General features: G+C 43.5%; 1 protein-coding gene across 1 annotated transcript; it reads right to left on the bottom strand.

Annotated features, from left to right (window-relative positions):
* Window positions 1–8,724: 8,724 nt before the first annotated feature.
* Window positions 8,725–51,600, bottom strand: LOC131287607 (protein rolling stone). The gene is made up of 6 exons (XM_058316674.1): window positions 51,542–51,600; window positions 18,154–18,244; window positions 13,785–14,028; window positions 13,361–13,483; window positions 10,359–10,539; window positions 8,725–9,116 (listed from the first exon to the last, which is right to left on the bottom strand). Exons 2-6 carry the CDS (start codon window positions 18,238–18,240, stop codon window positions 8,834–8,836), a joined length of 918 nt encoding a protein of 305 aa, XP_058172657.1. The 5' UTR covers window positions 18,241–18,244; window positions 51,542–51,600; the 3' UTR covers window positions 8,725–8,833.
* Between the last annotated feature and the right edge of the window lie 6,628 nt (window positions 51,601–58,228).

Consider the following 58,228-nt stretch of genomic DNA (forward strand, 5'->3'; position numbering starts at 1 on the left):
TATGAAGTTAAGGTTCTTTTAAGTCATGAGTTTTTCGGTTTATTTATTTAGAATGATGCGTTAATGACTCTTTATTTAAGATAATGTAAACAGTTTTCAATGTTTGAAGAAGGGTATATTTAAACCAGTAAAAGAGTAAACATTCTAAGGGTATGAAAGAGAATAAATATAAAAAAGAAGTGCAAATTCCACAACACATCTTAATTAAATTCTTCAAAGTTATCTGATCTTATGTATAAGTGTGTGTGTGTTTTTTTAAATGTTAAGTGCCATTCCATCAACGAACCATGATTTTGGTGAGCAAAGACTACATTCCACAGCACACCGAGGTAAAGGATGAGAAATGTCCCCCGACGAATGCTGAGCCGATGATCATCTGACGCGGTGACTTAAAGAAAACGAAAGACTTCAACGAAACCGAACAAGCGACGAACTTGACGCGAATCAACGCTTATAAAAACAAACCGGAATCTAGCCATTTTTGCATCATCGCTAGCCACCGTCCCATCAGCAGCAAGCCCATCAAATGACCCGTTTGACCGTGTTCGATAAAACCTGTTCCACCCGGCATCATCCCACGGTCAACTCGAGTGACTCTTGGCGCGCGACGCCAAGGTTACGGAGACTTTGCATTTTTGATGCGTCCCTGTTGTCGTTCTTCATGCGAAGCTATCGGTGCCAATTATGCTGGCTGCCCTTCGGGTAGCCATCGATCAGGTTTAGGGTGGTTCTGGTCGTCCCGGCCCCCGGTTTCTATGCGACACAATGACCTAGAGAGCGGCCAAGGCAAACCGGGAGAACCTGCACCCCCGGAGGAACAGGTGTCGGTTGTGTGCAGAGTGGAGGTGTTTTGGTCGTCGACCCTAAGGGCACGCAGAGCAATGAAACAGCATTGAGTAAGCGTTCGACCAGCATGCATTGCCTTCATTGGTAGGTCATGCGTTAATTTACCATTCTCGGCCGGTCCCCCCAGAACATGGGTCACGCTGTATCGTCAGAATTATTTATAAGGCCAGGAAAAAGATCGATACTGGTTGAGTTTTGAACGGTTGTGATGCAATCGATATAACAATTAAATTATCATCCAAATGCAGGTCACACTGATGTGTTAAATATATCGATTATTTCATGCCACTCGACACAACAGATGTATTCGCTATTTAAATATAACAAATTAAAGGATTTTAATTTATTTATTGAACATTTTATTACCTAAATTCATTTTTAATCCACTGTACTACCTACTTTTAACCCTGGTTTTTAAAATAAGATAAGTTTCAACTTGTCAGAGTAGTCAGAGATTACTAGATTCAAAGAATTTCAAAAGCTTTAAATGGTACAAAAAATGACCTTAACAATCCCAAGCACCTGTTGGACCCTCCGGAAGCATCATTAGCATCTTGTCAGTGGTCGTCAAAATACTCCTATAACTCATATAATAATTATATTTAATTAAGTCTCATCATTTCAAAAATTAAATGTTTCAAATAAAATACTACAAACTGTTTTAAAGTGTTTAATCTAGTTGAAAATTTCTTATGATAATTAAAGAAAGATAAAATTACAAAACCCAACGATTAAAAAATGCTCTATGTAAAGAACTTGATTTACGGGGCAGAATTTGCCGACAACTGGTTGAGATCGTCGCGTGATGCGGGGTAGTAAAACCAACTAACGTTAGTGCTGAAAGCGAGTAGGCATTTATTATGCTTACCGTAAAGAAAAAAGGGTGACATTGAAGGTTTATGTTTTTACAACACTCCAGCCGCTTTGTCGCGTGGAACGAGAAAAACCAACCGAGGGAGCGACTTTTTGACACATTAACTAACACACGTCGGCAAGGTTTTTCAAGAGGAGTTGGAGCGTTTTTCGGGTGCAAGACCTTGAACCGGGAATCGAGTTTAGGGTGCTACCGCAAGAAAAAAAGGTTGAAGAAGATATCCGTCGGAACACAGGGATCCAGTTGTACCATTGTATTAAATACGAGAACAGCTGTGTAAATGTTCGTGCCTTCGTACGAACTGTGGAAGGTAGAACAGTCGAAAATTGAAGTGAAGTATGGAATATTTTCTACGTTCATTTTGATATCGAAATAAATGATTTAAAAAATCACGTTTAATAGTAATCAGGCTATAATTAATACCCGTGACTGAGCTTGTTACTTCCCTTGAAAAGGGTATTGATTTATTTCCCACGCACTACCGTATGGGTAGCGCCAAACACGTGCTTCGGCTATCTAAACGCTGTAATCTCAGAGCGTGGCATAGAGTTGTTATCGATCCACGCCACCTCCACCATCGAGACAATGTAATCGACACCTACGGTAAGTGCATTAAAGGAAACTTTACCGTTCAAGGGCAACGTGCCAGTGTGCCATCGTTTCCTGGCAGGAAAGACACTTGAAGTAAAAAGCACACACGAAACCGTTGGTGACCGATGGCTCGAACGAATGGAAATGGCCCGACGCGTTAAACATTGTCGGTTAACGTTGTTTAAACCGGCCAAAGCAATCCTCCGTGTGAAGTCCGTCCGGGTGAAGTAATGCGAATCGCGCAAATTAACGCGGCCCAATCGGCCGATTATTAATAACACCGTAACCTAAATAACCGCATCATGCTGCGCTTTGTTCGTCACGGCTGTTCCTCCCCGCCCGCCGAACATGACAAATGTTGCCTCCATGCTACACGAGTATGTTTACGTTCGTTCGTTCATGATGGCCGCGAAAAAGGCAACATATGGCGCGCGGTCGAAGGGGTGCTGCAGCCCCGAAAGCAACAGCTTCAAACAGCCGTTGTACACTGCACTGCTGCTTCACTTTCGGACGCGGTTTGCCGTACGCCAAATGTGTCTGCTGTCTCCGATCATTAGCCGCGGAGGCTCGGAGAAGGCTCGCCACCGACGGTAGACGTTACCGTCGACGTTAGGAGTGTTTTGCGCCAGTGCAACTGATCTGTAAAAGTTTCGATCAAACCAACGAACGTGAAGCAACACGAATTATTATATCATAGCGAAAATAAGTGCGATTTGTCGGTTCAATAGATAGGGCACATTAACGGTGGGCAATTTTGAGGGAATCGTTTACACACTGCCTATGTTCAACTGTTTGCGATCCTTCCTGTTGACGAGCGGCGACGATCGTCCGGCTCGATTCGACCAGCTTCGACTATATGATGTAAAACCTAACCACGTAGGTAGAGCATTGAAAGGAGCACAAAAATGTACGGATTTTAACACTTTTGCTGATGATCTCAGCGCGGTGCCCAGTCGCGCATGTACCGAAGCATGTTCGCAAACCGAGCAAAGCGATAAGTCACAAAATAAGAACATTTACGAGACCAGCACGTGGGAAGAAGCATCTGGAAGCAACATGCATTCCAGTGGTTCACGTTAGAAAAATAGCACAAAAAAGCAAACACCTTAGAAACCCATTAAAAATGCTGACGATTGTTCAGTTTTGCAGCTCTTTTCTGGCATTTGCGTCATCGTGATGTTAACTTGTCAGCCATTAGAAACACTGCATGCTTATGAATGTAAAATGCACGGTTTATTTCTTTGGCTTAAATTATTTTTTGAACATGTGCCTTATTTTATGAAGCAGAAATAAAATCTGCAACAAAATCTTCAACAAAGCAAAAATACTGTGTTGTACTGTTAACCGAACAACAAACTTTTTGTTTTGACTGAACGATATTGGCAGAAATAACAGAAAAACAAAGATTACAACAAATGATCAACAAACTATAATTTCAATATGCACAAGTTTTGGTTGGTTTACATAGAAACATATTTTGGTTTATAAGCAGCATAAAGATCGTAAAACTTCTTTTCACCTTTTTGAATATAACAAAAGTTCGAACTACTCCGTTCTATGCCATAGATTATTTTTTTAAACATTTGACCTGTTTTACATAGCACACATAAAATGCAAAATATTTTTTAACATCAGAACCGTCAACAAACACTATTTCTCCACAAGATCAAGATGGGTGAAATACAAATTCAATTCGCTCTGAATTATATTCCCAAAATGCACAAGTTTTAGTTTGTTTGGATGGAAACACTATTTTGATTTCTAATCTGCTAATTTTTTTTTTCTTCTTAAATGTAATCAAAGTCCCATCTCCTCCAACTTCATTCCTCTCGCAAAACCACAGCCATAATTTTTCCCACCCAACGGTCGAATAATGGCGAATCTAAATGGGAAAATAAATACACATCACCACCAGACAGGTCTACACACCGATGGGCAAACTCCCGCGCCGAAGATGATCGTTGTGCGTGGCGATCTCGATTACGTTCCGCTTGCCTGCCTGTCGGTCAGCCGCTTCCGTTCGTTTCGTTTCAAATACAAACGTTCTGCCACTTCCTGTTCGGTACACCGGGCACAATCGATGGCACCCGGCATGCGGTATACGGTGCAGAACCTCAAGCTGTGATTTCTCTTTCGTTGAGAACGATTTTAGGTTTCGCTTTTGATTGTGCACTAACTCACAACGCTTCGATTCACCTTGGCGCGTTTTACAGAATTAAAAGCACAAGTTACGGACAAGAATCAACGGATTGGGTCGGATTGAGCTGTATGGTGAGCTTAATCGAATCCCAGTTCACACTTTCACTTGTTTTTCGCCGGATCACCTTACAGGACACTGCCAAAAAATCCCGCCAAACGTCCAGACACGTCACGGAGAATGGTGGGATTTCTCGAACGAAACGTAAACAACGAAGTAGCTGTAAATGCTGATAGCGACGGTGTGTGCTTCGATGTCCGTCCGTTCAAACGAGCCGCGCACGCGTCCGAATCCGTTGATCCACCGACGGCAACTGAAAGCCTCCAGTAGGCGAGATGCGCGAGTTCAGTCCGCGGGGTTGCTCCGTTCGAGGAAACACCTGAAGAAAAAATACCCACGGGCTGCTATGGTTTCGCGTTCTATTCAGAGCGTTACCTGAAGCGTGGCGTGGACTAGCATAAAGCGAGAGAATGTATGCGAAGTAACAATACTGAGAGAAATAGAGGGTAGAGAAATAATTAAAATAATTCGACTACCAAAACAGAGTGGGGTAGTGCACAGTGCCCCAAATGGAAATCCGGACAAGTGAGTTTTGGCAAAGGTGTTATTGGATACGGCCAGAGGACCTAGTTTGGACAAGGGACAAATTTTAAAAAAGATATTTTTATACAATTCATCATTGTGAAATGCACACAGAAGTTAAATTTGATCAATTACTTACATTCAAGACGTTCCGAAATGTTGTCTCTCATAACCACTAAAGTGCTTAAATTTACAAAGAAATAAGCTTTTTTACATGATTAAACAAATATATCGTTGATCGTATTTTAAAAATCACTAAAAATACTGCACACAACAAGCAAAACAATACTAAATTTGTTACCAAATAAAAGTATAGGGAAGCGAGATCAATTGATCAAAACAACAATGAAATAAACTATCAGCTTCTATTAAAGATATCAACCAAAATTATAAAAATTTAACACTAATGTAGATGTTCACACAATATTCAACTATCTACGCAACATTGAACAAAATACCTACTAGAAATGTGACCAATGTGCTCAAAAATCAACCGTTTTATCAAACACCCGCTTTGTTTCTCGATGTCCGGATTTCCATTTTGGACAGTGTAGGCTATATGGTGAGAGAGGGATTACATGAGCTTTACTACCCCTGGGAGGGTTTCACAGGTAAACAAGCACGGCGAACAACCGAAAGCTCCCCCATGAGGCGTATGCATCATAAGAGCTTTTTCGCATGCAAGCTTTTTGAAATCAACAGCCCAACGGTAGAAATTGTTTGGGTCTGATCTGGCTACGAAATAAACTATTTAAAAAAAAGTGAAGGTATGGTACTGAGAAGAAACTGTTTTTATTCAAAGATAATAATGGTATAAATTAGATCAACCTACCGTTTGAACGCCTGGAATCTATGAAAATGAATGAAAAAACACAAAGATCATTTCTTACCTTGGTTAGAATCCAATTGCTGGAGTGCTTTGGACAGTGGAAGGAAGAGGAAGACGTTATAACTAATTTTCAGAAAGGGTTAACCGAAGCGGCATTATTGAATTTTCATGCAGCTTTGATAGCTCAGGAGTAAATAAGACTTAACTTTTTGTAGAGCATTAAGTAATAGAACAACGAAAAGTAATACGCATGCATACCATTTTCTCATTTCAAAACAAACCAAAATTTGCAACCAGTTGAACATGATTTTTATATATTTTGGTTTCGTTTTACTCTAAACAAACCGATCAACTCATAAATGGAATGTTTGTTTGTTTGTTTGTTTGCTCTGTTTTCACTTCTCTTCTACGGCTCGCTTTATATTATTTTTGTCTCCTGTTCTACGTATAATTTGTTTCCGATTTTGCTCGTCTGTTTCTATATTAATTTCGTAAAATGCATTATACTGACCAGCATCTTAGTCGTCAACATCAGCGGTAAACTTTGCCGCACCGGCGCCGGGGATTGGGTGCTTTTGTTTAATTTTACTCTTCTGTCCGTACCACCCGGCATCCTTTGCTACCTGGCCACTACCGGATTAATGATATTGAAGACGAAAAATTGTACAACCCGCAGTCTACCCAACAAACTTTGCTGCTCACGCCCGCAGTCTTTGCCGCAGCACGCGGACACATTCACGGGAGGGGGAGCATCACTTAATCCTACCAATTTTTTCTTTCGCTTTTCCCGTAGCCATATTATTGCTAAAATCTACCGCACGGGATACGGGTCGCATCTTTGTACGGGCTGTCCCTTTCTTCTCGCGTAGCGGTTGAGAATATCACCAGTTTTTTTTGCAGACTATTTCAGAAGCATACGGACATCGCGTGAGCTACTTCGCCAAACGCCCTCCCCTCCCAAACATCGCTAGTTTTCCAACAACTCACCCGCCATCCGTTTACTCACAACATTGACTGTCTCCCGGTCGGTTAGTTTACTCCTATTTTTGACCACTATCGAATAGTTGCTGTGTGTGTGTTTTTTTATATTTTCTTTTCCTTTGTATTCTATTTGACTGTTTTATGTCTTCAAATATATTTCTAGAATCAACGACTGTACTTTAAAGACGCATTTCTTACGATCCAACATTGCTAATTGTTGTGTTGCATTGGTGAGTGAGTGTTATGCTTTGTTTGTTTGCTTTTTTTTCTCTATTTTTTAAGATTTACTTTGATTTATCTTTACATCAAACCTCTCTCTAGCCAATCCGACAAAACGTTTTAAATGTTATTTGTTTGGTTTTTTGTGAGCAAATAGTAACTTTATACGCTAGATCTAACATTTTGTGAGTGATGCCCGACGGTGTGGAGTGGTCGCGCCTTCGATCAGTGGTTTTGATTTGCGTTCTCTTGTGTTCATCTATTTTTGTATGTTCTTGTTTTGTTTGTGTGTGTGTGTGTCTGTGTGAAGTGTGCGAGTGTAGATTTTTGGTTTTTTAACTAGTTTTTCATAATTCAATACAATTTTATCGGCAGAGTACAATTCAGAACGAACGAACGTCGTGTTAAGAGTGTGAGGATTTGACATGGGTTTGTGTGTGTGTGTGAGTGTGCGAGTACGTTTGAGTTATGTTTGATAATGCTATAGTCGGTCATCTAAAACAAGGGGCTTTGCCACTAAAAGCCTACAGGAACGAAACATTTGGGCAGGAATGGAACTTAAAGATTCAAAGCATCTTGGAACACCATTTATTATTTGTTTACAATGTATCCCTACTTAACCTTAGCCGAAGGAAAATGCAACCGAAACGTCACTTAAAAAGATATATACTAAAATGCGAGTATTGAAATCTTCTTATGATACGCAAGCTGTACGTATGTTCTATACCAGCCCGTTTCCATTATTATTATTTTTTTTTGAGCGAGAGGAAACAGGAATGGGCTAAGAGGGATCGAATCGCTACTGGAATGCTTTGGCAATTATTAAGATTATTTTTCTCCGTATGTGGCTTCATTTTTTTTAAAATAGTGCTTCTTCTCTTTTTTCTGTGAGATTAAAGAGGCTCAACGAGCAATATCGTGAGCGATATGCAGCGTTACACAATGGTCACGTCATACGTGATATGCCAAAAGTATGCTTCTAGTTGATCTCTCTCTCTCCCTCTCTCTCTAGGTATACAATGCGCACACCTTTCCACATATATTGGCGACGGGAATATCGAAGGTGGTGGCCACCCAATGAACAGAAGACAGAACAACCCGCCCGGACATCCTACAGGTTCGCCGGTTCAGTGCGCATGTTAACTCTGGGGGGATTATATATTGGTCGACTAAAGTGCAGCACCAGCAGCATGTCCAACACGTCCATCAAAGGCGTTCCTTTTTTTACCAGTTAGTTTACGGGGGCGGAGGGGAAAGAGGGTGCGCACGAGCACGAGTGGTAGGGAGACGGGAACGGCATAAAATAACGAGCGCAATGCAATTTCCGCTCCGTCCCGGTGGAACCAAATTCGAAGCGACAATACTTTCTACGAACGTTTGGCAAACGTTTTTGCAAACACGTGTGCTCGGAGCAGAGAGATAGAGAGACGCGCAGAGGAAGAGAGATATAAAAATGGAGTGACAGAGTGCGGGTCTGGGTGTGTCGTGTGTCGTGTGTGTTTGTGTGCGATAGAGAGAAAGGGCCGGTGCGAAGGGAAATTCGAAAGGTTAGACTGAAGGAACGGAATCGGAAAGGGCGTGCACGTGGCACGCGCCTCGGTGGACGCGGATCTCACGGGGGATGCTGGCGAGTGCCGTGGGAATGGTGGCCTCCTGTGCGCAGTCCACCGCTACCACCGCCCTCGCATCGGCCACCGCCACCGCCGCCCCCCGTTCACTTCAGGTCCACCACGGCGGTCGGGTTGAGGAAGTTTTCCCTCTGCGCTTCCTCCATCGACGAGAGCGTTCGCGTGATGGAGGTGATCTTCTCGTTGCTGCTCGTCTTGCTGTTGTTGCCCTGGACGCAGACGCGCGCGTACAGCCACACCCGCAGACAGTACAGGCAGTAGCAGAGGAAGTGCATCAGAAACACGGCGAACACGCCGAGCGCACAGATGACGATCGATTTGCCCGGCTTGGTCCAGTCGAGCATTTTGTAGATGCTGGAATCGTTGTGCCTGCCGGCGGGCGTGGAGATGAAGAAGAGGGGAAAAAGGTGTTTAAATAGATTATTTGATTTCAAGGATGATAACTACAGTCTGGCCTTGATAAGGTGCACTCCTAATTACGGTGAAACCTTGAAGTATTACAATGATTTTTAGGTATAAACTTTGGAATTAAATTAAATAAATAAAAAATTTTGTTCATCGACGATAGAATAAAAAACTTCCTAAAAAAATTTAATTCAAATTTTATTGCAAAGTTATATTAGTTAAGTACTTAAAAAAATATTCCGGCCTCATGGTAATTGGCCGAAATTTTAACCACCGTAGACAAAACGATTTATGTTAGCATGTTTTTCAGTTCTTGTGTGGCCTTAGATCATCAAAAAGATCCTGTGTTTATGGTTGGTCAATTTTTTTTTTCGGTTGATAATAATTGAGAGAAAATCGGAGCGTCACTGTTGGGTATATTGATGTCCGGTTCAACATCTACGACGATCTTTGGGCGTTATACTGTGGCCAGGTTTATCCTAAATACTCTATCATTCAAACAAATACTGCTTTCTGATAAAATAAGGCCACAATATGGACATGTATGTGAATTTAAGGTCTCCAAGAAATTTTACATATGTAGTAATATATTTAAAATAGAACATTGTAAGTTTTTTTTAAACTATTTGGCCAGTTGAAGCGATCTTCTGGTCCAAAGAACGAAATAATAAAGCTATTTTTCCTTCAGTCTGGAATTATTACTTTGATTCTGCTTAGCATCGCCGTTTGTTTGACTTTGTTATCGTTTTCACCGATGTGGTGATAGAACTTTCATGCATGCGGACAATAAACACAGTAATAAAACAGCAGTGATGCTAAGTAATGGATCGACTTTCCCTAGCACTCGATAACCTTTGCGTGCGATACACCGTGCAAAAGGAATAAACACTCGTTCTCCGAAAGACTCGCCACGGGGCGCTGAAAAGGGTAAGTTTACTCAAATATTTATGAAACAGTAAGTTCATTGCGCCTCGCTCGGGCGAAACTCGCCAGCTCCGGAACAAGTTTTGCCACGTCGAACGAAAGAGATTGCATAAATAATTAACACATTCGTTTTGCCAATGCCTAACTGTTCAACCTACAGCGATTGACAATGTGATTAATCCCGAACTAAGCCTTTGATCTACCAACGTCGTTCTTCGGGAAGGGTGCAACCGGCACTTAGTGGATATGGCAAAGTGGCTGAAAAGGCTGCATTGCACTTACCTATCCGTGCCGCCGGCCAAGTAGTAGATGATGGAGAACAGCGTATAGCCCACGCCGATGCCGGTCGTCCAGTACGCGTGGTTCAGCTTGATCGGATGGCCCACGATGGTCAGATCAATTAGCATAATGATGGAGTTGAGCACGTGCACCATGAGATTGACGGCATCGACCCGGTTTTTGCCTGCAGGTTATATGCGTATGCGAAGAGCACAAGTTAACAAACAGTGTTATGTGTTTTGCTGGCAAACAGCTACACCCGCTCTTCCGGCCATCCGTCCGGGACGGAAAGTGTGTGTGTGTGTGTGTATCTATATGTTTGCGTCTGGATGGTGTTGCGGAAGCAACCGAATGTAAAATCCAATCGGTGAAGCTTAATTTGATTCCGATCCGATTTGAATTGACGCCACGTTACCGATGGTGCGCGTGTGTGCGAAAGTTTTGATTGGAAAAAATCGTTCGCATTCGCTCGAAAAAGGACTTATTGCCAATGCCTGCGGTTTTGTGACACTTATTTGATGCGACAGTAAACTTGGTTTCTTACTTTATGATGGAATCGTACAAAATATGTTTGCGAAACGATGTACGTGGAACCGCTTTTGATATGAGCAATCGAGGAAAAGTACGGCGAAAGTTACAGTGAATATATTTGAATCGGCAACAACATATATACAATAATATTAGTAATGAGAAGATTAAATAAACAACCTTCAAAAAGTAAGCTTGGTTTACAATTTGCAAATCAAAACGACGGGAAAAACATTTCTTGAAAGTAAACTTCTTTACAAGAAGCACAGAATTTCTTCTCATGCTTCCATAGTAGATGCTACAAAACCAGAAACCCAACGAACGACGTACTTGGATGAGCAACCAGGCGTCTCCATGGGTACAGAACAAATGAACCATCCAGCTGTAAAATACAGAACAACGCATGCTGCTGCTGATCTGCTCAAGAAAAAAAAGGCAAACTATACTAAGCCATTGCCACACAGCATCTAATCTCTGTAATAACGACGGGAACTGCTCGGTTGCAGTATATCCCGTCATATTGCAACAGGTAAATTCAACCCGGATGCATCTTTGTAGTTCAGCATAAAATGGCTCGGTAGAACGGGTTGACATAAAGCATGCTGTTGCCATAGTTCCTGCTTTTGTCATGCGGTGTGTCGGAGGAAATTAAAATTCGCAATATAGCTTCAGGTTGCACGCTGTACGTTTGTGTGGCAAGTCGAGGGCACAGCAATGGGTTGAAACAACATAAAAAGAAGAAAAGTAGATCAAACGAACGCTGTTGCATGAACCGAACTAATGTTTCCGTGACAGAAGAGAGTCATTTTGTTTGAAATTATACACTAGTATAAGATCAAGTTCATTAAAAGTGCTAAAAACGAGCTAAAGGTAATTTTGTTTTTAAATCTACATAATTTAAAAGGACGTTGTTTCCAATTCCAGCTCGAAGAACAAAATCCTCATGATGCCAACTAAAACACTCCAACCTTTCACAACATGAACATTTGTTCCTGAGACAAAAGTGGCTCATTTTGTTTGAAATTTAACACCAAAAAAAGAGTTAAAAAAAACAATCAAAGAAACGTAGATCAGATAGACGTTACAGACATTTAGACCCAAGCTCATCGTGGGACGATAAAAGCCACTGAGAGCGGTTCGCGTGATCTGAGAAGTTCCTCAGTTGCACTCCTCTTACAAAGTGGAAAATGGCGTAAAAGAATGCCGCAGGATGGTGGTACACGCTTCTGTCGCTTGTCACCCTCGCGGAAACGACAACCCTCCCCCTCAGCCCGGTCGGCCGGATCTCGGCGTTTTCCAGTCCTCCAGCCGGCGACTAACATTGGCCAAAGAAACCAGCAAACCCAACTGAGTGCCAAGACGGAGAGCCAAGTTGTTAGCCAAAGTGTTGCCAAAGTGAACCGGTGAGCCAGAGTGAGGTGAATAATTATCAGCCCGCCATCATCAAGCGCTCTTCAGCATTTCTTTCTTTGCAACCCGAGGCGAGAATTACAGCGTACAAATTGTTAGGTTGGAAGTTCCGGTACAGTTCCGGGGAGGGGGAGGGGCGGGAACAAAGACGTGTCAGCCCTTTTTCCCGTTTTCTCCAGGGCAGGCGAAAACGACCCCCACCACCCACTTTCTCCCACCGAGTAAACGACGCAGCTGCCGTAAAAAGTTGTTGTTCGCCAACTGATCGCTAACTGATACATTCTGCAGTTTGAGTACAACCGGGATACGCGGCCCGCGGAAAGTTTTGCTTGCCTCGTGCTGTGCTTTGTGCGGAACTTGTTGGCTGGTGTTAAAAAGTTACCAAGCAGTTTCAGCTTATGCTAATTGCGTACCGCCGACCGACAAACAATCAAGATTTAATCGATGAAGAAAATGTAATCGATAATGGTTGCAAATGCGGTGCGAATGGAACGCCCAGCGGCAAAAGTTTCACCTCGACAAGGGCGGAAAAGGAGGTATTTCATTACAAATCGTTATATGTTAAATCAAGAGGCGAGTTATAAATCATTCATTGCTTTGAGAGACGGTTGTAATAATACATCAAAACAATAGCCTATCGGTTCTTGCATGTTAGTTGATCCGTACAATGGAGTTAATTTTATTTATGTATTTTATAATCGATAATACGGTATCAAAACATGTTCCGTACAATACATTTGATTTGCGATTATGGTACAAAGTAAGATTAAGTGATTATTGAGCTTGTTTTCAAAACCTGTCCTTCCATGGAAAACGCACGAGCAAAAATTAAGCCAACAAATGCCGGATGAATAATTTTCTCTAGAGCAGCCATCCGGTATGCAAAACGTGGAACCACATAGAAGTTTCCATTTTCCCTTTTCCGGTTCATATATTATACGCACATCCGGCTGACAATCGAAATGGGCTCCACAACATCCCGAGGTACATTTATCAATTAGCAACGTTGGCAGGCAGGGCGAGCGCATCCTTGCGTTTCGAAGAGGTCACACGTCGAAGGCACTTACTTGGATCGTACACGAAGGTCCAGTAGACGATGGTAACGATGAACGAGTAGACGGTCGCAATCGTGTACGCAATCCAGTAGACCGAATGGAGGCGGCTTTCTCTAGCGACGTGGATGTTCCACTCTGGAAATGGTAAAGAGGGACGGGAGTGTGAGCAACTAGGTGGTATCAATGCAAATGGGAAATTAGAATCTCATTCGACGGCAAGGTCAGATGGACGGTAGGGGGGAAAAAAAACAAGTGCTGCGTGTGTTCGTCGAAGAGAAACATTGAGAGGAAGCCCGATGTTAAGCGGAAGTAATAGAATTGGCGCTTTGCGAGACCCCCCGAGGGCACAGCTTCCGGATCGGGGCCGTGAAACAAAACATGTTGGATCAAAACATGGTCGAGTCTGCTGGTGAAACAACGGCCCCCGAACACCTACCGAACTCGTTCCGATCAATCATCAGACCCTTGGTGACGATGATGGCCGCCAGCCAGGCCTGTACGGTGCACGCCAGCAGCGCCCAGTGCGTCAGGTAGATCCACCATTTGGCGTAGTGGTGCTCGTACATGGGCTCCGAGCGGCCGATATCCAGCACCGAGCAGACGAGCATCGCCAGGAACACGATGGCCACTATCAGTCGGTACATAAGGTAGCATATTCCGACCTGCGTGCTGCTTTGCCACTGCAAAAGGAGAACGGAGAGGGAAGAGAGGAAACACGCGTTAGCACGGTACAAAATGGAGCCTGAAATATGGAAATAGAAGCGAACATTGAAAGCATCCTCTCGACGAGGGCGCGGAACACCGAGGGGGATCTTGGTACATCATGGAAGTGTCGCTGCCGAATGGGAAATGAAGAAGGACAAAATTACACACAGATACACATAAAAATGGCTGCGAAAAATGCAGATTTATCTTGGGTACGGCACAAAGTTGGGATTGGATGTTGCTCATTTTTTTTTGCTAGATTGCAATTCGCTTCGTCCATAGTTTCCATGTTGTGGATGTTTTTTGTTACATTTTTTTTTGGTCCGGTTCATATTCGGTCGCAAGCTTCACAAAGCCAGTAGCAGATTCTACCGACGGTTGTGAAGTTAAGTGGCATTGAAGCGAAGCGTACAGTGTGTTTCGTACGATTAATCGTTTGATTTTTTAACTAATATTATATTTTGATCGATGACCTTGTACCTTGTATGTTAAAAGAAAATTATGCTACAATAATTACAAGGTTGAGGCTTTTTTTTACTATTTACAACAAATCAATGAACTTGCTAAAAAGAATGGAACACACTGTAAACCCCTTTTATGCATTTTTTATACCACTCCCCCGCGGGCAAGAGACAAATTTAACGGTTACCGTACTGCACGAGGCGTTTGCGACTAGCTACGGTCGGTACTTGCGAACGAAGTTATAAAATATTAACTTTTGATTTATTCATTCATTCAAAACAAAAGCCTTTTATAGACTTCTACCAAATTGAACAGAATGTGAAGACGTTCACATACAATTTAATGTAGTTATGTTGTTGAAAATGAACGAATTGTAATATAATGTTAAACATTCACGACAACAACAATTTATAAGAAACATACTGTAGTGAACAAGCATAGAAAACACTACACCTGGAAAAAAAACCAATCAAAATAATGATCCAATTCAGGCCAATTAATTAGCGCCATGCCGTAGAACACACAAAAGTCTATGAGCGCTCAAAAAGTTTGCGACTTAAAGTGCACTTCAACACTCGCATTCCGGAAAAGCCCGCAGGCAAACGGAAGTTCACACGTTCACACGAGCCGCCGGGAAAAATAAAATCCCCCAAACCACGTTCCTCAAACAGTGGCGTGTGTGAGTGTTACGGAATGATTGTAACCGATTTTCTCCCAACCGGATTGGGCTCAAATTAAGAATGCAATTGGGGTGTGATTTTTCACCCATCTCGCTCGGGCATTTAGGAGCTTGCATTGGTGGACTGCACAAGTACAAGCGGGTTTCGAATCAAGTCAAAGAGAGAGAGATGGATAAAAAATCATCAGAAATATCTCAAAAATAAATAAATATTTGACTGCAGTGCTTTCAATTTGTGTGCTCCCACAGAGATCCGAGATCCGACATTGAACGTGCCACGTGCGATCACACACACACACAGTCACAAGTTCAAGAACAGTTAAAAAAAAATGGCAACGAAAAACAAACAAAACACCAATCGTTGTTGCGTTCGCTCGTGACGACTCGAACAGAAAGTTGATTTTTGTAGCACGTTCTTTATGGGGTCAGCTTCATGATTCATGGTGATGCAGCTTAAAGGGCGGTTGCCTGGTGCTATGAGGCCGCAACAGCGCATTTTCACATTTTTCAATGTTTTAATACTGCGTTTACGCCACGCGCCACACCGGGATTTTCCCTTGGCACTCCCGGTGGCACTTTTCAATATCGCACTCTCCCATTGTCAGCTGCGATCATTGATGTTGCGGGCCCCTTTGTACCGCCGTCCTTTGTGAGCATTGTTTTCCACTTTGGCCCGCGGATGGCACCCGCCCTCCGCTACCTACCTCGCGCGGTAGGAAAACCCCTCCCCCCGGAGAAATTTGCCCGGAGTTATTGATTATTTTTGACGACAGCTTAGCGCGTTCGTAGTTCCAAATGCGGAGGCCAAACGCTGGGAAGCGTAAAATTCCCGGTGGCCTCCACACGGTGGGAAAAGTGCTGCAAAATCTTCCGTCCATTTTTCATCCGCAGTCCTTTCGCAGGGCCCCCCACTGCTAGGTTCACGCTTCCCGTTGCCGTGGCGCGTTCGGTAGTTTATTTGCCAGTTTGTTTTCCCCGTCGTCATTCGGCAACGGTGCAGCAGCAGCAGAAGCAGCAGCAGCAGCATCCATCTTCCTGTTTTGGCACGTGGCACTCATCGTTTGACGCGCGCCGTTTGGCATCATATGACGTTCGGCATCGTGCGAGAGCGTCCGGGGCAGCTTCGCGAAGAGTGCAAACCGAGTTTACGGTTTTGCGTAAATGATGCTTTACGGTCAACTGGCGTCCGGGTATCTCATCAGAGCCCGGTACCCGTACCCGCATCGGCAGCACACGCTAACGTCCCATAAACAGCACGGTCAGGACACATTCTGCATACGAAATCGCAGAAATCCGTGTCCTCCAAGTGATGAAGCTCGAGGGAGAGAAAATCGGGCGACAAAAAAAAAACGAGCTCATGGACAAGAGTTTTAATTTCCACCGTCCATGGAGCCGCCTGGTGGTTGGTGGCGTCGCGCTTTGCACCGTGGTTCCATTTTCTTTTCCCCGCGGAGTCACGTGGCGATAATGTCAGCGTAATAATCCGCCGTTTTTAGTGGCGCATGCCGGTGCCAACACGTACATTCTATCAGTGTCCATTATGGTGAAAGAAATCACAATCAAACGCGCCGACGACGAAGCCCAGCTTTTATAGTCGCGAATTGATACTAAAATGAAGGGAAATGATGGAATATTATGGTAGGATCAATGATGTGGTGGATATGCAATTGTTTTTTATTCGTGGATAGTAAATATTCTTCAAATGAAATGACTAATAGAATCAGTCAGCAGCATATTGTGCAAGAGAACAAATTAAAACAAAACCATTCGTAAAGGTTAATTTAGATTTGACAATATATTGTTTTCGTACACAATGTGTAACGATTACAGAAAAGTTTATCCATCAATGGGTTACAATTTATTTCTATGATTTCTATGTTGTTCTAATGATTGTTGACAAAATGAGCCACATGCTACAAATTATTAATTTATCCATAAATAAGGTTTACTATGAACCTTTTTCCACATTTGATTGTTAAACAATATTCTAAACCTTCGTTTCGAAGCCACTTTTGCTAAAAGGACCAATTATGGCTCGAACATAAGGATTAAGGAAGCGATTTCATTTAAAAGCAGATCAATGAAATCCTGTGTGTTAAGCAAGGAACAACGATATAGAATGTTAATTTTCATTCACCATCATGTGCAGAGACAATGTACGTGTCTCATGCTTGGACTTTCGCATGAGCTCGCATGTAATCGTATGATAACGTAATGTTATTTTGCTTTATCTCAGCAATTATTAACCATCGTCCAACCTGCCAACTGTCACAGAAAACTCATCCTTGACGCTACCGACGCTGTTCAAATCGATCGCTAGCGTAACGTGTGACGATGGGCGTTTTTCACAACATTCTCCTCCAGCCAACGGCAACGCTGATATGCAACGATATGCACCACGTGCGGCTTATCTTGGCCAAGTTTATGCACCAGATAAACCGGAAGTGTCACCAAACGGGCGCGCCCCGGGCGTCCCTATCCGGGCCCGTTCCATCCATCGTTAAGCCGCCGAAGACCAGCAGCGAGTGCCGGAAAGTGCTCTTATCAACGCTCTCGAGAGCTCCCGAAGTACCGAACCATCATCACCTGGCCTAAGCCGGGATCTGGACGCGCGGGACGACCAGCGCTCCATCGTTTATTCCTGCCTTATTTATGCATCTCAAACTGTTTATTAGCCCGTTTCCCGTGGTGGGGGAGATGGTGGTGTCCCGACCGTTTCGTGTTTCGTTTAGGCGTTATCTCGGTGCCGCTTCGGGGTTTTCCAACGAAACGACCAAACGGGAAAAAGGAACCGCTGCGTTACGTGTGCCCGTGCCGGCGATGACTATGATGCTACGAGTGAAGGTAAACAAGGACAGTAAGGAAACGGGAGACCACAGATCTAAAACAAAACAAGCACTTCCTGCGTTAGTCGGGAAAGCTCCCTTCGTCCGCCCCTTCGAGGCGGGTTGAGACTTACCTGACACAGATAGAAGTGATGCCGTTCGACGCGGTTTGGTGAGCTGCTTGGCTTGGGCATGCAGCTGCTCCATATTTTGGTAACCATGACTCTGCAAATGGAAGAACAGAAAGAAGCGGTTAGGCCTGTGAGTTTTTAAAAACGCGTCCAATTAAAGTTCTTTCCGGTTTCGTGGCGACACAGGCGTAAAACCCGGTTATTTGGTAATGGGAAAATTGGAAGATTGACAGTGAGTGACTCAGAAACGCGAACTACTACACGAAAAAGTAACGTCGCAAAGGATAACAAGATTCAGTGAGTTGAATGTAGCAGGTGGTAAGATGAGTAATCAACGGCGAGTGCGGAAGCGAACGTATTAAGCCACACGAGGAAAAACACGGCCCACAACTAAAGTGTGCGGAAGTGAAGTGTGACTACTCCCCCCCCCCCCCCCCCCCCTCCCCATCATTTCAGCTGGCTGCAGCTTCTGCAGGCAAACTTCCGATGGCCACTTCATCCGCAGGCTCTAGGCAGTTTTAAAGAAATTAGGATTAGTAGCAGACTCAAAGGATTATTTAAGCTTTTACTTAGCACGCCGGCTGGGCACGGTGGTCCTGCTGCTCGGTGTGGTTACCGAAGGAATCTACGCCGACGTTCGGAAGAGTGACATTTTTAATTATAAGTGCCAGACAATCCCGGACGGATGGGGCGATCTCCTTCTTTTTTTGTGTGTTAATACTATGACTTTCCTCAGTGCTTACGAACGAAAAACTGTTCCAATTAAATTACTACTTTTCTATATTCCAGGATCATTTGTTTCCGGTAGCAATTTATGATCGATTTTGGTGTTTTTTTTTCAGTTTTATAGATAAATTTAGAGAAATATTTAAAAAATGATATAAGAAAGGTCTTGTTTAAAAGATGTTAGTCAATTATTATTTTTTTAGAAATGCACAAAACTAGTTAAAATAAAAGACAGCGTAAATCAGACTTAAATAAAATGAAAATAATATAAAATAAATCATAAAACAAAATACAATTTTTCAAAAAGATTAGTTAAACACAAATACAAAAATACAGGAGATAGAAACCGTTTAAGAAAAAGCTCTGCCACTTCATCACACACCATAAGGGGATTGCAGCAGTAAACGGTTATGAAACATAAAACCATCTTGAAAATCGACTCCTCTGAATGATAATCAACTTGAAGGACTTTTAATGACGGGCGAGCCTATTGTGCGCTTCGAGGAGGATAAAAAAGGATCTACCTCTTGAAGACTTAATACTACGCTGCCTCGATTCATTAACGGAGACACGCCAACGGCGGACGCGGATAAAACAAATGTCACCAGCAGCAGAGGAAGAGCAGGACAACAAGAAGTGAGAGTGAGCGAAAGACATGGCAAATGGAAACACAGGCTGCGGAAAGGAAAGATAATGAATGGAGCCCGTTGAACCGTTTCCCAAGCGCGAACATGAGTGCCCCACAATTGAGTTGTGTGCGTCGCGTTGTGCGCCACGGGCCGAGATTTTCTGCCCATCCGGCTTCTAAATGGGGCTCCCCTTCTTCTCGACCCAGCGCACCACTAAACAGAGATCTCGTCCCGGCGATAGCTTTCCACTCGAGCCGGGAGCTTACGGGACCGGAAAATCGGGCCCCGGCGTCAATTGCAGATTATTAAAAATCGCCTGCAATAATACACACAAACACGGTTGGGCACACGGTACGGCCCAATAAGCAGTCGTTCCGCGCAGAACGCTGCAAGCCGGGATAGTGTTTCGCTCGAGTGGACTAAAGTGACACGGTTCGTCGGGACGTGACTAAACTGCACGAGGCACCGACCCTCGAGGCACAATGGGAAAATTGGAGAGAACAGGTGTCCACTTGTATAGCAGGTTTATCGTCGCTGCAGCTCACGAGCAAAACTGTTTCTTATCCGAATGATATTTATTCTTTTAATCCATTTTTCTAAACTACCTTTCTCTTTTACTCATTTAAAAAAATCCTAATTGGATCGTGTTTTTGAAAGGGAAAACGATAACCAAACAGGCTTGAGAAAAATATGACTATTTGTATTATTTTTCCTTGGAATTGTATTAATTACGAATTAAGGGTACTGTGCTAATGTTTGACATTATGATGACTGGTATTTATTATTATCTAATATTTATTTGGCAAAACGGATTCATTTACAATCAATTAGTTTTGTTAATCAATCATTTTGTTGCATTCATCGTAAACGGTTTACGGCACGCGCCTTTCCCAGCGTGCAACTGGGAACCATCTGGTACCACCATCTGGAGGTGACAGTAGAAATCGACCACGCTTTTCCACGTTCTGAGTGAGTCGCTCGCTTCGGATGCGAATCCTTTTCGATGGAGCACCAAATAGCACATACCAAAGGGGTCACGTGCACGACATGGACGAAATAAAACAAACAAAACAAACAAACAACCGACCGTCGCCGCCGCTTCCTGGTCTGTCTAATCGATGTCCACCCATACGATACGATTTCAATTATTTGTCATCGGTGACAGACCGCCCGATGCGGGGGAAGACTATGGAGATTGGCAGTCGGTACGCCGCGAATGTGGAAATCATGTCAACCGTGGAAAATTGGCGGAACCGAATCGAACAAACCTGCCCTTCCTTCCTGCGCTTTGCGGTGGCCTTATTCCGGGCACTGTTTGGTCATTTACCATCGTTACTGGCGGTGTGGTGGGGGAGGAGGAGAGTAAAACATCAACCCCCCCACATGGGGACGGTGTTTAGCAAAAGCGGAACAAACTGTCGTAATGCTAGCCGTAAAAAGTTGAATCAAATTGCGGCTATGAAATTGTCATGTTTATTTCCTAAAAAATTTACCTCTCACTCGGATTCCAACCGTGGCCAGCGAGAAGGGGTGAACGGTGGCGCGAGCACCAAACCGGAGATACATGGCAGATGGATAAACATGTCGATTCAGATAAACTTCGATTTTTCCAATCTGCTTGCTAGCCCACGACTTTCCAACATTAGAGCTCTCCCTCTCGCGCTCGAGAGTTTGTTGGTTTTAATGCGTGTTCGAGGCAGATAAGCTTTCCCGGCATTCACCTCCCCCGTCCCCCCACCGAGTTTTCATCCGAGAGAGCCGTGTGTCCCGTCACAGATAATCAAATGAGGAAAATGGTTCTGTTTTCTTTTGCGTTTTGTAGCAGAAAACACATTATCCCATTGCCATTAATCTGGAGCCATTCTGACATTGATTGGATGCCTTCATCACCTCGAGCGGCCCGATTGGTTTACGGTGCCTCGCAGGAGAAATGTTGCAATAACAGCAGTAAAAACAGTTTTAATTTTCTGTTTTGGTTCGTAATAAAAAAAAAGTCAAATTAATCTGCTTAAGTATTATAAACTCTTTTTCAACATATTGTCAAATTTTAAAACCGAATGAATTCTACGGAACTTTATTTTCCCGTTTTTGACTGAGAGAAATAAAATGAAACATCAGAAAACACATTGTTGTCGACAATGTGTTGAATACTATTTTAACAAACGCATAGTCCCTGTTCTTCTCAATGCACTTAGGTTCATTAAAAAGTATAAAATACAGAAAAAGTGAGGAGAAAAATTATCCCTAATCTCAAATTATATAACATGTATTAACACATTCTTGTAAAGTCATACTTATACTTTTCCTGAACATTCATTGAGTGGGAATATGATTTTTCAGTTCTCCATAAATATACCAAGTGCATAATTCAAACCTCAGGAAAGGGTTTCCATTAGATTAGTCTATGTACACTCTCAAAGTGCAATATATATGGAATAATTGTTCCTAAAATTTGTTGGTTTATATCCATCTCTTCAAAGGATTGTGTCAAATAATGAACGCAATATGATGTTGCACCGTGCACAAGATGGCCAATTTATCTAAAACAATGAAATTGATACTGCACAAACCATTCCACTTGTGGTCCTTGTCAACAACGGTTCGGAGAACGTTATGATATTAGCTTCATCCCCTGGCGGATCAGATCCAAGTTGGTCAGTGTGCATATGATGGTGCCCATAAAGCTTACCAGCGGACATGTGGCAATGAGTAACATTTGTTTCCACCGGGCACCACATCCTCACGCCAAATCCTGCCTGGCAACGTTTACCACGCACTGAACAAACCACGAGGACCCAGCAGCGGTCCGAGTAATTCGAAGAGTAATTGAATTCGTTTCCAGGAAGCTACTCGCATGAAAGCGACGAACGGTTGTTCTAACAGGCTTATTGCAGGCACTCCCATGTTCGTTTTGTTGTTCGCCACACTTTTTGCGTCCCGGAAAGCGCTTGTTCCGGAATCCGTACACCGACAGCGCACATCCTGGCGACGCCAAAGCCCGGACAGTCAACTGCGCATTTGAGGAGAATGAAATGTTTCCTGAAACTAATATTTGACCCAACTTCAGCCCTTCCGGTGTCGGGGATGTCCACCCATACCATGTACCATGGACCATGTACCGAAAAGGGCCCATTGCCCAGCCTTCGGGTGAAGGTGAAGGATGATCTTCGGACCGGCAACGATTGTGGACAGCGATTTCACGATTTTTGACCTACCCGCGGGCAAGTACGAAAGAAGCCTGGCCGCGCAAGGAAAGAAAAGCTTCCCGTCGGCGCCGAGAAGAAACATGGAAGGGAAAAACTTTTTCCCAGCGACAACGATCATTTGAATTTCAATTACCATGTAGGATGTGAGCTGCATGGGAAATGCTTCCGGATTGTCCGTTGCAGCGCCATGTCCGGCCCGTAACCCCCGGTGCTAGGCTAAGCTGACAGCTGGACAAACACGAGCGACATTTTGTCCCCTTGGAAAGTCGGCGCACTTTGGAAGGACGAAGACATGGAAAAAAAATGATTCAATTTTACAGACACACCCATCTTCCTTGGACCTTTGGGTGCGCCGAGTTATGAGAGTTTTTCTCGAGAATACAGTCCGTTTTGCGGCGAAGCGAAGGAGAACTTCCAAGAACAGAGAAACGCAATAATAAAACAACATACGTAACTGTTTGTGAAAAAGCACTGGAGAAATAAAAATATTATTGAAAGATATATCTTTGAACGAATTATATCATCGTTGGACAAGTTTTACTTTTCTGACGACAACCTTAGAACAATAAGGGACAAAATTGGTACATGTGCAAAAGCAGAAGTAAGATGAAACCAGCTTTTCACCTGAAAAACAGACATTTAAAAGCATTGCTACAAGGATTCTTGCCAAAGAACTCACATAACAATCCAGCAAGCCGATCAAAAGGTGGAAAACTTGAGGATAAAATCAATATAATATTCAATTCAACATGTGAAGCATATGAGGATTTTATGTAAGTCAAAGAAACCAACTTTCCAAGGCCAATAACTGCAAAAACTTTACCCAACCCAGGGCAGCTAACGGCCAAGAAAGGATCGAACGTACGGAAGACAAAAGAAAAACAATCTTCGTAATGGAATAAAGCATTATCGTGCGGAACCGAAAGCCATCGCACTAATGGGAAAAAATGGTGCTCCTTCGGCGGGCAACATAATTTTCAGCCTTCTTCAGTCAGCCCAAGTTCACTTTCCCGGGTTGGAAACACTTTTGCGGCACACTTCACGCCCGCGGGAAAAAGTTTCCAGAGTAATACGAACAAACAGTAGTGCGCTTATCAGTTTGCTTGCTGACGCTGAAAAATAGTTCACAAACGGCGCGTGGATTCCTGTGCCGATCGTGATTAAACTGGCCCTGGCAGAGTGACATGGTTGGCGGGCCACGTTGACAAACGTATCTCTACCGGGGGAAAACGGGGAAAACACCCGAGCTGGCAGCAGCAACCATTCGTTAGGAAGAATGTCGGATCTCATTAAACTCCGTGAAGCTGCATTTAATCCGGTTATTTCAAGAACTATTACAAAGATAAACGCAACGCAAACAAATCAATTTCACGTTCCATTTCATTTCATTTGGGTCTGCTTATTGGGCTGGTGTTTTTCTCATCTTCGCAGGAAACTGGTGGTGGTGAAACGAGTTTGCTCTGTGAATGGCAAGGGAGATTGAAAAGCTACGCAAAGGAGACAAAGAGATTAAATAAAAATTAAAAAGAGATATACTCTTACCTTATAAAAAGGATATAAAAATGAAACGAGCAATAATTAAATTCCTGTTAGAAGAAAAATTTGATTTTTAGAAATTTTGTTAAAAAAAAGGTAAAATTTAACCAAATCATTACTGATAACCAATTCCTTCAAATGTACTAAAACATGTTTTCCCTAAACACTCAAACATGTTTTCGACACTCTTCTTCGAAACTCCCACCAACGACCGGAGAGGATTTTAGGTAAATAACTGTTCCTGTTAAATGTTCGCTATTTCTAATCCCCTTCCAAACAAGGTAATCCTATCGTTATTGGCTTTGGGGCAAAGTCTCTTCTCGGAAACCAGCACGATTCGGTGGTGCTGAATAATCCATCAGCTTGGAAAAAAAATATATATGGACCTCTCTCTCTCTCTACCTCTCTCTCTCCTTCGAAGCCATTTCGGGTCTGTTGCGGACAGTAAGTTGTTAGATTAAATCACATCACAGTTTGATGCACAAGTGGCGCACCGGAGGGGATTTATAGAAAACAAAAATCAGGGTGTCCATCAAATGTCAGATGTCAGCAAATCCGCAAAGCACGTTCGACGACCGAGTTGTTTTATTAAACTGTCCCCATTCGCAGGCAAAATAATATTTACTTTTGATTTCACAACGACATCGGCTCTAACCAATCGGACAAACAAACATTTCGGATCGATTCTAAATGTTCTGCCACGATCCACGTTCCGACCCCGAAAAGCGTTCGGTACGTCACGGACACGGCTCTCGTAAAACTCAACACGCCAACATAACTATCAACATTCTCACTTGTGCAACGGTGGTTCAACTACAAGTTTGACCGGGCAACTTTGCTGCCCAGCCGGTCGGCACAAAGTGGAAGAAAGAAAAGTCGGTGTTCAATCACAGCTTATTTTCACACTTGCGTCCATTCGATGCACGATAACCGTTTTGAAAGCTGTTCGAAAACTTTCCACATACAGTTCCCTCGTCAGAACAGAATTTACCGTGTGGTGGCAGAAGTGGAGCGAAAGCGAATGAAATGTTTGCCCTGAGACAGTGGAAGCGCGCACGGGAGAGTCGATAAGACGCCGGCCGAAATACGTGGCCCGATCAGGACGAAACATAACAAGTCTCCGGTCCGAGGGGAGTGGTTCATTCGAGTGGTCCTAATCCCGGATCTGCCATACCTAAGCTTCTCATCCCGGCCCCCACCCCCCGTCCGTGTTGTGGCGTCTGGCAAAAGACGAGACTATCCTTTCAGCATCCATCCTGCCATCATTCTCTGCTGCTTAGAAAATGGACCGCAATTTCCCACCCGGTGGCTAGAGCTCTCGGGCAGAAGAAAAATGATTTGCGGATGGATGGCACAATATCTACGCTCGGGTGGGTTTTGTCGGATTTTCCCTTTTCCTCTTTTGCAGAGCAACAAAAAGCACAAAACAACGAGTGCCGCCCCGTAGGCAAGCCGATGGAGATATGCGAACAAGAAAATCATACTTTCATGCGATGGGAATCGAAAAATTCGCAGAAAATGGCACCGGAAAGAAAAAGGCAACCAAAGTGGCGCGACAAAAAATCCCACACCCACACTCGGCGGCATTCGGATGAAAATATTTGAATCTCATCAAAAAAAAAAAAAAGGGCATGAAATTTATTCAAACGAAATCCATCCAATTCGTTCGGTATGGCCTCGTGCGCAAGCATGCAACTGCAAGCCGCAAGCATTGCGTTGTACACGCTTTATCGTCGTATCGTGACGAAGCGGTTCTTACACGAAAACCTTTTCATTTTCCTCCTCAGCACAAGTAGCCTGCGCAGTGGCACTGTGAAGCGACTGCGACCGAGTGGCCCCCTTTTGACTTCAGTGTCGCGATTCCTCGAAGCGATTCCGGCGGATGTTGACGCGGGGAAGCTGATGCTGGGACAGTATTATATTCCTCCCTCTTTTATGTGTCAAGCCTCCGGGGGAGGTGAAACATATGTACATATATTTCACCATCTATTCACATTCGATGGATGATCCTTGCGGGTTTCTCGAAACCGTACCGAGACAACTTTCCACCCCGATCGCATAGATTGATGATGGAATGAGCTGCGCTGAGGAGCGTGGCTTTATGCAAGCTTCCGGCGTCTTTGCATTCGGCGTACGTTCAAGGTCAAACCGGAAGGATCACGGTTTCGAGCCATCAGCATCAGCATCATTATGGCCATCTTTTGGGGGATGTGAGCGACCCTTCGGTGCCGTCGTCGACCAGCGTCGTTTCGCATGTATCCTTTACCGGTGGGTGTGTGGGGGCCACTTTTTGGAAGCAAACCATTTATTACACCCCGGGATGTGACCTTGCGGAAGCTGTCGGACGCATCCGTTCGAAATCCCCCGCTCGAACCCTCCGTTGCCCTTGATGGCTGGGAAAAAACGGTTCCTGAAAGACTGGAAATTGCGATTAGGAAACGAGCAAAAAGAAAACAACGCTATTGGGGAAAACGAAATCGGTCAATCGAACCGGAGTATGATTGGACCAGCTGTGTCGTTACCATCCGGTAGTCGGTAGGCAGATCGAAGAAACGTACCACCAACACTAGCGGGCGGGCAGACACAAATATTTATTGGCACCAAGGGCGGGCAGATAAAGGGAAAGTAGTGTCCGGGGAGTTCGGATCACACTCTCGGAAAATGTGATGATATTTCAAAGCCGTGAGCCTTTGACAGCGGAAATCCAATATCGCCAATTCTCGTACATCGGTTTACGTTATTTATGGAAGAAAAATGAAGCTCTTTCAATGCCGTCGGAGACTCGCGGCAAGGCGACTGTCGCACACAATAAAATACCTAATTAAGTGTCACATCGAGCAAAGGAACACTTCGCGAACAAGTTTTATCATCCATTCCTCATAAAACATGGCGATTAAATCACGTTCATTAACTGTTGCTAAAATGGATGTTCAAGACAACCAATTGAGAAAGAGGAACATAAAAGAAGAGGCATTCTAATTTGCACCGACATGACCCAATACTACCTTAGTAATTTGAAAATTCGCATGTTGTTTTAAGTTTTATTTCATGATGCTTCATACGTTTTATTGAAAACAAATTTTGTTCGATAGTGGAAAACAATTTTAAATTTAAAGATCATTTTAAAGATTATGTAGAATGTTTGTTGATAAAAGTTCGGTGAACGAACTAGCAGTCAATTACATGGAAAGTTGATTTACAATCTTGCAGTATTTTTGTTCTGGACTCCCGAAAATCGTATAAACCGAAAGTGAATGGCAGAAACTCCGCTGCATTATCCTACTATCAAGAGGCTCTTTTATATCAAACTGGAAGACAACACCAAATTTTGACAGTTCAGTAAATTCCATGTCCATGTCGCAATTGATGAAAAGTGTGATAAGGCTATAATACAACTTATCCTTAAGTCAAACAAAGAGTTGAAGAAAATTAAAAGAAAGAATCAAAATGGATGTCAAATATATCGTTGTGTGACGTAAAGCTCCCGATTCTTCAGCTATTGTTCTATAATCTACACAAAACCCCTTCCGATCGGAAGGGAAAAACGCCAAAATATCTTGAATCAATCCCCTCTTCCTGCCCGACGCAACGCTGGTCTTGCTTTACGAGCTTGTTTGGCCCTGCAAATCCTCAAGCATCCTAAATCTTGCCCGAATGGACAGGTTGTTTATTAAGGACCTCGAAATAACTTCCCATTGGTGCTCGGGGCACCCAAACGGGATCCGACACGCCGGCTGCAGCGGATGAAAAACAAACTGGTGACGGCAGATAAACACCAGCTATTTTCGTTACTCCTTCGTTGCCCGTTTTTGCGTCCAGAGCTGATATTCATTATTCAGCCGGAGAGCGGTCAAGCAGCTGCAGCTGCGTCCCGACCGACAAAAGCACAGCCAACCGTCGTTCGGAAAAGCTTTCCGAGGTTTCCCAGCAACCCCCACCCACCCGGTTCAACCTCACTTCCGGTGGGGCACCACAGTTGATGAGGCGTCGTTTCATAAATATGTACGTTCTTGAAGTGCATCGCCCAGCGCAAGGCAACAGGAACAAAATATTGAAGCCACACTGCCAGGACCGGCTAAAAATAGCGCCCGGTCTCGTACCGCGCACCAGAGCGTGCACGGAAATAGGGGAAAACTGTCGTCGAACACGGACACAGGGTAAGGATACACACCAGCAGCCGGACGCCCACTACTCTTACGCGGTGGAGGAAGAAAGCGAGTGAAAAGGAGCGAACGTAAAAATAAACCCCAGCATGTAACGAAAGGGAAAAACGTACAGGAAAAAAGGGGGGGAAAGTAAAAACAACCCACGAAGCGAGAAGCCTCATAAATTATGTACCGCACAGAAAATACAATGCCTCGGCAGCGTAGAGACATGCAAAGGAGCAACACTTCTTATCCGTTCAGCATCGGGGGGGGGGGTTGGTTGGACGGTGAACGGTATCCAGAAGGAATATTACGCTCGCACGATGAAGGAAAAGGATTTATTAAGAAGCTAATTCGATTGCCAGTTTGGTGTGTTCTGTGAAATTCGAAAACATCCTGGCTTCAGGTGTGAGAAAGTGACAATGAAAAGATTCACGACATGTTTACTGGTTGTAACAAACATGATTTACATGTATACTACAAACACGGCAATAGAGTTTTTATACACAAAAAGTATTCTCATTTAACATGCCTTATCCAGGAAACGGACATTTATATAAATGGGTTTTAATAAAAAAAAACTCTTGCCCTTTATCTGACAGTATGTAGTTCATACTCATTAAATACGTCCCATGTCTCATCTAGCTCGGTACACATCAAGTAAATCACGTCCGCCCCCGAGCTAATTACCCATCAGCAAAGATATCAATTCTATGCGGCAGAGATGAAAATGGAAAACCCAATCTACACCATCCGAAGGACACACGTAGCTCCACCGGGCTTCTTTTTGTTTTTTGCGAGAACAACACAAACTTTCATTATTTTCCCATCCCGTAACGCAATGCGGAAATAATCCCCCAGGAGCACTACACTCCGGACTCCGGTGAGGCGAAAGCGTGCGTAAACATTCCGCCGGCTTCAGGCTTCAAAGTTCAACATCCGGCCGGCCTGCGCCCCTCGAATGGCCACCTCCAACCTCCGGGAGCAAAACGAAGCATCGAGAGCAGTCGTTCACTTCAGTCGCCCATATTGCTGACAGCTGACCTTACACATCCCACCCACCTTCACCCATAACACACACACACACATATACAGGGAGCTATTCCGGACAGAGCTGGAACTATGCTAGTCCAGAGCCGAAACCGAACCCCGGCCACAGTGCAGTAATCCCCACATCCGCTTTTGGCACGTGATAGATATTTGGGCCCGTAGGCGCACACCGCCATCGATGGGAGGCATGATTTAGCACGGCTGCGGTTCGGTGTGGTTGTGTATTAGGTGACTTTTTTTACACACGCCAGATCCGGCCTGTCAGCAGTATCCTGTCGGTTCGACCGCTCGGCACAGTGGGATTAGAACGAGCGGGGCTAGATCCAAGTGCGCACAAAACGTTCTTTTTTCCTGATGTAATAGTGGAATGAAAACAACCAAATTAATTATCCCAACTCTAGGAAAGATTTTATCAATCCCTGAAGAAATATGTCCTTCGAAACGTAAATCTAAATTTCAACATTTGAGGACGATGCACAGCTTTCTGAATTTTAAAAGAAATTTGAGAACTACCGCGATTTTGACGCTTGAAACTCTACCTCGATTTATGTTCTATATTAAAAAGAAAATTTTATTTTTCAATACACAAAAATTAACATTCCATTGGATGTTTGTAAGTCATGGATTAACAATTGGTAGAATTGTTTAACCTTAAGAAATAAATGTTATTGACAAAGTAAAGTCTTTTTTTATGTATGTTCTATATTAAATAGATAATTTTATTTTGGTATACATAAAAATTAACATTCCATAGGATGGAAAAAAATTGGATGTGTGGAAGTCATGGATTAATGGCATTTGGTGGAAATGTTTAACCTTAACATATAAACGTGATTGAAAAAGTAAAGTCATTTTAACTGGTCCGGTAGCTCTAGTGTTAACCTTGTATATTTCCAATTTAGGACTTCAATAGTGGTTCGAATTAGTTTAAAAAATGAAAACTATTCGCCTGCACCTTGACACACAGTGCCCCATTCAGGGCACTGGGGAACTCCAACGTATTGAACTGCTCCGTTCGATGGTGACTCGCTGCATGGCCTGTGCATAACCGAAGCACATGTTCACATTCACAAAGAATTAACCAAAGCGTATGGTGGGTGTGGGTGTGGAAAGTGGCCAGGAAGTGGTTGCGTTAGGCCACTCGACACACTACAACAACACGCAATCCTCCCCACCCGTGCGTCTTCTGGAAGCCTCGGCTGGAAAAGTGCCTCACTGCAGGTAGTGCGTTTCCCACCTACTCACGCTGGCTCGCTACTGGACAACTTTACGGCGTCATAACTTTAGTTTAAACACCCACATTACTTCTGCCCGCTATTATCCGCACATAGACACAGACAAGCGACGATGGGGGAGTACAACGTCGTTAACAACTTTGGTTTTAAAACCATCCTGCCAGGACAACACACACACACACACACACACACACAGCACGCAGCTTTTCTTCGTTGTTTACCGCACTGCAAGGGAGGTTTTCTTCGAAGAACCTGTTTTCCTACGTTTTCCAGGAATCCATTCCCCACATCTGGTTTGACTTTCACCAGCTTTAAACGCTTATTTGAATTTTCATTGCCAAATACGGCTCACTCCAATCATGTAAATTATACAGCTGACATAATAACTAAGCATCAATTTGATGAACTGTCCTTGTACAAATATCGGGGATCAGAAACACAGTTTAGTCATTTGGAAAGGTTGAACATGTTACATGCAGTGCCATAATGGGTTCATGATTCAAATGGCTAATTGAGTGGTATTACCGGACGAAGTAATCCCAACAGGATTTCCCGTTACAAAGGGGGAAACAGTTATGGTGGGATAAACGAAATGCCAAAACAACAAGTATAATTAATCATAACTAAAGTGTATAGAGCATACATTAAAAAAATTGAGGATCATACATTTATGAAGCAATCAACAATGGGGGAGGATGGTGCAGAATAATATGTAGAGATAAAACATGTGTTCAAGGTGACTTTAACATGAAAAAATGACCCACATTTAAACGATCATTCTAAAGGAAACATACGTGAAAACCCTCAGTAGGTTTAAAAACAAGCTGTGGAATTATGTTTAGGAAAATATAACCGAATCAAGTCAAACAAAACTACAGCTTGAACAATAAACAGCCTCGCTCAAACGCTTGCATACTACCTTTACCTTTCGTTTCTTTGGAGTATTTTTACTCTTGCTAAAAATACATGAGCTGCCACTAGTCTTACCACTCTGCACGAACGATCCTAAATAAGCATCAATTGTGAAGGGAAACAATTCCACATGCACAAACAATTGGCACCCACGTTGGACGTCAATGTTAATTAACATGAGAAAAGAAAATAATCTCATCCCACCTCGATGGCGCAGCCCATGTTGCGCCTTCGCAGTAGAAAAATAGAATGCCATTCTTCTGCCATGCTTCGAATGTCACCGGACGTCTTTATCACCTACGACCAGCAGAGCAATGTTTTTACTTTTCTTTTTGCCACCGCCTGTACCTAAGCACCAAACGCCCGCCAGGCCACATTTCCGCCGGGCATTCAGCAGTTAGAGAGTACACGAGAACTCCACGAGGGCGATGACAGGCCGTCAACGTTAAAACGCTCGATCTCGAGTAGCCTCGAACCACTCAACTGCGCTTAATGTCGAAGCTGTCACCGTTTGTCTACGATGCGATGGCTTTTTTCTTCCTCTATTTTTCACTTTTCAATGTGCCCGGAGGATGCACAGCGATGTCCTTCTGCACAGTACACCATCAATTCGCTTCAGCACTTCAGAATGGGAAATAACGCTTCCTTTTTTTCGGTCATCCGACAGCGCAATTGGCAGCGAGCCTGAACCGGATTTTTTGGTTGGAAAAGAAACCATTCTCAATTCAACCTGATGGAAGTAGTGGCTATTTAAATGATCGGTCTGTTTACAGCGAATAGTATGTTACTTTTCATGCTGGTGTACCTTCCAATAAAGACGTTACCATCTCGTTCAGAGCGCCATAAATCTCACGAAGACTTATTCACTTCCCGCATGGTTCCAGACTACGTTAATTGAGCCATCTGAGTAAAGCCTAATTAACACGTGTACCAGCTTGACATAGATCATTAAGATATAAATCAATTCAAAGCTATTATTAATTTCGTCTCAATCACATCACTATAAAGGCATGGATGCTTTGCAGAACACATTTAAAATCTAAAATTTTCTTCGTTGGTACCGGTAAGAGAGAATGGCAACTCGAACTTTCAACCGGTGAATGCGCATACAATCACCGAAGTGCATCTTTCCGCATCAGAATCGTCCTGGTGCAGTGTTTTAACCCTTGCCTTTTTATCCACACTTACCTCGTTTCGGACCGTTTCTTTTGCGGTTTTTGTTTCAGAATCTGGCTGGAGAATCTTCTTAGAGAATGTGAAAACCACTTACCCATGGCAACAAGGATTAGTCCAGAGATACTGTAGTGTACGGACGCCATTTTGATGGTGGCTTTTCAGGCCACCTATATTGGAAGTGCACTCCAGGGCTGGTGAAGATTGTTCACTTCAGCTGGGTAAGGTTTGTGGAAGGATCCTTCCTACCAAAACCCACCCAGCAGAGTACCTCCAAGTACTGCCCTTATTGAGGCGGCTTACGTATGTCCATTTGGCAGACTGCCGCCGCATTTTATGAATGCTTTCAAGGCGAAATTTCACTGAAGCACTATTCTTTGAAGGCTCACACAAAACTCTGGCAATCGTTTCACTAAGAAGTTTGCAACAATCTAGGAATTTAATGCTGGATTGACCGTTTGTTTTGGACATCAACAGATTTTCCAGCTTTATTCACTCCAAGGAGTGGAATGATGAAGAAAATTAAAACTAATTAAGTAAAATGTTTTTCCACAATATCGACACTACATATTTGGTTAGCCACATCATCTAACTGAAATGTAGTAACTTAAACCTTTTTGATATTAACTTAATGAGACGGACAAAAGGAAACCGGTAGGTAGACAGATGCGGTTATATAATAAACTATAATCTTATATCACCGGGAAAACTCAATTCCATAAATGTGTCGGACGGAAAATTCCTTAACAGCATTTCCGCTTCCCACGCTTGATAAGGGTTGCACACAAACTTAAGCGAAAGCTTATCGTTACGGCATCATACTACAATGCCCCCAATGGTTGATGTGCTTTATTTTATTTTATTATTCGTTTCGTATCCTGCTCCAATGCCGCGCACCGGACACGACCGCGCAAAAACAACACGCCATCCCGGTTGACTTCCACTTTGGGCGAGAAGATAAATGTCATCATAAAATAGGTGGAAGATGAAACATACCAAACCGACGACGAAGCCCTATTGCCATTCCTAACCGGCCCGGTTCCCCGGGTTAAAAGAGTGTGCAGTGCTATCGTCGGGCTGGAAAGGAAAACACGAAGCACACAAACACCTCCGGTCCCAGCCGGCAAAGGACACGCCCGCCTTTGCCTGGGCAAAGACGCAGCAAAAAGCAAGAGAAATGGCTTTACACGTCCGGATGGAAGAGGGCGAATGAGCGCGACTGCCGATCCGCGTCGGATCCGCTGGCAAACGGAGGCTGTGGAAATGGGATCGCAGGAAGCATCGCGCCACGTTAGCATTCCGTAGAGGTTCCGTTTTCGGAAAAGGCAAAGATTAGCGGAAAACTTGTAATGGGAAGCGTTCGCTCTCAGGCGCTCCTGGGAAAGTGTGGCGCAAGGTCGAATGCTCGCAAACCTCGAGAGATGCTGAACTTACAAAACTTCAGCCAGCGTCTTAGGGCGAGCGGCTTGTCTGTAAGTCGAGAAGAAACAGAAAACAGTTATCTTTTGGTGCAGCTACTTCATTTAAATAAAATGATTAAAAATGTGTAGAGTGTATTTGGTTAGCGGGCAAAGCTTTTAGGAGGGCTAAACTTTGCTTTCGAAGATGGTTTTATTTTTTTTGTATAATTTTTTTCCTCCGAATGATCCATTGGAATCTTCCCATCTTCAGGAAAAGCTAAGTTGAATTGATGCAGGTTTTTATTTAATTTTGAGAAAATTAATTAAGTACAGTCCTACCGTTGGTCGTTCTGAAAATAACAAAGAATTGAAATATTTAGATACAGTTAGAACATTTTTTGTCGATCCCGATTCCTAGCTCGGATGACGGAAATTTTAGCTCCTCCAAGCGTCAAATCAAACTACTCTTTACTCAGGTGTTTTCTTTTCGCACATCATTACTCATCGTCACGGTTTCCCCGAAAGAAAACATCCCGGGAACGGGAATCAAAATTAATTTTAAGCATCCACCACACGCTCGGTCCGTAATTATCGACCAATAACCGAGCGATTCTCCGTCCATTCCGCGGGCCGAATGCATTAAAACTGGCAAATAAAACGAACCAGAAGAAACCACCAACCGCCTTCATAAATAATTCGCCAAGCGATTGTGAAACGAGTTTCCGAAAAGTTTCATCAAGCAGTAGCAGAATTTATCCCTTTTTTTTCCTCCCTTTGTTTGTCTTTTTATCGATCCATCTTTTGGTTTTGGGTGGGGCTGGCATTCTTTGAAACTCCGTGCAATCATTCCATGGCACCTCGTGCTCGGAAATTAATCGCTCAGCTGGAAGCAAATTCCCAGTCCGAAGCGCCCGGCAGCCATTAGGCGATATAATTTTTGCGATCTTTCACTTTCCCGTCCCTTGGGCTCAGCAGGAGAGAAAACCTTCCAGACATGGGAAGATTTAGGAAAAAAAAATGGTGCAAGCCACATCGAATATAATTAAACGTTTAGTTCTTTGCTCGCTATCTGCACAGGCAATTCGTTTTGAAAATTGGCTGCGATTTGCATCTCGCAGGTGAACCGTGAACCAAACACAGGATCGTGGCGAATCGGATAGAAAGCAAACATTTTTAGTGAGGAACAAAATGTACAAGAACATCTGTAATGAAATTTGTCTATTTTGCTATGTAAATACTTATGTTGGGACCTATTCTGATAGCCGCTGTCGAGGACTAAGGCGGTTGAGATAAATCTTTAATATTTGTCGACTACGGTTTTCTTGCAATTTCGAGAGAAAACGATTGAAATCATGAACAGGTTTATATAATTTTGTATGGAACATTAATGAACAATAATTTCCATAAACATTTCGAAATACAAAATTTTTTTCTTTAATATTCCGCAAAACACCATTTGCCTGAAAACATTTTCTCCTTTCTTTGGATTGTGCCTATGCTGGGCAAGCGAATCAGTTCAACTATCGGAAGCAATACTAAAATGCAGACCTGCAGCATGTTTTTGCGCAACCGAAACCCGAAGCTGTTCTCTGTTGAAGAACCAACTAGAAACAGTGGAAGCCGAGATCCAATCTCTTGAATAGCTCCGACGAAGTGGTCTTGGTATCGAAACCCTCACCAAGGAATGTGTGCTTCAAATGAAGCGCTCGGACCGTTCGCCTTCATCCGCATTCCAAGTCGTGAGTGTGCCCAAGTGCAAGAAGTCAAACCACAGCATGACCCACGACGCTGTCGTACACAATAGCCACTAAGCTTCCAGATGAATATCAGCACGCAGAAGCAGCAGCAGCGGGAACGCCACGATCCAAACGTTGAAGATTAAAAATGCAAATCAATTCCAATCATACCCCAGTGCCCGGTGCAGAGACCATGCTGCGGCAACCCTTCGACCAGGCGGAAGCAAATATCTCGATGGGGAGGGGGCAAAGGCCACCGTGCGCATGTTATGCTGTGCCGGGGAATCGATGCTGAAACCGATGTCTTCACGCTACATCAAAATCGCACACGTCACGCAGCATAGACACGGCCCGGACGGAGGTGGAAAGCCACGACCATCGGCCACCGACCACACCGGCGGTGGCTTATTGACTCAATTGAACCATTTCGATGTGATTGGCGTAATTCAATTACCACAACGTCGAAGCGCCTGGTGGAGGGAGGGGGTGCCAAAACGCGCCCCACACGCACCAGGCGAATCATGTCAGAATTTCACCAATCCAGCAGCGCCAGCGAAACGGCGGCATCCGGCCGTGACTGATTTGTCACCTGCTGGGCGAGGAGGGAATGCAACAACCACGGCGGGGCCGGCGGGCCGTCACGCAAAACATGGCCTTGGCCGGTGCAACATCGCCACATCCTGCCCGGCGCGTTCGCTTGTCAATCGATCTAAATTCTAACGAGGAAGAAAAAAACTAACGCATGGGAAAAGTGCATGGGCCTTGGGCCGGGTTCGGCTGCACATTCTTATGCACACTCTCCATGTTGCAACGAAATGGTGGGAATACTTCCATCAGCATGATAGACGACCAGCGGACGGTAAAGTCGGCTATTCGGCTTCCCAGCCCGACGCAATATACGGTGCTGCAGAGCATGCATCCGTTCCGATGCGCCGTTCCCCCATCGTCGGTATCAGATGTCAATATAATCAATTCATGGTTATCAATCAGACGGGGTACAACGGGGTACCGCCAAACGGAAAGTGCGGCAGAAATTTTTCATTTCCCGATTGACACCCGGATCGGTGACGTGGGAATCGAAAACAATTGCACCCGCCAGCCGGTGGAAAGAATTAATTTTCTTAATGACACGCCATTTTGAAACGCAATTGCAACAAAACAATCGGAACGCCTTGTTAAATGTGAGAGGTAGTAACAAATAAAATGTTAAAGAGAAAAATACAATATGAAAATTTTCAAGAATTACCAGTTTTACACGGATCAATCATTCATTCTTATCATTCTAAAATCATTGAAAAAAAACAACGTTTTGACATAAATGTTTCAGCAAGAGTTGGCATCTTTACACGACTACAAATCAAAATCACTTAAATGTCTAACTTTGATTTGCTCCGTTAATTTATCTAATTTATAAGTCATGAATTTTTTTAAATGTGACTGGTGCGGCAAATACCAATCATTTCGTAAAGCTTTATTCAGATATTAATGATGTACCTATTTTAATTAAAGATTTCGTTGTGTTTTTTTTCACACGAAAAATGATCAAGAGAAAAATAAAATAAAATGATTTTCAACAATTACCAGTTTCACATGGAAAATCTGTCTAAAGCCATTGCAAAAAACAAACTTTTGATAAAAATGTTTCGGCAAGTGTCTTTACACAGTTGCAAATAAAAATCTCTTAAATGTCACACTTTTGATTTGTTCGATTATTTCGTCTAACTTATAAGTTAAAAGCTTTTGAAAAAGTAAATGTGGAAAATATCAATTATTTCCTAAAGCTTTATTCCGGTACTAGTGATGTACTAATTTTAATTAAAGATGACATTGTATCAATTAAATATGAAAAGGGGTGTATGCACAAAATTTGTAATCAAATTTGTAATTTGGATTCTAGTGTTAAGAATCAAAATAGGGGTAATTTTGACCCCAACTCAATTTTCGATTTTGATATCTTGCAAACGGCTGAATATTTTAACAAAAAGATTGCTACTTCAAAAACAAAAATTTCAGATATTTCTGTTCAACCAGTTCCGAGAACCAACTCGACTATCCCTAGAATGCTTTTTAGGGGTCATGTTGACCCCTATTTTCAAAACGCTATAAATTCACTATTTTTGAAGATTTTGAAGATTTTAAATACGTAAACTGTTACTTTTTAGTATATTTGTTAAATATCTTTGGAGGTTTTTGGTTTTTCAAAGAAGGCACTAAAAAGGTAGGTACAAAAACAAAGTTTTACAGTAAATTACTTCTCGTGATTGCTTTATATTGTGAAGGTAGTTGAAACTGAAAACTTACACTGTGTTGAAAAATTGCCCATTAAATTGGTGACAACTATTTATACAAAATCCTTGCTTGGATTCCAATTTACCAAACATTAAAGCACTTTTTACATCTACTGCGTATGTAATGCAGTAGCAATGCAATTAAATTAAAATGTTTTTATCTGGATCTGAACATTTAAAGACAAACAGCGAGCTCTGGTGGAAACAATTTGAAAGTATTTTACGACCAACTGACGCCTCAACTGCCAGCTCAAACTTCCTCATCAGTGTTCCTTAAGCTCTGTGGATAAAATAATTGCATGATATTTGCTTCTTCAATCTTCCAACGTCGTTACATAAAAAACACTATTTTGCTCGTCATATTGCAAGTGATAATTAAAAGAAGCAGGATCGAAATAAGCTCTTTTGTATGAAACTGTATTATAAAAACCGCCAACGCTCGAAGAAACAAAAATTAAGCACCAAAAACTGAATCGGACGAATGGAAAATGTCGCACCGCATGGGGAAAAGAAGACAATAAAAGTGATCAAAATTGAAAACAATTAAAATTTAAACCCCAATCCCCGCCTGGGCCTGTGACGCTTCATCCCCAAACGGGTGTTCGGAATCGGTATCGATCGGAAAACCGACGTATGCCATTAGTCCTTCGCTCCAGCCCTCAAAACTTTGTTCCCTTCCACTGCTCTTTTGCGTAGGCCACAGTCGACGGGCCGAAAGGGACGGTTGGAAAATTATTTTCCATCGCCAGTCACGGGACATAATTCGCTGTAATTATGGTCACCCTCGGCCGCTAGAGCAACCGTGAATAATGTGCCACTGAACTATCGATAATGATTACAATAATTAATCGGAACGGTTCGACTGTAACGTACTGTATGGTCGTTAGTTTAAATTGAGTTTTTACAACTGTTCTTCCTTTTTTTTTTCAACGGTACTGTTTCATAATATTTTTTATTTTCAATGAACAGTCCATATCTGCTAGAAATTTGTTTATCAACCGAAACAATAATTGAGTATCATTGGAAGAAATAGTCCATAACAAATATCCCAAAGTTGAAAATGTAATATATTGGTTGATAATTTTAAGTTTGTTTTTCATTTCTACAAACTTGTTTGCAAGCAAGGAACTTACTGTCATTATGAATGTATGATGATCATTAGATACTTTTCTTGTATTATATTTGGAAATAACAAGATGGAGTAAGAAAGTGACAAGTTTTGGAATAAATAGGCAATTGAGTCATCTTGCGAAAATTCGCTATTTTTCGCCTCCTCGCCTTTTATAAGTTCGCCTCCTTCCATGGCAGGAAGCAAACACGAAAAAATTTACTGCTACATAAAACAGTGGAACTCAACTGGAAAACTACTCCACACATATTTCCCACCGAACGACGCGATGCGCCGTCGCAATTTCACATTTCGCTACCTTCCGGTGCAGGAATACGAGCGTCATTTCTTGCTGCCCATAAATTATTCCTCTAAACTAATTGTGATTGCATGATTTTTTAATCTCAACCTCACCGCCTCCGGTTCGCGGGAGTTGAAGTTTTCTGGCGTTTGTTGCTCCGCTAACCTAATTTCACCCGCGCGTGTGATTAGAGCGCGTGCCATAAAAGATGGATATCACGAACCGGCGCGTGGTGAGAAATTGACGATCCATAAAGTGCGGAGAGTGCGAAGAGAGCAGGATGTTTGGATGGATGAAGTCGGGTCGGAAGGATATACAGGGTAAGTTCTTCCGGTTTGGTGGTAAGTGAACTTGGTGCTGCAGCATCCATGGCAGTGTGCGTACGGAACACGAACCTTCGGTGAGACCGGAAACTCCTCCTGGGTAACTTTCCCATCGCACAATGCCATCAAACGTGGGACAATTTTCATTATCGTGTGCGTTGTTAAATTTGCATCCTGTCAATCACGGGTGGATGTTGCTTTGAAGCTGTCAACCAGTCAGTCACTTCTCGTCTGCCGCGCTGGCACTTTGTGACGAGAAGAGAGCCCGTCAATCACTCGCCTCTGGGCCTACGGGCACAAACTACGAGCGTGGGTCCGAACAGGATCCATTAGAGGCGCAGCTCGGTGGAAGCAAAGTCCAGTTTTTCTCACGTCAAACTGCACGTTGTGAAGCGATAGAAGGATAAAGAATCCTTCGAACTATAAACGTATATTCGCCACTAGCATATCCATCAACTGATCGTTGCATTCGAACGAAACCACAATTAGCTTTACTTAAATTGTGTTTCGAAGGCATTCGATGTTTGGTTTTAAAGATAGATTTTACTGTATCATTATGGCTTTAGGCATGTATTATTACGTCGTACGCGAAACGGATTAATGTGAAACCTTCCGAAGCTTTTCTGCGGCTCACGCCCATGTAAACGAGACGGAGACGTTAAAAGCCCCCCAAAAGACTTTAAACCCTTCGGGTGGTCCCACATGAACAGTCAGGCACACCAGCATATGTGTTTCGAAGGAAAAGGTTCCGCTCGTGAACGACGAGAAACCGGAACCCGTTTGTGAGGCGCGGATCGTACAAAAAAAAGGCTTGACGTTTTCACATGGCATTCAACATAAATTTACGACGGCCAATCTAGTAGCGATGGAGCGCGAAGCTTGTTGTTGGTGTAGTTTTCCCGAAGCGGAACCATTTTCCTGCACAGCCAAAAAGTGGTCGGAAAAACCACCATCAAAAGGGGAACGACGGCGCGCGAAAGGGAAGGCGAGAAAGCGAAAAATCACCATCCCCTAGAGGCGGAACAGTGTCACGATGGATATCAGTACAAATTATTCATCATCACCTGGACAGCGTTTCCGACCTGCGGGGGAGTGGGAGTTTTGTGGAAGGAAGGATATTTCCACGATGGAAAACGCGGGTACCGAGCGCACAGAAGGGAAATGTTTTCCCTCTGTTATATATCTTCGCCTCCATTGGTGGTTTTCTGTTTTTCTGCACGAAAACCACAAAAATACAGTGACCCAACGAATTGACAATTTTTCCACGATGAAAAGGTTCATCACACCGACGACGAAAACGAGCTTGTTAGCCCTCCGCCAACTACCTTCGGCCAAACATTTGTTAGCATAACTGATGAGCTTTGCTCGGTAGCTTAAATCCAAAGCTGAAATAGTGCAGAAAAGTGCGACCGGAACGGCGTCGAACGGTCGGGAAAGATGTACACTCCCATGAGCCCTTTTATTCCACAACAAACACATCGGAGGCATAAATATTTATTTAAAATAATCTCCGGTCTTTTTTAATTCCAGTTGACCTTTCGCTCCCGCTTTCTAAATGCTTGAGATTTGCGACCGCGGTAGGAACGGAAAGGGAGCGAGTGGCCGGCAATGCAATGGAGAACGATTTCAAAGTCAACACAGCTCCCTTCAGCATCCTTCCCACATGAGAGTTTCCTTCGGTCGGGGACAAAAAAAAAGGATGCGGCAGGAATAACAAGGCGACCGGCACGTACACTTCACTTCCGCGTGAGCCCGACCATAAGGGAAAGGATAACGCTCACGTAACAGACATTCGTAGGAGGCTCAGGAGGGGGAGGGTGAGCGAAACCCGTAAGAGCCGGCCGAGAGTCACGGGATTCACGTTCGCCCCACGCCGGGGGAACCTCATTATTTCGGATCGAGCAAAGTGCGACCGAAGCTGGAGATTAGAAATTCCTAGAAATGGTAGCCGGCGCTCGTGCCTTGCGATTGTGCAGTCAGTCACTTGTATTAGTTCGAGTGGGATGTGTAAATATTTATATAATGGTTTGCGAGAGCACTATAACGTGCCAGGCTTGTTGATCGAGTGAAGCGTTTGTTTTGCAAGGCGTATTACAACACGTCGCATTTGTGCAAAAGCATCACGCTTCGAATGTAATGCGAGTCCCAAAGACATTTTCAGGCAGCATTAAAAAGCAGCTTGAATGTTGTAATACATTGCGGTGCAGGTAAATTGTGAAGAAAGAAACAATTAGAAGGTTTGGGTGACACGAGCTTTAATACCTAGTTACCATTTTTATGTTGTACCTTTGGGCGCGGAAAAAGATATTAACTTCTCCGTAAAACCGATAAAAATACATATTTTATTGACTTTGCGTTCCAGCAGTTTGAGTACTATATGGTGTCCCAGATAGTCTAGGCACGATTTTGATACGCATTTGTTTTTTTTCTTTTGACGTTTTTCTAGCTAATTATTGTGTATATTGGTTTACATTCAACATTCAATCAGCCTCAAATGCACCAACCTCACAGCACCAAGAAATCCTACACAAATGGTGCATCATTGATATTGTTTTATTGAGTCAGTTGTCAAAAATGAAAGGTGAGAGTATCGGAAGAGTTTGAATCTGGATGTAAACCCTAGACTTGGCAAACAATTTGTGATAATTCTACGCGTTTTGCACTTTAACCGAAAACGTTTAACTGGAAAATTCATTGAAAAAAGGAATGATGATTGAAAGACAATTTGCGAGCGTGGAAAGCTTCAGGATCCATTTGTGACAGCGGAAGTAAGGCACTTGAATTACTTGCCGAAGTTGATATCGGTAAATTATGCGCTGCATACAAAAGCGTATCCCAAAGGGCTGAAACCGCTAAACTACTCCGAAGGCCAATACTTTGAAACTATTTGAGCCCTGACTAAGACATATTTGCAAAAACAAGTCCATGCGGCAGATTTCATCAAAAAACTTCAAAAAAACATCCAAAAACGTATCCAAAATCATCGGCAAATAGTCTGTGCTCAAGGTATTAGCAAAATTTCGCCCCTTGACTTACAGTAAAATAGAGTTGGCAATATTCACCATGAAATGTAGAAGAATTTATTAGAGGACCGAAAAATAAAAAGAAAACTGGGTTTGCTCTAAACCCAAATTTATACTGAATTTAAAGTTTAGACATACTGACGCATTCTTAGGTTAAGTTTAAAACTTGGGTTTGAAATTCGATGAACATTCTTACGTGAATATGTAGTGAATGACGTGTTCACGTATTTAAATCTTGTTTTTCAATCGCAAAAATCACACCTGTTCTTTTAATCGCTATTACAAAGAAGATGCAACCTTTTTCCAAAATGTTATCTAATAAAACAAACCTCTCTCTACTGTTTACTATATTTCCTCTTAGATGCAAATTATTATACCGTGTCATACCAAAACTATCTTGCCTTTTAATGAACCGATTTCACGCTCCTGACTAGAAAACGGTTTCTCTGTTTCATATCCTCAAAGCGACGTAACACTAATGCACCGCTCTCTGTTTCTCCCCGTTTTCCAACTATCATAAGTTGCTCGTTAAAATATGTTAAACTATGTGCAAACTGTTCCACCCTACGGGCTGCTGTAAAATGAAACGGCCGTTTGCCGTTCACATAAAATAATTGCTCACTTTGAAGGGAATCGAAATAAACGACCCGTGACATCTCTTTTTTGCCACCATGACTTCGGTCCCCGAGAGAGTACTCTGGGCCTCGTAGGAAGTTGGTGTCCAGATTGCACAATAAGCCAAGGTGCACCGTTTGGTCACTAGTACCCAAGAATTGTATGTGTGTGTATGTGTTTGGTAAACCTTATCATGTTAGAAAAGCCAAATCAAGCAATTTGTACCACAGCCACCAGAGTGTAGTAGTTGCCTGCAGGCATAACTTTGGAGTCCGTCCACCCTGCGTCCCTCTGTTGATCAGCGTTTCCACCGGTGCAGGGGGCTAGCGGTAGCAGTTAAAAGCAAATACTTTGCCTCCCATTCCGTATCGGTACACTCGGGCAGTGCTATGCTGCCCAGCCGAACAGCCAGAGCAGAACGGGGCCGGCCGGAATCTCCTCCTCGGGAGGCATTGCCTTCGAGCATTCCTCCTGCCAGTGCCTTGGACTCGGCTGTAAAGGATGCCAACTCGGGCGATCCACCACCCGGCGACCGGTCAGCATGCCACCGAAGGAAAGCGGGAAAACTTTCATCCGCCAATCGAACTGCGAACACCAACGAGACCGAACCGAAATGGGATGCAGCTGCACTGGCAGAACGGGTCGGCAGGAAAGTTTTCGACACTAGGTGCCACCGTGGTGCAACACTGCAACACTACCCGGGCATTGAGGCCTTGAGAAAGACATAGGATATCCAGGACGATGAAATGAGGCCATACCAAAAAAAACAAAAGCCCCAGGAAAAGCGCTCGAGCAAAGGCCGTCGATCGATAAATGAGTGAAAATGTGTCCCAAAACACGGCTCCCAATTACGAGCTTTTCCAACTCCGGTCACCGTTGCTCATTACGAATTAGCTGCACACAAACACTCGTTCGTTCTTTTGCGCTTATAAAAGTCGAGTAATACAAGCGAAGTATGAAATGGAATTCAAAATACATTTCAACCAAATCTGCACAGTGGTACGGGAAAACTACCCATAGTGAACCTCTGGGGTGAACTTGAGGCACAATTCAGTCGCAAACATTAGCATCAACATCATCATCATCATCAGCATCGCGAGCCGGTCAGCTCAAGGCCAAAAGGCTTTTGAGTGTTCGTTTGCAGTTTCTTTCTCACTCCCACTTTCCTTCCAGTTTGCGACTGAAAGTCTCCGTGCCCTCTTGGGCATAAGAGCTTGGGCATTCCGGGAAGCCGCAGGGAAAATGGCGACTCAATCGTTGAGGACCCGCTGTACAGTGGTTCGGCGAGTGGATTGTTTGATTGGATAACATGGAACCATACAGATTCTCAAACAAAAAATTCCAAAATATTATCCTTACAACAACCCTGTGCACAACGTCCCTGGGCAAATGTAAAAACAACAATGTCAAATTCAGCACATAGTTTTGTTAATTACAAACCATCATCTGTTTAGAATTAAATTTGGTTTGAATTAAGCTGCCTTCCTTTTTGTTATGATTTTAATTTGAAAATTTTCAATTATTTGTACGTTCATTAGTTCCAACATTTTTTCTATAAAATAACTTGTAACAAATTAAAAACAGCAAGCCTTTTGGTGAGAATGTTTCCCAGATAACATAAGGGATATATGATGTATGTTTTTCTACTTTTATCTAGGTAATACAAGCCTCGAAAAAGCAGGGTGTATTACAAAACAATCTTGATGTTTTAAAATATATATTTTTTGTTTAATCAAACTCCAAGGAGTTAACTCAATCCTTAACATCACTTAGTAATGTTCGATGAGAAAATCGCAATGTTTTACTTCATATGATTTTGAAAACCTTCCAAAGATTTATAACTTTATTTATTTGAAAAAATGTCAATAAGGCTAGCGCAGACCATTTAATGTCTTCTGCTGGACCACTGTGAGCTAATTTCTGCATCCGAGTGGATGTGGAGAATTAATATTTTCCAGCCAAGTGGGTGGCCGGTGCGTTGATGTTTTCGTACGTGCGACTAATTTTTCTTATTATCCAAACGGACCACATTTTTCGGTTGGTCTGCTTCACGGTTGCGTTCCATCTCCTCCTCGTCATTCTTACGCTCCGCCGAAGGAATGGAATGAGTTTCGCATGTTCTTGATGTTTTCTCCCCGACCGCTCCACCTCACCCTCAGATGCAAAACCGCCCCTCTCGCTCCTCATGCGATGCGATGTAGAACAAGTTTTGGCTGCCTGCGGTGTCGAACGTTCGGTAGAAATAGAAAAATTTAACATTCCTCGCTGTCTTCGTGCCGCCCTCCCCCCGGAGAAGAGGGGTCCGTTCTGCCGAATCGGAAAATTTTCCACCGAACACTCACACACACCGTGTGCAGAATTTCGTATCCGTGTTTGTGTCCCTGTTTGGGTGTGTTTCCAGCGAACGACAAGGATTTGCGCCCTTGGCAAATCCAAGACGTCCGATTCCGGAGAGCATTCGCGCTGCCGCTCGTCCCGATCGTAGATCTCACTTCCTCCGGAAGGAAGGTACTACACGGCCTGCGGAGGAGGAGGAGGAGGAGTGGGGTGGGGGGAAAGGCGAAGGCGAAGGCGACCAACACACACTCGACAACAATCAGGTGGGAAAATTACCTGCAGCAGGATGGTGGCGGTGGTTCCACGCTGTGCGAGCACGCACAACTCTCCTCCTGGTATTCCAATGTGGCGGCGTTGCGGAAGCTACCGGTGCACAAGCAATTATGATGTGGGCGAGGGGTGAACGGTGCGCGGCACCGGGAGCCAGGGGTGTCCCGGGGGTTGGGACGGTCGGCCGCAACCGGGGTGGCAGCGAGGGAAGGTGTACTTCCGGCGCAAGATGAAGCAAGAAGTCAGCGGAAACCCCGACACTAGGATGCCGGATCCTTCGCCGTTCGAATCCTGTACACTTTAGCTCGCTTTCTCGCGCGCGTACATACACAAATATCACAACGGCACACACAGCCTCCGTGTAGTGCGCTGGTTAAAATTATTCCGCAAACAAACGCCTGGTTCGGCGAATACGACCACGGACTCCTACAGGCTTGCTCCTTTCCTACGCTCGGAGATGTTTTGCACAACTGCTCACTTGCCTTGGTACACCTTCACACGGCAGCACAAACATATCATGAACACTAACCGACACACAAACACCAACACACACACACACCAACGGACACAAACACACCGACGCCGTGGTGCGTCGCCGGGAGATATTTTCCCCGACTATATATTTACATTTCACTCGCTTTACAGCGTCACCTGCGCGTTGAGGCTGGCCCGGTCGGCGGTTCCTGGCGCTGTTTGGCAAAACGGTACCAAAACATTACCTTTTGCGTAACACCAGCACCTGCCCCCCCCCCCCCCCCCCACCCGGGCGCTCGGATACGCTGAAAGCCCGCCCCAAACAAACCAGATGCTCCGTTCCAACGATAGCCTAAAAACAGCGCCACGGCCATGTTAAAATAATGCAACGCGCAATGCAAACAATAAGCAGACGTAACGAAGGTAAACAGAATCATTAAAGGTAGCGTAGCTTAAAAGAAAAGAATGGCGAGGGAACACACACAAATTTCTCGAAAACAAACATCATAAATGCGCATCCTACGCTCGAGATTTATGCAAAACAATGAAGTATCATCCCGTAATCCATCCTTTTGGTATGATGGAATCAAAATTTATTACCACGCGCATGTCTAATAGTTAGCATAATTCGAGCAATGGTGTACGAAGATATCATAACACTCCTATAAACTTTGAATTCTATTTGTAATGCACTTTTGTTTAGGACAAATAAAAAGGTTATGTCCCATATTTGAACTGGTTTAATCGAATTAGTTGAATTCGAAGCAGTATAACTTTGAGAGGCTTACATGAAGGTGATATTGTAAATTATTTACTAGCAATATCTACACACTCCATTAAAGTTCTAAATTTAAATGAACTAATATGATATCGATTCAATGTAAAATATAAGGGTTAAGAAAAGACGTATAGATTGCAAATTGCTTATAGGATGAAACTATAACATGAATAGTAGAGCTAATTTTAAAATGAAAGAGAATATACATCAACTGATGAGCCAACGAATCAGATCGTATTGTATAAACAATAGTTTTAAGAAGCAGATTGAAATATCAAAAGCTTTACGAAAAAGGAATACGGACGGAACGGAAATGGAGATACATCAACCGGAAGTTAGGGGAAGAATAATACGAGTAAGAAAAACCAAAATAGACTAAATCGTCGGATGACAATTAGTAATATAATTTACAAAAGAAGCCTAGCAAAGGAGATAGATTCCAACTTTTTGTCAAATTTCTAGAAATGAAATTTGTAGAGAACTCTAGAAGTATAAGAGTGCATATGCATATGCGTTAGACAATTATTCATCAAAATGTTGATTGAAATGTTCACAGGTGGTTTTCTGTTTCGAAACGATAACCATGAGCTCAAAGCCCAACGCAAAGTTTGACCCTATCAAAAAATGGTTCATTAGCAACTACAATTTCAGGCGAACACGTTCCTAGTTGCGGCTAGACAAATGCACCACAGGAAATAAATTTCCGATCGAAAGACTACATGAATAGTTAATCCTTTCGACCGAAATGCTGTGTACCGTGTGGTGGGTGTACGTTTGTAATGCCATCAGATCCTTGGCACCGGTAACGTTATTACGAACCGATCCATCACGCTCCCAACTCGACCCGGGGCCGAGGAGAGTGCCCGGGAAAAACTACCACAACGGACGCAGGGAAGCCCAGACAAGGTTGGCCAGTTGGCAGGCGGAATCCACCTACGTGCGAGCGCAAGCGACCCTAATTAAGGAAACCGCACAAAAGTCAATTCTAAAAGCATTACGTTGTCGTTCGCCAGTACCCTCCAGTCTAGGGCGCGTTCGTTCGTACTTTTTGGCAATGCCTCGGAGGAATTGGCACCGCGCAAACGTTCTAGAACTTCCGGCTGCAACGCTAGCGCGCGACCGGCCGCAATCGGAATCGCTTTTCGAAGGTTCAGAGGAAACCTTAAATTTCCGATAAAAGGTTTATGCTGACATTTTTATGGGCTATCATCGTGGGAGGGACGCGCGTGCGGGGGAGAGGATTTTGCGTAGGGAAACCGAACAAACGGGCGGCAATCCCGGCCACTACGATGTGGGGTTTCCCCGTGGCGTTTGGGGAAAGAAAAAAACCAACCGCACTTTTCCTCACCTTTCATTCAGCAGCGGCTGATGGAAAATTCAATTTTCGATTTACGACCAGAGCGGATTCTGACTCGTCCTTGTTGTTGTTGTTTTTTTGTGTCTTTTGTCCTATCTCGTTGCCGTGTCCTGTGCTGTACCGTTTGCTCTTTTAGCATTCCCCTGCTTCACCGTTTAAGGTCTCGTTACGGGCCTAGCACGACATTGTGCCAAAAGGTACGGCAAACTTAACTTAGTTTTAAACGCGATCACGAACGAACGGTACATCCTCGCCAAAAGTGCATCATCATCATCAACATTGTCGCCGGTCGGTCGGTAGCATCATCCCGGTGCAGAAAAGAAAACTTTCTTCCGTATTGTATCTTTCGTTTTTTTTTTGCTCTTTATCTCTCTCCGTTCGTCCCTAGTGTACATAGCATGTTAAGTACCCTTCTGTTGAGAAGCGTACCTACAAAAACCAACAAATGCAAACTCCTCGCTCGGAAGTGCTCCGGATTCTTGTATACCATTGTCCTTAGTGTGTTTGTTTTACTACTCTTGTATTTTCCCCCTCCCCTGTAGCATTTTCGCCCATGACGCAAAAGAGCCCTTTTTCAGTGCCAAAAGCCCGACTCTGGCCCGTGTGTGAGCCGTCTTCCTTTTCCTTGTTTTTTTTGGTCCTCCGGAAGGACAAAGCGCTAGCACGAAACCGTTTGTTAATCCGCATTTCTTGGAAGCAGCGGGTTCTTAGCAGCGCCGGTTAGAGCACCGTAATCTTGTGCAAAACAACGCTGCACATGCTCATCAGGAGATGTTTCCATAACTAAAAACAAATGGCTGTACGCACTCGACAAGACATTTGCCACTCGTTGTTTTATCGAGATGCTCAAAATTGTTAACGGTTTCCGGTAAACTTCACGACCATTACATAAATAGCAAACGACTGTATGCACTCTAAAGGACATGCAAGATTTAGTTGATTGTTAATTGCAATACATTTAATCCCATTTGCATAACATGGCATCTTTTAAGACTTGTACAAAGTGTTGAATATACATAGCCAAATATAATCCTCAACCAGTTTTTTTGCATTATCCATCCAACTCCAGGGTACATCTTAAATAATTTCTCCGTCCTTCGTACTACAAATGGTAACGAGGTGTCGGATATACTGTATAATTGGAATATGCCTCATGAATCCAAATGTGGATGCCTTAAGTCTGGACTGAGCATTCGAACGACAGAAAAAAAGAGCCGAACATTTCTTGCGTTCAGATTCCAAACGGCAGCTCAAACGTAAAAGTTAAACTACTTCCATTGAATTATTGAAATTTGGTACGGAGTAGGTTTCATATATCAACACGTTCTGACGGCGGACGATTTTCCACATGACATCTTAAATTTAATCCAGCTAAATATCCGTGATGAGTCTATAAACTATGGAAATTTCCTCGGTTCCATTCACTTTCTTCTTGCCAAAATATCACATACAGTTTTTTTTTCTTTTGTCATGAAATTTCGAAAAAGTTCACTTCTCACTTGAAAACCTTAAACTAAATTAACGCTTTTGAAGCTACTGTTTTGTCATTGTATTGATTGTTTTATTATTATATGACACACGTTATGCTTATCTACTAGCCTATAAGCTTATCTACTAGCCTTTATAACGTTATGCAATTTTTATTAAAATGTATAAATTCATAGCGCCAATCCAAATCGAATTCAAATCGATGAACAATAAAAATGCTAATCTGGGAAAACACACTTTGTCAGTAACGGACTGAAGTCTATTACGCAATCTGGCAACACAAACGAAAAATAACATCACCCAAGTATTCATGCCCCATTGGTGTGTGACTCAATGTTATTGTTATCCTGCCGCATATTTGAGCCTGTTCCAGCATACACTGGCATCTAGCGCTCGCCAAACTCCACACACAACCCATAATCGCATCCCGTTTTGGTCGATTTACCCTCACGGCCTATCAAAGGACCCTTTGGTACGTCCATCACGACGGAGTGTCGACGGTGGAAAGCACCCAACACGCCCGAAAATTGAAGTTTTATTGAGCGGACGGATTTGAGCAAACGATCGGCGACGAAAAGCCTGTCAGCATCGGCCAGTCGACCACAGCGATCCGGGTGGGTGTCGGGCAGGAGACTGTGCGAATTCCGTTGCAGTTGCACTGCGGTCACAATGGGCGAAAGGATACCGGGTGCTCCCTTCTGAAACATGCATTGTCTCTCTTTTTCATTCCATGCTTTTTTTGCCCTCCTTTCCCTTGAATTATCTTTCGAGGCCGGTGTTGTCGTGCGTCGTTCCAGGATCAGGCCATACGTTCGAGTGCCATCTGTACGTTTCCGACCCGCTGCACGTAAGGGTGATTCGCTTGTTTTTCCTTTTCCACCCCGACAAGGTCTGTTGCAACGTCACATGTTGCCAAACTTAATCCGAAAGGTGCTGGATTTTTTAAGGCCGTTCGGAAAGATGGAGGGGTAGAGTCAAGAAAAAAGAGATGTTCAGTCTAAATGCAAACTACTCCCCATGCAGTACGCTAAGGGGTAACAAACTCAAGACAGAGTGATACAAAACGTGAAATTCGAAACAGTTTCCTAGAAGAATGCATCCCACTGAAGCGATAAAAAAGGTAACTTACTGCAGAGTAAAGTATGCGCAGCGGTGCAATCAATTGTAAAGCAATTTTGTTGCATCAATGACGCTAGATCATTAATCAACATAACAAAAATAACACAAAATGGCTTTGGTAAAATGGTAAAATAAGGGGAAAAAAGAATAATTAATACGTACCTGGTGGAAAATAAAACCAAACTAAAAGATCTTTATGGCCGGGTGAATTCTGTGCAAAATAAAGAAGAGAACGAGAAAATACAACATAAGTAATGAAATCAAAATAAAACGTGAAAAGAAGAAATGAACAATGCAGTATACACCCGAGTTAACCCGTTCATTGCCTTCCCATTGAGGCTCCCTCCCTAATGCATCGAGAGGAGCCGGCAAACAGAGCAGCGCAATTCGAGAGAAAACACACCAAAACCAGCGACACGGAAAAGCTCATTTCGCGATTCGTGGGAAAGCTCTCGCGGGACCAATTCATCACGGGTGGGCCCGATTCGATCCGTCCGTTCGTCGGCCGTCTTTTCTATGTTGCCAGGGCTGCAGCTTGTTTCGTTCATCCCGGTCCCTTGCACCCTGCCCCTTCACGCAGCCAAACCGAAGAAAATATGCATTCGCCACGTTCACATGCCTCTGAAGAGCCGCTCCGAGAACAGCTGACAAAGGTAGACAGAGCATTTGCCAGAATTTTAGTTTCCGGACCTGTGCGTTCGGGTTTGTCAGCTGCACCGTACTTCCCGGGGGTAAAACTGGGGTTGCAAAATTTGCCCTGACACACACATACACACAAACGCACATACACCAGGCATGTACCTTATAATGCGAGAACAAAAAATTTGCAAAGGATCAAAAAAGTGACAGCCAGCTGACGAAGCGAAGGGCTCGGAACTGATGCAAAAATATTGGTTCCTCGCGGGGTGCACAAGAAAAGAAAGAAAAAAGGACGCAAGGATAAATAGTTCGCAAATAAGAACGACACACAAAAACACAATCTAACGTCGTTCAACGAACCGAAGAACAGCCGGAGGCGAAAGGAAAATACGAAACCTCGTCTCCCAAAACACGTAACCGCCACCCCGGGTTTGGTTCATCGGGCGAATCTGGATCATCAGTCATCTGCGAGCGGCATATATCATTCTCCGCTCGTTTGGGGTTTGCGTTCGGAAGCCGATCTAAGTCAGGCGGAAAGGATGCAATGCGGAAGTGCCGACCGTACCGCACAGACAATGCTGAGTATATTAATCTATGGATGTTATCCGGCTGATAAATCACTACGAAGCCCGTTGGAAAGATTTACAGCTGAATGATATTTTTACGGTTCCATATACTGGTTGCCTTCAAAGAAAAAGTACCTAATGTGTTTAAGGATTGGTGTGGATGATCTTATAATTTAATATCCTTACTGACACATTTCACTGGCACGCCAAACGGAAGAACGGACATTTTAGAAAAATAATTTTATTTGGAAAAAGTCACACTTAAATCACACATAGTCGTTTTTTGTACCGCTCCAATTAAACCTATTTAACTGCCACTGCAATGTGCTGAATCGCGATTCAGTACAACATACCATAAAACTTATATGGTTATCTCCGTTTTAACCTTTAGCAATCTAACACTAACAAAGATTTTAAAGTTCTATTTGAAAGATTCCAGAGATGTTTTTTTGTTACGTGAAAAAAATGACTCCTATTATCTGCAACGATCATATGGATTAATCATAAAATTCCCAATGAATGATGCTGAATAAATTTACGATATGACGGTTCAATAGGGCTCATTAAAAGAGAAATTGGAAAACGAATCATCGTTTCCAGTTGAAACCCTAATCCTTTCACCTCTTTCGACGACAACCGCTCTGCTAATCGTCGCTCTTAAACCATTTAATTCCATTCACTCCAACCTTTTATCGAGTGCTCCTTAAAGACATTTCCGTTTCCGTTTCGCATGGTCATGCGGTGCGCACCAGGGGTAAATGGGATTTAACGGGCCGATTCTTTACACCACATTCTTCGCATTTTTTCTTACTTCCTTTTGCTAGACCAATATCGAACGACGATTGCACAATCGCCGGTATATCGGTTTTATGTTTGGTGGAACTGGAATTAAGGTACAATATAGCGGAACCGGCGGCTTCGTGCGCACGCCGGCGTAGAACTCAATTAAAGCCAATTAATTCAACGACGCTAATTGCGGGGCGCATGGCCGTTGGGTGGCGCGACCGTAGGCAATTGCAAAAACCACCTGATTTCGGTGTGGATAGGTTTTGCTAAAACGAAAAACATAATAAATAAATAAAAAAGGTTGTGGAAAAAAACTACCGATCTTTGTGCAACAAAAATACAACGAAAAGATACTTTAAGAAGTTTGTAGAAGACTGTAAAAAGTCGATGCTTCCCGTTGGTACAACGTTCCGATACGGTTTCAGCGTAACACTCTTCAAACGCGTAGGGCAATGGGATCAAAGTAGTTCAGAATCTTGGGCGAGAAGAGAAATGGTCCGACATTGGTAGGATTGATTAGTTTCACCGTACACAAGCCCACTCACACGCACACGCTAGCCAAGTGTCCACCCTATTGTCCGGGAACTGGGACATTCCGTGCCGTTCCCGGGACCGCGCTTTGATGAATCGTTATCGAATCGTATTAGGTTTCGTCTTTCGACAGCCGTAACCTAACCATCACTACACTCGGCGGAAGATTTAATTCAATTTGTTCGGTTATTGTTATCGAGTTGTGGTTGGATGAAAGGCTCCGCACCGCGTGTCCGTGTCACCGGTTTCATCTGGCCACTATTAGGTAGGCTTCCCTTTCCTTCCCCCGGCTTCCGCTTCGTTGGGGGAAACGGAAAATCACCTGATATGTTTCACCACATGCGCCCAAGAAAACGCTTTCCCACCGCGCGAGGGGTTTCCACTGGAAAGCAAATTCTTTGGCTGGCTCGCACCAACACCACCGCAAACACGCCCTGAAGCACGAACGCTAGGAGTCCCGGGTTTGCCGGTGCAATGGGTTTCCCAGCTACACCGTTTTCCAACGACCGTCTCTCATAGCACTACGGAAAAACGCTGAAAACTCAACGAAGTGTCTGCGGAGAACGGGTTTTCTGTGCCCGTTTGCTGACAGTTCGGTATGCACAACTTTTCGGACGTAAGATGATAGTTTCTCCCGAGCACCAGAACCAGGCATGGAAGCCCACGTCGAACCCAATCGAACGATCAATACACACCTGATTAAAAGGTAATTTTTTCGTTTCACAGCACACTGCGATGGAAACGGGCCTGATCGATCAGAACACGGTGAGCGAAACTGCTGCAGCAAAACGGCCGTCCCGAAAACGTGCGCCGCCGCCGTGTGTGTATGCACCAGTGAATTTGGGCCTCCAAAAGCCACACCAACTATGGACCGGTCGGGATACCGCGAAGCTCCGGAAGATCCGTGCAGACGGATAGCTAACAATACTCTGGCCCGGCGTGGTCTCTTCCGCTGGCGAAATGGCTCGGGCCTGCTGCTGGCCGGATGGCTGACGTTGGCTGGCAAAATTTCACCGCTCACGCTCTCGCTCTCGCTTCGCTTCAATTCTCCCGCTCGCACGCCTTCGCTCATCTCGCTCGTTCGCCTCTCGCTGCGGCAATCATCTCGCTCTTTCTTTCAGCCCCGTAACAAAACAGTGCCCACAACGTTTCTCACACCCCCGCACCAGTGGAGGTGCTTTTCTGACCTTTCTTCGCACGTTCGGGAACCTTGCACCAGAACGCCACGGCATGCGTGGCGCCTACGAAAGGGACGCGCCGGAGGACTGAAGAAAGGGTATCTAATTACACCGGAGTGTGCTGGATACCGCGTGTGTGTGTGGATATGCTGTCGATAGGGAAACATGTGCCCATCATCAGCCGACTGCCGGGGCACTGGACCGCGGTCAAATCTCACACCGGACTGTAACATTCAGAAGGCGAAAATGTTGGAGATTCAAGACCTAAAATGGAGTGCTGTTGTTGATTGTACATCAAAAATCGGATTATCCAGCACGGAGATTTTGGATAACACTAATTGTAGTTGTCGCTAACCAAATTTTTCACTTGATGCATCTGAGTGAGATTGTTTCGGCCTTGACTTTGCATCTGGCAGCAATCGAGTCTGGCGCATAAATTAGCAATTAATTCTTTTTTGTTCACGTGCATGATGTTATTCAGTTTGTTCTCAGGAGGTAATTCGTTTGAAATGGCTACACATTTTTTTTACATTTACAGTCCCAAAAGTTACTTGATAACATCATTTAAAATTATTTCAAAACACCTGAAATACACTTTTAAAACTTCTTTGGGGTGTTAAATACAATTTTTGCACAGCTTTAGGTCGTGAAAAAACTAAAATTTCGTAAGGAAAATTTAAGATCTCCTTACAAAACCTTTTACTCACGTATTTGTTGATGGCAGGTATGAATCATAGCCAAATCCCATATTCAAACCCCCTACATTTTAGAATGTTTATGGATTTTCCATTCTGTACAAAATATTTTTTTAAAAGAATAGACTTGTTTTTGACAATGATACTTTTTACAAATCATGCTTTAAGGCTATTTTAGCGCACAACCGTTAGTATTTAGACACGTAATAAATGCTAAATTAGTTCAATCCAGTTCCTCATGGCTGATCAACAAAATCAGATGACGACAAATGGCGTGATCACAGATACTAATCATCCAAACATGAAATTATACCTCGGTCGTCTGTTTGGCAACTGTTTGTCCACGAAAAGGCTACGAAATGGACTATACATTTTTCTGCGTCTTTAAAATGTATCTCAACATTTTTTTAGCCAATTGTCTACCCCAGAAATATTCTTGAATTATGTTGACCAAATTATGTTCCTTTGATGTTTTAAACATTCCCTTCAAATGATATTTAAAAAACAATTACACAAACAAATCTTTTATCGATACTTGGATATTTTCTCCACTGCAAGGTAAAGCTTTCGAGGGCAATTATCAACTTAGCAAACCGAACCAGCATAAGTACTAACGTGGCTCACGTCCATAGACGATATGCTGCGATTGCTCGCATAAGATGGGGATCGCCCTGAACCTGAATGTTGGCTCACTCCATGGAGCCGCTAATCGCGGAGCCACGCGCTCCACATGGTGCACAAACGTGGCTTGCGGCACAACCTTACTCAAAATCTGGCCAATGCTTGCTCTCCAATACGTAAATGTGGCTGCTTCTTTATTTTGTTTTGCACGATTCGGTGCGGAATTCGTGCCACTTTTTCGCTTTGCTTTTGGTGAAATACTCTTGTGCTCAATGCTCCGCAAATTGTGCATTTGATGGTACAGCTGAGCTGAGGTGGTAAAAGAGCGGAAGAATGTTTTGCAGAGACCGGCAAAATATGTTGTGCTTCCGTGAGAAGGATGGTGTTTGGAAGAGAACACGTCAAACCCAAAGAGAGCAAGGATATTATAGTCCTGAACGATGTTCTTTAGAGTTTGCTTACCATTCAGAAATGCTATACCCCCCTTTGAGAACAACATAACAAATGAAGAAAACATATTGGCAATTCTACTTTTCACAACAAGTTGGAAAACATATCTGACAAGATGATGAATGTCGAAAACAAAACTTCCCAGTACTTGAAACGTGTCTAGCTATTAGGAGTGCAACATAAAACATAAAATCATACAATCCTCTAATCCAACCAGCTGCAGCATCCGACAGCAATGAGTCACATGGTTTCTGTTTTGACAGCTCATTTGTGAAGGTCACAGATTCTCCCAACTACATCGCGCTCTCCACGCGGCCTCATTTCCGAGAATCGTAGGCCGTACCGAAACATGGGCTTGGCCACGGAGCACGGACCCCGAAGGAACGGCACTTGGTAGGTGAACCAGCACCATCAATTTACCTACATCGCATACCGGGCGCTGACCGGGCCAGGTCACCGTGCCCGGTGTGCTCTAGTTTGCAATTTTTTGGAACATCATTTACAGGCCAATAAATACTAGCGTCGGCCAGGGAAGATGGCGATGGTTGATGGAGCGAAATTACCAGAAACCCATCTGCGATGACCTTTATGGGTGGCGTTTAGCTTCCTGCGAAGAGAGGTCCAATAACTTTGGTGAGTATTTGCATGGTAATTTCTAATTTACGACTCATATTGACAATTGTGCTGAATTCTGTTCAACTAGGTTAGAGTAAGTGGCCGAAATTCCCAGGTCAATTCCGGGTGCTAGGAATTTCCTCTTCTCTAAAGTAAATTTACAACCTTCAGGCGGACTAGATGATAGACAAGCATTTGATTTGCCAGAGTGAAAATTCCTTACTTCAATTAAATGACGTTAGAACCGATGAGCGGTCGTAGTCAAAACAAATCAGCCTCCGAAAGAGAATGGAAAATCCAACTAAACTAAATTCGCTCTCTAGCAAACGACGTTAATTGGTTTGTTGATGTTGATGAATGCTCAGTTAGAAATTGCCCTTTTGAAGTGGCATATATAAAAGAACACAGAATCAGGGATTCCTCAAAAACCATTTGATAAGGGTGTTGACATATGCGACATATTTTGACGAAACGCACATTTTAATTAGTTTCCTTCTGTTGACGAAGAGTGCGTTCTATGACGCCATATCATAAATTACTTGTTTTCGTTCACTACAACGAATCCCTTTAAGATAAGGGAGCACTATGTTTTTTGAAAAATTTTGGAAACATTTAACAATTGCGGAAGCTTATTCAACCGATTTTAAAAATTGAACAGCATAAAGAAAAGATTTTACAAAACTTACAAAATAGTTTTCCTGCAGTTAACGAATATTACGAACGCGTGAAAATGCCATGCGCCAGTTTCCCTCGAACAAACACATGCTC

Source organism: Anopheles ziemanni, chromosome 2 (genome assembly GCF_943734765.1).
Source record: "Anopheles ziemanni chromosome 2, idAnoZiCoDA_A2_x.2, whole genome shotgun sequence".
NCBI classification, from domain to species: domain Eukaryota; kingdom Metazoa; phylum Arthropoda; class Insecta; order Diptera; family Culicidae; genus Anopheles; species Anopheles ziemanni.

Bases quoted from the DNA above. Each gene is read 5' to 3' on its own strand.
- LOC131287607 (XM_058316674.1), bottom strand. From the start codon at position 18,240: ATGGTTACCAAAATATGGAGCAGCTGCATGCCCAAGCCAAGCAGCTCA. The intron at 14,029-18,153 runs GTAAGTCTCAAC...CTCCTTTTGCAG, and splicing joins ATCACTTCTATCTGTGTCAG to TGGCAAAGCAGCACGCAGGT. The intron at 13,484-13,784 runs GTAGGTGTTCGG...TACCATTTCCAG, and splicing joins GATTGATCGGAACGAGTTCG to AGTGGAACATCCACGTCGCT.